The following is a 61,561-nucleotide window of genomic DNA, read 5'->3' as shown; positions in this document are numbered from 1 at the left end:
CATAACTCCTTAATATTGACATTTCGGGGTTTTTAGCTATTATTTGTGATCACTTTTTAAAGAGATAAAATAGCATACTTTAAAATGGCCATAACTCCTTAAATATTGACATTTCGGGGTTTTTAGCTATTATTTGTGATCACTTTTTTAAAGAGATAAAATAGCATACTTTAAAATGGCCATAACTCCTTAAATATTGACATTTCGGGGGTTTTAGCTATTATTTGTGATCACTTTTTAAGAGATAAAATAGCATACTTTAAAATGGCCATAACTCCTTAAATATTGACATTTCGGGGTTTTTAGCTATTATTTGTGATCACTTTTTTAAAGAGAAACATAGCATACTTTAAAATGGCCATACCTCCTTAAATATTGACATTTCGGGGTTTTTAGCTATTATTTGTGATCACTTTTTTAAAGAGGAAAATAGCATACTTTAAAATGGCCATAACTCCTTAAATATTGACATTTCGGGGTTTTTAGCTATTATTTGTGATCACTTTTTTAAAGAGGAAAAATAGCATACTTTAAATGGCCATAACTCCTTAAATATTGACATTTCGGGGTTTTAGCTATTATTTGTGATCACTTTTTTAAAGAGGAAAAATAGCATACTTTAAAATGGCCATAACTCCTTAAATATTGACATTTCGGGGTTTTTAGCTATTATTTGTGATCACTTTTTTAAATGAGGAAAAATAGCATACTTTAAAATGGCCATAACTCCTTAAATATTGACATTTCGGGGTTTTTAGCTATTATTTGTGATCACTTTTTTAAAGAGGAAAAATAGCATACTTTAAAATGGCCATAACTCCTTAAATATTGACATTTCGGGGTTTTTAGCTATTATTTGTGATCACTTTTTTAATGAGGAAAAATAGCATACTTTAAAATGGCCATAACTCCTTAAATATTGACATTTCGGGGTTTTTAGCTATTATTTGTGATCACTTTTTTAAAGAGGAAAAATAGCATACTTTAAAATGGCCATAAGCTCCTTAATATTGACATTTCGGGGTTTTTAGCTATTATTTGTGATCACTTTTTAAAGAGATAAAATAGCATACTTTAAAATGGCCATAACTCCTTAAATATTGACATTTCGGGGTTTTTAGCTATTATTTGTGATCACTTTTTTAAAGAGATAAAATAGCATACTTTAAAATGGCCATAACTCCTTAAATATTGACATTTCGGGGTTTTTAGCTATTATTTGTGATCACTTTTTTAAAGAGATAAATAGCATACTTTAAAATGGCCATAACTCCTTAAATATTGACATTTCGGGGTTTTTAGCTATTATTTGTGATCACTTTTTTAAAGAGATAAAATAGCATACTTTAAAATGGCCATAACTCCTTAAATATTGACATTTCGGGGTTTTTAGCTATATTTGTGATCACTTTTTTAAAGAGATAAAATAGCATACTTTAAAATGGCCATAACTCCTTAATATTGACATTTCGGGGTTTTTAGCTATTATTTGTGATCACTTTTTTAAAGAGGAAAAATAGCATACTTTAAAATGGCCATAACTCCTTAAATATTGACATTTCGGGGTTTTTAGCTATTATTTGTGATCACTTTTTTAATGAGGAAAATAGCATACTTTAAAATGGCCATAACTCCTTAAATATTGACATTTCGGGGTTTTTAGCTATTATTTGTGATCACTTTTTAAAGAGGAAAAATAGCATACTTTAAAATGGCCATAAGCTCCTTAAATATTGACATTTCGGGGTTTTTAGCTATTATTTGTGATCACTTTTTTAAAGAGATAAAATAGCATACTTTAAAATGGCCATAACTCCTTAAATATTGACATTTCGGGGTTTTTAGCTATTATTTGTGATCACTTTTTTAAGAGATAAAATAGCATACTTTAAAATGGCCATAACTCCTTAAATATTGACATTTCGGGGTTTTTTAGCTATTATTTGTGATCACTTTTTTAAAGAGATAAAATAGCATACTTTAAAATGGCCATAACTCCTTAAATATTGACATTTCGGGGTTTTTAGCTATTATTTGTGATCACTTTTTTAAAGAGATAAAATAGCATACTTTAAAATGGCCATAACTCCTTAATATTGACATTTCGGGGTTTTTTAGCTATTATTGTGATCACTTTTTTAAAGAGATAAAATAGCATACTTTAAAATGGCCATAACTCCTTAAATATTGACATTTCGGGGTTTTTAGCTATTATTTGTGATCACTTTTTTAAAGAGATAAAATAGCATACTTTAAAATGGCCATAACTCCTTAAATATTGACATTTCGGGGTTTTTAGCTATTATTTGTGATCACTTTTTTAAAGAGGAAAATAGCATACTTTAAAATGGCCATAACTCCTTAAATATTGACATTTCGGGGTTTTTAGCTATTATTTGTGATCACTTTTTTAAAGAGGAAAAAATAGCATACTTTAAAATGGCCATAACTCCTTAAATATTGACATTTCGGGGTTTTTAGCTATTATTTGTGATCACTTTTTTAATGAGGAAAAATAGCATACTTTAAAATGGCCATAACTCCTTAAATATTGACATTTCGGGGTTTTTAGCTATTATTTGTGATCACTTTTTTAAAGAGGAAAAATAGCATACTTTAAAATGGCCATAACTCCTTAAATATTGACATTTCGGGGTTTTTAGCTATTATTTGTGATCACTTTTTAATGAGGAAAAATAGCATACTTTAAAATGGCCATAACTCCTTAAATATTGACATTTCGGGTTTTTAGCTATTATTTGTGATCACTTTTTTAAAGAGGAAAAATAGCATACTTTAAAATGGCCATAACTCCTTAAATATTGACATTTCGGGGTTTTTAGCTATTATTTGTGATCACTTTTTTAATGAGGAAAAATAGCATACTTTTAAATGGCCATAACTCCTTAATATTGACATTTCGGGGTTTTTAGCTATTATTTGTGATCACTTTTTTAAAGAGGAAAATAGCATACTTTAAAATGGCCATAACTCCTTAAATATTGACATTTCGGGGTTTTTAGCTATTATTTGTGATCACTTTTTTAAAGAGGAAAAATAGCATACTTTAAAATGGCCATAACTCCTTAAATATTGACATTTCGGGGTTTTTAGCTATTATTGTGATCACTTTTTTTAAAGAGGAAAAATAGCATACTTTAAAATGGCCATAACTCCTTAAATATTGACATTTCGGGGTTTTTAGCTATTATTTGTGATCACCTTTTTAATGAGGAAAATAGCATACTTTAAAATGGCCATAACTCCTTAAATATTGACATTTCGGGGTTTTTAGCTATTATTTGTGATCACTTTTTTAAGAGGAAAAATAGCATACTTTAAAATGGCCATAACTCCTTAAATATTGACATTTCGGGGTTTTTAGCTATTATTTGTGATCACTTTTTTAAGAGGAAAAATAGCATACTTTAAAATGGCCATAACTCCTTAATATTGACATTTCGGGGTTTTTAGCTATTATTTGTGATCACTTTTTTAAAGAGAAAAATAGCATACTTTAAAATGGCCATAACTCCTTAAATATTGACATTTCGGGGTTTTTAGCTATTATTTGTGATCACTTTTTTAAAGAGATAAAATAGCATACTTTAAAATGGCCATAACTCCTTAAATATTGACATTTCGGGGTTTTTAGCTATTATTTGTGATCACTTTTTTAAAGGATAAAATAGCATACTTTAAAATGGCCATAACTCCTTAAATATTGACATTTCGGGGTTTTTAGCTAATTATTTGTGATCACTTTTTTAAAGAGATAAAATAGCATACTTTAAAATGGCCATAACTCCTTAAATATTGACATTTCGGGGTTTTTAGCTATTATTTGTGATCACTTTTTTAAAGAGATAAAATAGCATACTTTAAAATGGCCATAACTCCTTAAATATTGACATTTCGGGGTTTTTAGCTATTATTTGTGATCACTTTTTTAAAGAGGAAAAATAGCATACTTTAAAATGGCCATAACTTCCTTAAATATTGACATTTCGGGGTTTTTAGCTATTATTTGTGATCACTTTTTTAAAGAGGAAAATAGCATACTTTAAAATGGCCATAACTCCTTAAATATTGACATTTCGGGGTTTTTAGCTATTATTTGTGATCACTTTTTTAAATGAGGAAAAATAGCATACTTTAAAATGGCCATAACTCCTTAAATATTGACATTTCGGGGTTTTTAGCTATTATTTGTGATCACTTTTTTAAAGAGGAAAAATAGCATACTTTAAAATGGCCATAACTCCTTAAATATTGACATTTCGGGGTTTTTAGCTATTATTTGTGATCACTTTTTTTAAAGAGGAAAAATAGCATACTTTAAAATGGCCATAACTCCTTAAATATTGACATTTCGGGGTTTTTAGCTATTATTTGTGATCACTTTTTTTAATGAGGAAAAATAGCATACTTTAAAATGGCCCATAACTCCTTAAATATTGACATTTCGGGGTTTTTAGCTATTATTTGTGATCACTTTTTTAAAGAGGAAAAATAGCATACTTTAAAATGGCCATAACTCCTTAAATATTGACATTTCGGGGTTTTTAGCTATTATTTGTGATCACTTTTTTTAAAGAGGAAAAATAGCATACTTTAAATGGCCATAACTCCTTAAATATTGACATTTCGGGGTTTTTAGCTATTATTTGTGATCACTTTTTAAAGAGGAAAATAGCATTCTTTAAAATGGCCATAACTCCTTAAATATTGACATTCGGGGTTTTTTTAGCTATTATTTGTGATCACTTTTTTAAAGAGGAAAAATAGCATACTTTTAAAATGGCCATAACTCCTTAAATATTGACATTTCGGGGTTTTTAGCTATATTTGTGATCACATTTTTTTAAAGAGGAAAAATAGCATACTTTAAAATGGCCATAACTCCTTAAATATTGACATTTCGGGGTTTTTAGCTATTATTTGTGATCACATTTTTTAAAGAGGAAAAATAGCATACTTTAAAATGGTCATAACTCCTTAAATATTGACATTTCGGGGTTTTTTAGCTATTATTTGTGATCACCTTTTTAAAGAGGAAAAATAGCATACTTTAAAATGGCCATAACTCCTTAAATATTAACATTTCGGGGTTTTTTAGCTATTATTGTGATCACTTTTTTAAAGAGATAAAATAGCATACTTTAAAATGGCCATAGCTCCTTAAATATTGACATTTCGGGGTTTTTAGCTATTATTTTAAAATGGCCATAACTCCCCTAAATATTGACATTTCGGGGTTTTAGCTATTATTTGTGATCACATTTTTTAAAGAGGAAAAATAGCATACTTTAAATGGTCATAACTCCTTAAATATTGACATTTCGGGGTTTTTAGCTATTATTTGTGATCACTTTTTTTAAAGAGGAAAAATAGCATACTTTAAATGGCCATAACTCCTTAAATATTGACATTTCGGGGTTTTTTAGCTATTATTTGTGATCACATTTTTTAAAGAGGAAAAATAGCATACTTTAAAATGGCCATAACTCCTTAAATATTGACATTTCGGGGTTTTTTAGCTATTATTTGTGATCACATTTTTTAAAGAGGAAAAATAGCATACTTTAAAATGGTCATAACTCCTTAAATATTGACATTTCGGGGTTTTTTAGCTATTATTTGTGATCACCTTTTTAAAGAGGAAAAATAGCATACTTTTAAAATGGCCATAACTCCTTAATATTAACATTTCGGGGTTTTTAGCTATTATTTGTGATCACTTTTTAAAGAGATAAATAGCATACTTTAAAATGGCCATAGCTCCTTAAATATTGACATTTCGGGGTTTTTAGCTATTATTTTAAAATGGCCATAACTCCCTAAATATTGACATTTCGGGGTTTTTAGCTATTATTTGTGATCACATTTTTTTAAAGAGGAAAAATAGCATACTTTAAAATGGTCATAACTCCTTAATATTGACATTTCGGGGTTTTTAGCTATTATTTGTGATCACTTTTTTTTAAAGAGGAAAAATAGCATACTTTAAAATGGCCCATAACTCCTTAAATATTGACATTTCGGGGTTTTTTAGCTATATTTGTGATCACATTTTTTAAAGAGGAAAAATAGCATACTTTTAAAATGGCCATAACTCCTTAAATATTGACATTTCGGGGGTTTTTAGCTATTATTTGTGATCACATTTTTTTAAAGAGGAAAATAGCATACTTTTAAAATGGTCATAACTCCTTAAATATTGACATTTCGGGGTTTTTTAGCTATTATTTGTGATCACCTTTTTAAAGAGGAAAAATAGCATACTTTAAAATGGCCATAACTCCTTAAATATTAACATTTCGGGGTTTTTAGCTATTATTTGTGATCACTTTTTTAAAGAGATAAAATAGCATACTTTAAAATGGCCATAGCTCCTTAAATATTGACATTTCGGGGTTTTTAGCTATTATTTTAAAATGGCCATAACTCCCTAAATATTGACATTTCGGGGTTTATAGCTATTATTTGTGATCACTTTTTCAAAGAAGAAAATAGCATACTTTAAAATGGCCATAACTCCTTAAATATTGACATTTCGGGGTTTTTAGCTATTATTTGAGATCACTTTTCAAAGAGGAAAATAGCATACTTTAAAATGGCCCGTAACTCCTTAAATATTGACATTTCGGGGTTTTTAGCTATTATTTGTGATCACTTTTTAAAGAGGAAAAATAGCACACTTTAAAATGGCCATAACTCCTTAAATATTGACATTTCGGGGTTTTTAGCTATTATTTGTGATCACTTTTTCAAAAAGGAAAAATAGCTATTATTTTAAAATGGTCATAACTCCTTAAATACTGACATTTCGGGGTTTTTAGCTATTATTTGTGATCACTTTTTTAAAGAGGAAAATAGCATACTTTTAAAATGGCCATAACTCCTTAAATAATGACATTTCGGGGTTTTTTAGCTATATTTGTGATCACTTTTTCAAAAAGGAAAAATAGCTATTATTTTAAATGGTCTATAACTCCTTAAACTACTGACATTTCGGGGTTTTTAGCTATTATTTGTGATCACTTTTTTAAAGAGGAAAAATAGCACCACTTTAAAATGGCCATACTCCTTAAATATTGACATTTCGGGGTTTTTTTAGCTATTATTGTGATCACTTTTCAAAAAGGAAAAAATAGCTATTATTTAAAATGGGTCATAACTACTTAAATATTGACATTTCGGGGTTTTTAACGTATTTTGTTATCACTTCTTTAAAGAGGAAAAATAGCATACTTTAAAAAGGCCATAACTCCTAAATATTGACATTTCGGGGTTTTTAGCTATTATTGTGATCAGTTTTCTAAAGAGGAAAAAATAGCATATTTTTAAAATGGCCATAACTTCTTAAATATTGACATTTCGCGGTTTTTAGCTATTATTTGTGATCACTTTTTTAAAGAGGAAAAATAGCATACTTTAAAATGGCCATAACTCCTTAAATATTGACATTCGGGGTTTTTAGCTATTATTTGTGATCACTTTTTTAAAGAGGAAAATAGCATACTTTAAAATGGCCTTAAAGTATGTATAAATGTCCTTAAATATTGACATTTCGGGGTTTTTAGCTATTATTTGTGATCACTTTTTTTAAGAGGAAAAATAGCATACTTTAAAATGGCCATAACTCCTTAAATATTGACATTTCGGGGTTTATAGCTATTATTTGTGATCACTTTTTTCAAAGAAGAAAATAGCATACTTTAAAATGGCCATAACTCCTTAAATATTGACATTTCGGGGTTTTTTAGCTATTATTTGAGATCACTTTTTTTAAAGAGGAAAAATAGCACACTTTAAAATGGCCATAACTCCTTAAATATTGACATTTCGGGGTTTTTTAGCTATTATTTGTGATCACTTTTTTTAAAGAGGAAAAATAGCATACTTTAAAATGGCCATAACTCCTTAAATATTGACATTTCGGGGTTTTTAGCTATTATTTGTGATCACTTTTTTTAAAGAGGAAAAATAGCATACTTTAAAATGGCCATAACTCCTTAAATATTGACATTTCGGGGTTTTTAGCTATTATTTGAGATCACTTTTTCAAAGAAGAAAATAGCATACTTTAAAATGGCCATAACTCCTTAAATATTGACATTTCGGGGTTTTTAGCTATTATTTGTGATCACTTTTTTTAAAGAGGAAAAATAGCATACTTTAAAATGGCCATAACTCCTTAAATATTGACATTTCGGGGTTTTTTAGCTATTATTTGTGATCACTTTTTTAAAGAGGAAAAATAGCATACCCTAAAATGGCCATAACTCCTTAAATATTGACATTTCGGGGTTTTTAGCTATTATTTGTGATCACTTTTCTAAAGAGGAAAAATAGCATACTTTAAAATGGCCATAACTCCTTAAATATTGACATTTCGGGGTTTTTAGCTATTATTTGTGATCACTTTTCTAAAGAGGAAAAATAGCATACTTTAAAATGGCCATAACTCCTTAAATATTGACATTTCGGGGTTTTTAGCTATTATTTGTGATCACTTTTTTTAAAGAGGAAAAATAGCATACTTTAAAATGGCCATAACTCCTTAAATATTGACATTTCGGGGTTTTTAGCTATTATTTGTGATCACTTTTCTAAAGAGGAAAAATAGCATACTTTAAAATGGCCATAACTCCTTAAATATTGACATTTCGGGGTTTTTAGCTATTATTTGTGATCACTTTTTCTAAAGAGGAAAAATAGCATACTTAAAATGGCCATAACTCCTTAATATTGACATTTCGGGGTTTTTTAGCTATTATTTGTGATCACTTTTTTTAAAGAGGAAAAATAGCATACTTTAAAATGGCCATAACTCCTTAAATATTGACATTTCGGGGTTTTTTAGCTATTATTTGTGATCACTTTTTTAAAGAGGAAAAATAGCATACTTTAAAATGGCCATAGCTCCTTAAATATTGACATTTCGGGGTTTTTAGCTATTATTTTAAAATGGCCATAACTCCCTAAATATTGGACATTTCGGGGTTTATAGCTATTATTTGTGATCACTTTTTCAAAGAAGAAAAATAGCATACTTTAAAATGGCCATAACTCCTTAAATATTGACATTTCGGGGTTTTTAGCTATTATTTGAGATCACTTTTTTAAAGAGGAAAAATAGCACACTTTAAAATGGCCATAACTCCTTAAATATTGACATTTCGGGGTTTTTAGCTATTATTTGTGATCACTTTTTTTAAAGAGGAAAATAGCATACTTTAAAATGGCCATAACTCCTTAAATATTGACATTTCGGGGTTTTTAGCTATTATTTGTGATCACTTTTTTTAAAGAGAAAAATAGCATACTTTAAAATGGCCATAACTCCTTAAATATTGACATTTCGGGGTTTTTAGCTATTATTTGAGATCACTTTTTCAAAGAAGAAAAAATAGCATACTTTAAAATGGCCATAACTCCTTAAATATTGACATTTCGGGGTTTTTAGCTATTATTTGTGATCACTTTTTTTTAAAGAGGAAAAATAGCATACCTTTAAAATGGCCATAACTCCTTAAATATTGACATTTCGGGGTTTTTTAGCTATTATTTGTGATCACTTTTTTAAAGAGGAAAAATAGCATACCCTAAAATGGCCATAACTCCTTAAATATTGACATTTCGGGGTTTTTAGCTATTATTTGTGATCACTTTTTTAAAGAGGAAAATAGCATACTTTAAAATGGCCATAACTCCTTAAATATTGACATTTCGGGGTTTTTAGCTATTATTTGTGATCACTTTTTTAAAGAGGAAAAATAGCATACTTTAAAATGGCCATAACTCCTTAAATATTGACATTTCGGGGTTTTTTTAGCTATTATTTGTGATCACTTTTTTTAAGAGGAAAATAGCATACTTTAAAATGGCCATAACTCCTTAAATATTGACATTTCGGGGTTTTAGCTATTATTGTGATCACTTTTTTTAAAGAGGAAAAATAGCATACTTTAAATGGCCATAACTCCTTAAATATGACATTTCGGGGTTTTTAGCTATTATTTGTGATCACTTTTTTTAAAGAGGAAAAATAGCATACTTTAAAATGGCCATAACTCCTTAAATATTGACATTTCGGGGTTTTTAGCTATTATTTGTGATCACTTTTTTAAAGAGAAAAATAGCATACTTTAAAAAGGCCATAACTCCTTAAATATTGACATTTCGGGGTTTTTAGCTATTATTTGTGATCACTTTTTTTAAGAGGAAAAATAGCATACTTTAAAATGGCCATAACTCCTTAAATATTGACATTACGGAGTTTTAAGCTATTATTTGTGATCAGTTTTCTAAAGAGGAAACATAGCATACTTTAAAATGGCCATAACTCCTTAAATATTGACATTTCGGGGTTTTTAGCTATTATTTGTGATCACTTTTCTAAAGAGGAAAAATAGCATACTTTAAAATGGCCATAACTCCTTAAATATTGACATTTCGGGGTTTTTAGCTATATTTGTGATCACTGTTTTAAAGAGGAAAAATAGCATACTTTAAAATGGCCATAACTCCTTAAATATTGACATTTCGGGGTTTTTAGCTATTATTTGTGATCAGTTTTCTAAAGAGGAAAAATAGCATACTTTAAAATGGCCATAACTCCTTAAATATTGACATTTCGGGGGTTTTTAGCTATTATTTGTGATCACTTTTCTAAAGAGGAAAAATAGCATACTTTAAAATGGCCATAACTCCTTAAATATTGCCATTTCGGGGTTTTTAGCTATTATTTGTGATCACTTTTTTTAAAGAGGAAAAATAGCATACTTTAAAATGGCCATAACTCCTTAAATATTGACATTTCGGGGTTTTTAGCTATTATTTGTGATCACTGTTTTAAAGAGGAAAAATAGCATACTTTAAAATGGCCATAACTCCTTAAATATTGACATTTCGGGGTTTTTAGCTATTATTTGTGATCACTTTTTAAAGAGGAAAAATAGCATACTTTAAAATGGCCATAACTCCTTAAATATTGACATTTCGGGGTTTTTAGCTATTATTTGTGATCACTTTTTTAAAGAGGAAAAATAGCATACTTTAAAAAGGCCATAACTCCTTAAATATTGACATTTCGGGGTTTTTAGCTATATTTGTGATCACTTTTTTTAAGAGGAAAAATAGCATACTTTAAAATGGCCATAACTCCTTAAATATTGACATTACGGGGTTTTTAGCTATTATTTGTGATCAGTTTTCTAAAGAGGAAAAATAGCATACTTTAAAATGGCCATAACTCCTTAAATATTGACATTTCGGGGTTTTTAGCTATTATTTGTGATCACTTTTCTAAAGAGGAAAAATAGCATACTTTAAAATGGCCATAACTCCTTAAATATTGACATTCGGGGTTTTTAGCTATTATTTGTGATCACTGTTTTAAAGAGGAAAAATAGCATACTTTAAAATGGCCATAACTCCTTAAATATTGACATTTCGGGGTTTTTAGCTATTATTTGTGATCACTTTTCTAAAGAGGAAAAAATTGCATACTTTAAAATGGCCATAACTCCTTAAATATTGACATTTCGGGGTTTTTAGCTATTATTTGTGATCACTTTTTTAAAGAGGAAATATAGCATACTTTAAAATGGCCATAACTCCTTAAATATTGACATTTCGGGGTTTTTAGCTATATTTGTGATCACTTTTTTAAAGAGGAAAAATAGCATACTTTAAAATGGCCATAACTCCTTAAATATTGACATTTCGGGGTTTTTAGCTATTATTTGTGATCTGTTTTCTAAAGAGGAAAAATAGCATACTTTAAATTGGCCATAACTCCTTAAATATTGACATTTCGGGGTTTTCCTCTTTTACTATTCAAATATTCCAAAAAAAAAAAATATTTTCATACTCGCACACACACACCTCAATAAATTTCCACTTGTTCCTACATAAAATAGCCACATCCCACAGAAGAAAGGAAAACAACCATGGCAAAGTAATTTCAAAATTGATTGGCCATAAATTGGAGACTTGTTAACATTTGGCGCCCAAACAATCACATGCGAACAATTCTAAATAAATTGTTAAATAAGCTCTTCTAAAATAATCATAATCATCAAATTTTGTTTCACAAAAAAAAAAAAAAAAATAGTTGTTGATCTTGTTTTTCCATTTTTTTTTGTTGTTTACCTGGTTAGGCAGACACACTTCTTTGATGGTCATTTTGATTAATGGCGATGCAGCTTTTAATTCGGCCCGACAATGGGGGCAATTTCGTTGCCACTTCTAAATGGAATGCAATTTTTTCGCACAGATAATTGTTTATAAATTATCCTCGACTTTGATATGGAATCAGATCAAAGTAAAGGCATATAGTAGAATGTAGAATATGTGGCAACAACAACAACAACAACAAAGATGGTGAAAAAAACAAGGCAAATTTATACTCCAATGGAAAGTGTAATTTATGTATGTATGTTCCTAGGTTTTCGACCTGTTGATTGAGGTTAATGTGTGAAAAATGTATTTTTTTGTTGTTGCGTATTGCAATCTGTGATAGAGAGAGAGAGCGAGTTCTAGGGGTCATAAAAACGCTTGGCATTCCAGCGTAAGATCAATAGCTTTTTTATTTTGATGTTTTTAAGTGAGAGAAACAAATTGGAAAAGTCGATTACGGAATACCCTTCATCATTGAAATGTTGTCATTTCACAGTGAATTGTTGTCGTGGGAAAAATACAAATCTAATAGCGCGTTTACATAAAAAGTTTTTACTCGAATTAACCCTGGTAGTTGACCAATAAAAAAAAATTTGTCAAACTGATTTTGAAATTGAAAATGTTGAATGAAAAAAATTTTGGAACTTATAAAAATTGTAGAAAAGTGCATATCACATCAACATCCGATTTGTGTCGTATAAGAAAACATATAAAAATCTACTTATCTACCATGGTTTTCCGTAGTCAAATCTATTGTGATTTGTCAATTATCAGGGCTATCACTTCAGCTTAGAGTGTAGACCATTATTTCATCTGTCTATTATATTGTATATACATTGTGAGATAAAAAAAAACTGCAACAAAGTCAAACGCCATAATTTTTATTTTTAATTTTATTTTTTAAGGCAAAAAATTTGAGAAATAGCATCAAATTTTAGAATAAGTTTAGATTTGTTCGAATTGGTCACCTTTGCCACGAATTATGGCCTTCGAACGGCCAATGAAACCATCACTCGCTGCTTGAATGTTGCTCTGCGGTATTTTGGCCCATTCCCGGCGAAGCGCTTGCTTGGGTGATCGACACTTTGGTATTTTTTAGTGCCAACCTTGCTTTCCAAAATACTTCAGACACAATAGTCCAACGGATTGGTATCCGGAGATTTTGGTGGCCATTGTGCGCTAAAAAATGAAGCGAGGGACCTCATTTTGTAACCTTTCTTATGGGGCGCGGCCAAAATGTTTGCGTCCCCTAGGCTTTAATACACCCTACAGAATATTTTCGCGATAATATTCGGCGGAGAGCGACCATCGGCTTTTATGGCGGCCCACACCATCACAATGGCCGGAGCTTGAGTTCTGGTGGCCAACCGAAGGTGCACAGTTTCAGCTGACCTCTGAAAAATGTTTTCTCATTGGGAAAAACCAAATTCGGCAGTTCACCACTTTCGCCCAAGCGAAGCAACTCTTTAGCTCTTTTGAGTCTATTTTCTTTCTGTTGCGGTGTAAGTTCTTGCTCTTTTTTGGAATTTCAATGGCTTTACCCCGAGCTCATTTTTTAATATTTGCCGAATGGAATATTGCGATATGTTCAAATCACGAGTCATTTTGCGGCCAATGCGACGCGGGATCAAGTCGCTTCTCTTTCTTTTTGAACCATTTCCGCTGATGTTGCTGTTTTCTTCCGTCCACTTCAACGACGTTCAACGATGGTACGAGACACAAAAGATTTATTCACATTTTGTGGGAGAGGTACCAGAAGGAATGGTCCGATCTCTACCATCTTTATAACAGATCTTATTTTGGTGGAAATATTGAGATGTGCTAAGTTTGAATGAATTCGGATGTTTATTTCGTGTTTTATGAGCTTCCTGGATATTCAAAATGTTGATGTTGACGTGGGGGAGGTACCAGAAGTAGTGGACCGATATATTCCATCTTCATACCAGATCTTGGTTTAATAAAAATATTGTGATGTGTATAATTTGAAGACAATCGGACACATACATCATATTTTATTGGAGTTATAATTATTCAAAATTTTGACCCTTTATGGGGGAGGTACGGGATGGAGTGGACCGATATTGTTAATTTTCGCAAATGACCTTGAAATAATTCTAATATTAGGATTTGCAAAATTGCAGCAAAATCGGTGCAATGAGGACAACACCAACTAGGGCTGTAGAGACAATTTTATATGTTCAGCCAATAGGTATTTATATACGATATGAAGCGGCCGTCTTGCTGACTTAATGTCACCGTAAACGTCCTAACGAACAGTAAAGTCGCTATAAAAGCTATAACATCCAAAACAGTAAATTCAAAAACCGAATTGGAATGTATACATTCAATCAATAACTATCCCCAACATGGATCTATACGCATTGTATGGGTACCAGGTCATGCAGGAATTAAGGTTAACGAGATAGCGAAGTCTCTCGCCAAAACAGCCAGGGAATTAGCAACAGAAAATTCAATGACCCTCCCATTGGCGACCCCCATGAGATCAAAACGAAGAACCTTCTACTTTTAGGCAAGAAAGAGGCTAGTGGGGTAACAGTGATCCTTACGGGTCACCTGGGCATACAAGCTGATCTGTGCAAGGTTTTGCAAATATCAGACCCCAATTCTTAGGGAATGACTCCATATCATACCTAAATCAGATCGTGGTAAATGAAATAAAACCGTTAAGGAATTCTGTAAGGGCAACTGAATTTCAATTATAATAGATAGTAAACAGCCAGTCTTCTTTCAAAAACCTTTTAGTCTAGAGCGCACAACAGGCCTATACTGGCTTAAGTGTATGTCCAACATGTTCGTCCCTCCTTTAAACCTAACTAAAGAGAAGGGTTGTACATTTTTAGTATCAAACAGGAAAAAATAAAGAAAATAGGACCATCTTTTTTAAATACACTTCTATGTATAGAAGTTCCACAGAAGATATTCTAAGTATAGTCAAAGTTCAAAAGATATGGAAGACAATCTGAAAGACTTTTGTATAAAGACGAAGACCAGAAAGTCTTCTGTGTAAAAAATAGCCCCCCAAAAGTATGTAGGGTACCCAATATTTTGTTTTGCATTTTTAATGCGGCATTCTGTCTGTTTCTTTGACAGCTGCGATACAAATTATTATTTATGATTATTGATTTGAATACTTTCAGTTCATTTGTTAAAATAAACAAAGCAATAACAAAAAACGTATAAAAATTCTTTATAAAATATTTAGAATTTTGCAAAATTTCTTTATTCAATTAATATTACTACGTTTCTACGTTCTCATGGGATGTGGTAATTAAAATCCAAGAATTTTGGATTTGGTGATTAGAGTCGAAGAAATTTGTGAATAATGATGGAATTTTTATAAGGAAGATTAAAAACCAGTGTATGAGAGTGTTTCATGTGATCATCAACACGGTTTGCGGAAATTGCATAGCACAAGAAGAGCTTTACATCATAATTCCGCACATGTAATGATGGTACTCATCGAAAAAATAAAAAAAAATCCATTTCAGGACATTTGGAGTCGATGTCCGTCCGTGCGGCTGTCTGGTTGGTGCGCACTATAATTCTCGAAGGGAGTATCCGATTTGATCCTAACCTGGTACATCGCAATATTATTATCAAACTTAGATCTAGTTCGGAGATGAGCAATATTGGTCCACTTCTTCTGGTACCGCCGACATAAAAGTTCGAAATTAAAAAAAAATATTTTACTAAAGAACAATTAAAAAGCTGTAAGTTCGATCGGGTCGAACATCCGTCGACTTTGAACATCCTCCACTATTTGTAACCAATTTGGCAATTTTCAAAAAAAATCCGTTAAAAATTCTGTTAAAATCTTAAAAATTCCGAATGTAGCCATTATATTAGGGTTCATACGACGACGTGGACCTGCATAGGCAACTATTGTCATAAGCCATTACAATATTCAAATGCGACACTTGAAAAAAATCGGTGAATAATGTAGGTAAAATCATCAAAATACCGAATATCGAGAGGTACAGTTATATGGAGGCTGTACGAAGACATGGACCTGCACAGACAATTTTCTGTCACAGTCTGTAGTATCCATTACGAACTTCATACATCAAAACTTCAAATACCAAATTTGAAACATTTCCGGTGAATAATATCGCTCAAGTCAACAAAATACCGAATATCGGGACGTACCATTATATGGGGGCTATAATGAAGACGTGGATCTGCACAGACAATTTTCTGTCACAGGCTGTAGTATCCATTATGACCTTCAAATACCAAATTTCAAACATTTCCGGTGAATAATGCCGTTTAAATCATCAAATTGCCAAATAACAGAAGATGCCGTTATATGGAGGCTACACGAAGGGGTGTACCTGCACAAACAATTTTCTGTCACAGGCTGTAGTATCCGTTATGAACTTCAAATTCCAAATTTGAAACAATTCCGTTGAATAATGGTGCTAAAATCATCAAAATACCTAAAATAGGGATGTACAATGATATGAGGGCTATATGAAGACGAGGACCTGCACAGACAGTTTTCTGTCTTTGGGTGTAGTATCCGTTACGAACGTCAAATACCAAATTTGAAACATTTTCGGTGAATAATGTCGCTTAAATCACCAAAATGCCGAAAATAGGGAGGTACAATTATATGGGGGCTATACCAAAACGTGGACCTACATAGCCCATTTTCAATACCAAAAGTTCTGCAGACATAATATACATTTGAGTAAAATTTTATCAACCTAATTCATTCCGTTCGGAAGCTAGAGTGATTTCCACACATGGATAGACGGACGACATAGAATTTTATGCTGATCAAAAATATATATACTTTGTGGGGTCTAAAATGTATATTTCGAGGTGTTTCAAACGGAATGACAAACTTAATATACCCTCCATGTTATGGTGGTAAAGTGTTCTCAATATATATATTTTAATATATTTTTATAATAAATTTTACTACAACCTTTATTTACTTATTATCTCAACATCTGTTCCGAATTGTTTGTCAACAAATTATCGACCGAAATTCCTTCCTGTAAATCATGGGGAAGCAAATTCCTGATATATCAACAAATGACAAACTTATGAATCATTTGTTCACTTTTGGTTTGCGTCAACGCCTCTGAACGCCTGGCCTCAAACCGGCGATCATTTGTAATTATGTATTGATGTACAAATGGTTAAATGTCATCGAATAAATATACATGACAAAGACAATGCAAAATGAAATGCGACAACATGAAAATTTAAAATGCCGCCCGAGAAAGGAAAAGTAGGTTCAATATTTGTTCGATGTCATTGACGTTTTTTTTTTTCTTAATTCCCCTCATTTGTTTTATTTTTGTAGAAAAAATATATTAAATATATTTTTTTTTAATATGTAAATACAGCGATGGCAAATCAAAAATATTTAATGGAATGTATCGAAAAAAATTAATTTTCATTGTTAGAGCTGTAGTACAAATTTTCTCTACTGGGCAAATGGTGGCGTATACGTGTTGTCGTTGGTCATACGCTCCCAAGGACTAACACATTTAATTTTCCGTTACGACCCAATATCCAAGAGAAGAAAAAAATACACAAAAAATTTATTTAAATATATTAAATTTAATTACTAAAGTTTTTGCGGAACAACGACATCACTTGCTGTGAAGCTTACCGCACTGTTGCACCCACCCAAAAAAGAATGACCACAACACACACACACAGAGAAAGAGAGAGAGCAGAGAGGGAGAGGCATCAACATCGTTGTGCATTACAAGCAGCTGTTTGTTTATGTCACATTTGATTATGCTCTGGCATTTGCACATCCATTTGACAGTTTGTCAGGCTATTTGTCGATGAAAATATTTTTCCGCTTTTGTTGATGCTGTTGAGCAAAAAAATCAAAATAATCAAAAAGAGAACAGAGAACAGAAAGCGGAATATTGTTGCTATTTTATTGCTAATAAAATTCCCCAACAAAATTTTGGATGGAAATGGAGGCAGGTGAGATTGGTTGATCGCTCCCTCCTCACACTCTATTAATACAATTTATGAATTTGTTTGTTTCGTTTCTTCTTTCTTTATTGTTTTGCGAAATGGACTATAAATCCCACAAAGAAGAGAAAATAGCCTAATTATAGACTCATTGAATCAATCAAATGGCTTTTTGTGTTTTGATAAACCATATCTATCGTGTGATAATTGGGGAGATCAGAGAGAATTGTCTTCACAAGTTCAGGGTTATTTTTTTCATTTTATTTTTTGATTTTTAGAAGGGATTATTCAGTTAATAAACGGGGATTTTTATACCCTCAGCCATATGGTTACAGAGGGTTTATATCATTTGATACGGCCAAAACGTGCCTCATCGAAATAACGGTATTAGACTCTAGGTCTATATGGACCAAATCCGTTTTAGGACATTTGGAGTCGATCTAGAGATGTCCGTCCGTCCATCTAACTGTCTGGCTGGCGCACAATAACTCTCGAAGGGAGTATCCGATTTGGTTCAAACTTGGTACATCGTAATATTTTTCTCAAACTTAGATCGACTTCAGAAATGGGCAATATCGGTCCACTTCTTCTGGTACCTCCCCCACAACAGATCGAAATTTTCAAAAAAAAAAATATATTTTCTGCACAGAAAGAGAAACGATAATCCGATTTTGCTCCAACTTTGCAAATCCTAATATTTGCGTCAGTTCTAGGTCAGGTGTGAAAATGGACAATGTTGGTCCACTCCATTAAGCACCTCCCCCACAAGTGGTCAAAATTTTGAATAATTACAACTCTCATAAAATGTGATGTAAGAGTCCGATTGTCTTCAAACTTCACACATCCTAATACTTATATCAACCCAAGGTCTGGTGCTAAGATGGGCAGCATCGGTCCGCTCCTTCTGGTACCTCCCCACAAAAGGTAGAAATTTTCAAAATATATATTTTTTGCACAAAATGAGAAGGAATAATTCAATTTTGCTCCAACTTTGCAAATCCTAATATTTGCGTCAGTGCTTGGTCAGGTGCAAAAATGGACAACATCGATCCACTCCATCAAGTACCTCCCACACAAAGGGTTAAAATTATGAATAATTATAACTTGTGATGTAAGAGTCCGATTGTCTTCAATAATTTTACTAGCCCAAGGTCTGGTGTGAAAATGGAATATATCGGTCCATTCCTTCTGGTACCTCCCCTACAAAAGGTCGAAATATAAAAAAATATTTTTTGCACAGAATGAGAAACGATAATCCGATTTTGCTCCAACTTTAGTGCTAGGTAAGGTGCAAAAATGGACAATATCGGTCTACTCCTTTTGGTACCTTATTCATTTTGAATAAATTCAACTCTTATAAAATGTGATGTAAGAGTCCGATTGTCTTCAAATATTCAAATATTTTCTGCCAGAAAGAGAAGCAATTATCCAACTTTGCAAATCCTAATATTGGACAATATCGGTCCACTCCATCAGGTACCTCTCCCACAAAGGGTCAACATTTTAAATAATTATAACCCATATAAAATGTGAGTCCGATTGTCTTCAAATTTCACACATCCCAATATTTTTATTAAACCAAGATCTGGTGCTACTATGAAATATATACCGGTCCACTTCTTCTGGTACCTCACCCACAAGAGGTCGATATTTTGAATATCCACGAAGCTCATAAAAAGCGAAATCGACATCCGATTCTATTCTAGACTTGAGAAATCTCAATATTTCCCTCAACACAAGATATATTATAAAGATGGTAGAGATCGGACCATTTATTTAAACATTTATTTGAACATTTAAGGTTCAAGATTTTGAAAAAGACAACGGTCAAAGAAAGCGAAATAAACATCCAACTCTCTTTAAATTTCACACCTCAAAATATTTTTGCAACACAAGATCTGTTGTGAAGATGCATTAGCTGAGGGAATACATCTGTCGGCAAAACCGACAGATACTTTGTTACTTGTTTTAGGAAAATTTAATCCAAATAATAAGCACGGACTTCTTAAGATTTTTTGAAAGATAATCCGAGTAATAACTTGGATTTTTAAGGCAATTTTTAAGAATATTATTTGGGGAACCATTAGAGAGAGAAGCGTAGATTTCGAAAAAATATTTTTAAATCTTTTTTAGGTTTTCTGAAGTTTTAACTTAGGCCCAGGTCTTCTTAAGGTTTTTTTGAGGAAGTGTAACAATGATAAAAGCGATTTTTTAAAGAATATTTCCCATGGGCTTCAGATCAATTATCGAGTATTTTATTTCTAAGGGACAACCCGACTGCTAATCAAGGAATTTTTGAGAATCTTATATTTTTGAGTGAACGTCTGGTTAACAATAGTGAATGTATTGCGGATTATTTGCAACGAACTGTCAGGATAGTAATCGAATTTTTTTAAGAATCCAAGAGAGCAAATTTTTGTCCATTTTTTTTTACAATTTTTCTTTCATATAAAAAATGTTCTGAAATATTCATATATGAATTAAATATTATAAATTAAAAAAGATTTTTTCAGAATATTTTATAAAAGTGAAATTAATTTTTTTTTTAAATTTTCGATCCATTTATACACATATTTATGTATATCTGTGTATACTAAATTAGCACTGCACTATATTCAATGTCATGTGAATGTGTTAACATTTTAAAATTTCCCAATTAAATTTTAATTTATTCAACAAATATGAATTATTAAGTTTTTTTTTTTTGATTTTCAAAATTTAGTATAAATTCCCTTGACGTAAAATTGAGTTGAAATAAAAATTTTGTAAATAAAATTCTCATTTCGTTTTGCAAACAAATTTGAAGACTGTCATCTACAACGCGCTACAATGTTTGTTATTAAAATTTTCTATTCAATTAATATTCTGCAAAAGAAGAAAAAAACAGTTGATGAAAATAAATGAGATGATGCAGGGACGATGTTAAAAATATGAAATGACATTTTCGCCCAATAAAATTTGCAACAAATAAAATTGCAATGATGCTGTGGCATGTGGTAGAAATATATAAAATTCTTCGTGTTGCAACAACATTGTGTTGTTGCTGTTGTGATTAATTGTCAATGCCTAGAAAGTACGTTGAAGGAAATGGTTAAAATGTAGGAAATCATAGCAAAAACAAAATGAAATAAATGTATCATTTACTTGATCATGGCCAGACACTGTGCCATTCACCACACTCACCACCATGTCGTTCCACTCATTCACTATTTGTTTGTTTGTTTGTTGTGTAGGAGTAAGCCAAAATATTTTCTCGTTGACATAAAAAAAACTCTACACACATTTATATTTACATATAATGACAATCATGAAATTGTCAAGCATCAACCGGGAATGCATCGGAATCAAGAATGAGCCGAGGGAGGGAGAGGAAAACAAAACTAATAAATTTAAGAAAAATAAAACGAAATCTTTTATTATTAATAATGGCAAATGAAAGCAAAACCGTGACAGAATCGAAACAAAAAGAGAAAACTGAAAATCTGGTGGTTTTCTTTTGTCAGAGTCAGGCGAAATAAGAAGTTCTTACTTCTCATGTTGTTGTACGTAGGTGCCTATATAACCGAGTTTCGTCTTTTAGTATCGTTTTAGTCCCAACTCCTAATTTAAAAAATCCTAAAACACAAAACCACACCTTTTTGGAAAATATAGTTCAAGAAGAAAAATATGGCGCCCAACATGGATTGATATGACTGCAATATCCAAGGTAGCCAACGTTTTTCTTCTGAATTGAATCTAGATATGAATCGGAAAATGACATTTATTCCGTACTATTTTATGGCTTCAATGACTGTACAAGTGACAAATTTCTTGTGCAGCAAAAAATCGTACTTTTCAAGAATATATTTCGGAGGGCGCTCTAAGTAATTAATGGGATTTTTTAAAGCATTTGTTGAGGGACAATCTGACCATTGTTTGGAAATATTTATTAAACTTTATACGAGAAAAAAAATTGGTATTCTTCAAGAATATGTTTTGAGAAACCTTCGGAGTAGTAAACGTGGATTTTTAAAAAAAAATGTTTAAGGGACTATGAAAATGAAGTCGTCGATTTATAAGACCGTGTTTCGAAATAAAATGTGCTTCGCGAGATATTTTGAGAATATTTTTGTCACGTGTTGTGAGCAATAATTGATTTAGAAAATTTGATAAAATGACTAACCGAGTAATTTTTTGGAACACCTACCGAGTAATAAACGTGGAACTTTGAGATCTTTTTAGTAACAATCTGACATATTTAAGGATAATCGGATTTTGCTCCAAATTTCCAAATCCTAATATTTGCATCAGTGCTACGTAAGTTGCGGGAATGGAGAATGTCGGTCCACTCCATCAACTACATTCCACACAAATGGTCTATATTTTGAATAATTATAAATCTTATAAGTTGTGCTGTAAGAGTCTGATTGCCTCCAAATTATACACATCACAATATTTTTATACCCTTATATTAACTTTGTTATTTCTTTTTGTAACTCCTCGAAATATTCATAATAGACCCTACAAAGTATATTCTAAGACGATCTAGCGATGTCCGTCTGTCTGCTGTAATCACGCTATCTTTCGAACGAGTTGAGATAGAAGTCTAAAATTTTGCACACATGTTTATTTTTCCAGTTGGCAGGTTAAGTTCGTAAATGGACCATGTCGGTCCACATTTTCGTATAGCCCCCATATAACGCTACCTCCCGCTATTCGGTATTTTAGCGACGTTATTTACCGAAACGATTTACAATTTCGTACTGAAAGATCCTCATGGGAACTACAACCTATGGCAAAAATTTTTGTATGCAGGTTCACCATATAACGGTATCTCCCGATATTCGGTATTTTTATGATTTTAGCGTCATTAATTACCGGAATTATTTACAATTTTGTATTTGAAGTTCGTAATGGGTATTCAGGTCCAAGTCTTCGTATAGCCCCCATATAACGGTACCTCCCGATATTCGGTATTTTCATGATTTTAGCGACATTATTTACTGGAATTATTTCGAATTTCGTATTTTAAGTTCGTAATGGGTACTACAGCCTATGAAAAAAATTGTATGCAGGTCCAAGTCTTCGTATAGCCACCATATAACGGTTTTCATTTAAATGGTATTTTTCGGAATTTTTTTTGAAATATTTCAATTTCATTCGAAATGGTGAAGGGTATTATAAGTTCGGCCCGACCGAACCTAGTTACTTTTTACTTGTTATTAACTCAAGGTCTGTTGTGAAAATCATAACCAATATAGTCCAAACCTGGCACGTCGTAATATCATATTTATTTAAAGATGGCTCGTCGCAGGTGCTGATAAAATTAAATCTAAAGTAAATGAAACATTTTAATATAGGAAGATAATTTTTCCTCAGCAACTGAGATTTTTTCTATGAAAATTATTTAGCCCACTTTATTATGAATTTATTTGCATTGCAAGCGGAAACCTAAGTTTTTTTTGAGAAAAACATACTAATACTAATAATGACAAAAATCAAAAATGTATGCATTTTCAATTCAATATTTTCAAACATGTAGCACAAACCGTAAGATAAATTTGAAATCAATTGCCGCAAATGATGCTACTTTGTTATTCGCTTAAATAGCAAAGTGGATTAAGTGACATTTTAGTACAGGATAAAATAAACTTGAATTTTGAAATGCATTTATTATTTTTGTATGCCAAATAAGTGGTATTATTAATCCAGGGAACGTTATGGTTGGTATCTAGAATTGTAAATTCGGACTTAAGCTCACAACATTTTAAGGCTAACTACGCCCAAAATAATTATTCTATAAAAAAATGTCCTGCTTTATACTATTTTTTCCACTAACATGGGTCCAAAAAATAATGCCAACACTGTTTCAAAAATAAATAAATAAAAAAATAAATAATAATAATATAATAATAATAATAATAATAATAATAATAATAATAATAATAATAATAATAATAATAATAATAATAATAATAATAATAATAATAATAATAACAATAATAGTAATAATAATATAATAATAATTATAATAATAATAATATAATAATAATAATAATAATAATAATAATAATAATAATAATAATAATAATAATAATAATAATAATAATAATAATAATAATAATAATAACAATAATAGTAATAATAATATTAATAATAATATTTATAATAATAATATAATAATAATAATAATAATAATATAATAATAATAATAATAATAATAATAATAAATAATATAATAATAATAATAATAATAATAATATAAATAATAATAATAATAATAATAATAATAATAATAATAATAATAATAATAATAATAATAATAATAATAATATTAACATATTTTATAACTAAGTTCAAAATTCTGCAATTGGTTCGACTGACCAACAATCGTCGCCATTGAAAACCCCCCAAAAAATGTTGACGTCCACCACCGGCAGGAATTACGGAGTGTCCAATTAATTTTGAATTTATTCATATTGAGTATGGCGTCCTCCCCCACTCTCACTCTCTCTCTTCCTCCCGCTTCAACAGCATAACCGAACGGATGTTGTGGAACCATTCGCATCACCAATTGCCCGCACATAAAATTCGAATAATTTCTTTTTCTACCTGACTACTTGTCAGCGACGTCTTCTTGTTTTTTGTTTTTTCCCCGATTCGCTTGATTTGTAATCAAAACAACATCATTTTTTGTGTAAAATGATGCATGGACTTGTGAATGACGTTCATTTATTTATATGTAATATTTACAAGTACGTAAGAGACGCTTTGGTATTGAACTTTTGGTGGAATTATGAAATGATTTTGGTTGTTGTTTTAATTTCTGGGGTTGAATTTGGAGTCATCATTCTAAAATCATGTTTTGTAGAAGAAGTTTGCATAAACTCTCGAATTTAACCTTAAAATGTGGTTATTATATTTATATGGAATATGAAGGACATTTTTATACCCTCCACCATACATAGTATGGAGAGTCTATTGTATTCGTCATTCCGTTTATAGCTAATCGAAATAATACTTTAGACATAACAATCTATATAAATTCTTGATCAGCTTAAAATTCTAAGACGATTTAGCACTGTCCGTCCGTTCGTCTGTTGCAATCACGCTACAGTCAAAAAAAATTAAGATATGAAGCTTTTGTCTGCATGGAGGTCAAGTTCGAAGATGGGCTACATCGGTCCACGATATTGTATAGCCCCCATATAACGGTACCCTCCGATATTCAGTATTTTGATAATTGTAGCCAAATTAATCAATGAAATTGTCTGAAAAGCCACAAAAAGAGTTCATTTTGTGTACTTTACACCCTGGAAGAGTATTGTCTATATAGGTCCATGATATCGTATATCCCCCATATAACGGTACCTCCCTATATTCGGTAATTTAATGATTTTAGATGCACTTTTCAATGGAATTGTCCAAAAATCTACACTAGAAGTCCTTTCTAAGCTATTTACACCCTAAAAGAGAACTATCTGTAAATGTCCGTGGAGCCCCCATACAACGGTACCCCCGATATTCGGTATTTTTATGATTTTAAGGACTTTTTTCACCGGAGTTGTTTCAAATTTCGTATTTAGAGTTCGTAATGGGAAGTACAGTCTATGACAGAAAATTGTCTAACAAGGTCCAGGTTTTCGTACCGGCCCCATATATCAGTACCTCCTTATATATACACCTATATACAGCGATATTGTTTGAAATTTCGTTTTTGAAGTTTCTAATAGGTAGTACATCCTGTGACAGAAAATTGTCTTCTAGGTTCAGGTCTTCGTATAGCCTCCATATAACGGTACCTCCCTATACAGGGTGAGATAAAAAACTGCAACCAAATTCAGACTGTTGTCATTTCTAAGCAATTCGTCCGACAGCTGTTAAAATTATTCCAGTGACAGCTCGTTATATTGTTTACAATCGTACAGTGATTTTGTGAGAATTGAGAATTTTCCAGAAAAAAGTTATTATCGATGGAATTCAAGCGTGATAGTGTGATTTCTTTATATTTGGCTGGAAAACCACAAGTGGCTATCGTTAGAGCACTCCAGCATTTAAATGTGAATAAAACTTTTGTGTCATTATCGTAATACTGGTAGCGTAGCTCGACGTCAAGGAAGTGGACTTAAGAAAACAGCAATGTCAGCGGAATGGTTAGAAAAGTAAAGAAGCGACTTGATCGAAAACCGCGTCGCAGTGGCCGAAAACTGGCTCGTGAGCTGAACATATCGCAATATTCCATTCGGCAAATATTGAAAAATGAGCTGGTGGTAAAGCCATTGAAATTCCAAAAAAAGCAAGAGCTTTCACCGCAACAGAAAGAAAATAGGCTCAAAAGAGCTAAAGAGTTGCTTCGTTTGGCCGAAAGTGGTAAACTGCCGAATTTAGCTTTCACCGAGGAGAAAACATTCATTGTCCAGCAGTTTGGAAACAAACAAATTGATCGTGTTTACTTGCCAAAAAGGTCAGCTGAAAATGTGCAGCAGAACTCAAGCGCCGGCCATGGTGATGGTGTGGGCCGCCATAACAGCCGATGGTCGCTCTTCGCTCGTATAAATCGACCGTGGCATCAGAATAAATGCCGAACAATATCGCGAAAATATTCCAGAATATTAGTATTAAAGCCTTGGGCACGCAAAAATTTTTGACCGCAGACCTTAGACATTCCAACAGGACTCAGCACCATCGCACTTAGCACGCACCACCCAAGAATGGTTACAAAATGCGGTTCCTCGCTTCATTTCCAGCGCACAATGACCACCAAAATCTCCGGATACCCATCCGTTGGAAAATTGTTTCTGGAGTATTTTGGAAAGCAAGGTTGGCACTAAAAAATACCAAAGTGTCGATCACCTCAAGCAAGCGCTTCACCGGGAATGGGCCAAAATAGCGCAGAGCAACATTCGGCCAACCTGTGACGGTTTCATTGGCTGTTTGAAGGCCATAATTCGTGCCAAAGGTGATAAATTCGAACAAATCTAAACTTATTCTAAATTTTGATGTTATTTCCGACATTTTTTGGTTTCATTCAATAAAATTAAAAAAAAAAAATGCCTTTGACTTTGTTGTAGTTTTTTTTTATCGCACTTTTTATATGGGAGCTATAACCGAATCTGAACCAATCTTGATAAAATTTGCAAAGATATTTCTGAGCTGTATTTGGTATATTTCCCTGAATATTGTTTTTACGGAGTGGATATTACGGCTGTGGGTAACAAATACAACAAATCGGATGAACAATATATATGGGAGCTATAGCTGAACCGATCTTCACCAAATTTGACACATTAGCTTCTAGACTCAATTCGGTCGTAAGTGCCAAATTCCATATTACACGTTTGGTGCACAATAAAATGTAAATCGGACGAAGTTATGTATGGGAGCTATAGCCAAATCTGAACCGATCTCGATAAAATTTAGTAAATGTATTTCTGAGCTGTATTTGATAAATTTCCCCAAATATTGTTGGTACAGAATACATATTACGGCTGCGGAGGACAAAAATAACAAATCGGATGAATAATATATATGGGAGCTATAGCTATAACTGAACCGATTTCCATCAAATTTGGAATACTTATTTTCAGGCCAAATTTGGTTGTATGTGCAAAATTCCATGCTATTCGGGCTGATAAAATCGGACGAATATATATATGGTAGATATATCTAAATTTTTACCGATTATCTCCAATTTCAATAGGGTTCGTCCTTGGGCCAAACAAATGATTTGTGCAAAATTTCATCTGGATGGACGGACGCACATACATAAATTGACTCAGAATGTGATTCTATGCAGATCATCAAAAGGAACTATGGGTCTATCTCGTTTCCTTTTGCTTGTTACAAACAAATGCACAAAGACAATATACCCTGACCACCTTGTGGTATAGGGTATAAAAATGAAATTCTGATAATTTTAATGTAATTTTCGGAAATTAGTTGGAGTGAGTTCAACAAAATTTAGTCTCATAAAAATTCAATGAAATTACAATTTGAGATTTTTTCGACTCTCACACAATATTTTTCCCTAAATTCAAAAATTGCATTAAAAAATAAGATTTTTCGAATTTTCGAAAATATCCTATTTTTGAATGAGTTATTGAAATATAATTTTTTAATTTAGGGAAAAATATTGTGTGAGAGTCATAAAAAGATCTTGAATTGTAATTTTATAGGATTTTTCTGAGACCAACTGTTGTTCAACAGTTCAGTATTGTTTTCGAATTTAAAAAAATAATATTTTTTTCGAAAAACCAAAAACAAATTGAAATTCTCACAGGCACTACTTTTAATTTATAACTTAAGTTTATACGTTTTGGCTTTAATTTAAACTACCTACTACCCAATCGCCAATTGATGTATTCAATAAATTCTGAATGGCCATATAATTGTTAATTTAAATGAAAGCCTCAATTTTTCTCTAAAATCAACACACACAAACACAATATACACACACACACATCTGGTTGAGAATTAGCAAAAGCAAAACAAGAAGAAAAATACTCTGCAAATGGCAGCCGCCGAAAAGACGGATTTTCGCACACGAACTCATCACAGCTCGTTTGGGTGGTGCTTTTGCCACAAAAATTGGCAACATTTTAAATATAAGTCTTGTAAACTGGAAACGGGCGACAGTTGGCCAAAGATCGCGTAGCCTTAAAGAATAAAAAAATCAAATTTTGAAAATAAAACGGATTGAAAAATAAGAAAAAAAATTCTGAATAAAAAATTTTGACAAAAATTAGTGGAAAATCGAATAGAGTGAAAGTGAAGAAAATGCATTTGAAAAAATTAAATAAATAAATTTTATAAAAAAAATTAAAAATTATTTTAAAACTTAAAAAAATAAAACTAAATTTTTAAAAAAAAATTAAAAAAAAATTATTTTAAAACTTAAAAAAAATAAAACTAAATTTTGAAAAAAATTCAGAAAACATAAAATATTGAATTTTTGATTAAAGCTAAACTAAAGTGCCAAAATGATTTGTCCGAAACGTACCACGGAATTGTTGGAGCAATTCTTGGAACCTTTCAAGGACAAGGATCCAGCCTGGGAAATCGGTGTGTCGAAAATTGCCGGTCGCGGTGTCTTTACAACGCGTAACATTAAACGTGGCGAAGTAATCTTCCGCGATATGCCTCTGCTGATTGGTCCGGCTGCCCGTAAAGAGGACACCTTGAATTCCTGTTCGGTGTGCTTCAAACTTTTGCCCGACACGAAATTTATGTGCCGCCAGGGTTGTGGTCTGCCGATTTGTAATTTATGCCAGAAAAAGAAACAACACAAAGCCGATTGTGCCCTCTTCAAGTCGTGGGAACCCTGCGAACCGGAGGTGGCCAATTCGTTGATTATTCGCCTGCTGTGTCCCGCGAGGGCCATTAATTGCACCAAGGAGCAAAGGGATTTAATGTATTGCCTGCAGGCCACTTTGGATAACAATCACCGCACCGAGGTGCGCAATGCCGCCAAGTGTTTCCGCAAATTTCCCACCGACAAGAAGCTAATCGACATCATGAATCGTGCTGTGGCCGTGTTGCGTACAAATGGCTTCGATGAGACATCGGATCGTACCAATGATAATCAGGAATTTTTCTATCGTGCCCTGTTTCCCCTGTTCGCACTGGTCAATCATGATTGTGTACCCAACTCGTATTATACGTTTGAGGAGAAAACCAACAACATGATTGTAAGGGCCTCCGTAGATATACCATCGGGTACGGAGATCACCACAACCTATACGAAGTTGTTTACGGGAAATATTGCACGTCATTTGTTCCTGAAGATGAAGAAGACGTTCACCTGTAAATGTCAGCGGTGCTCAGATCCAACTGTGAGTATGCGGTGATTTTTTTTGAGGGTTGGGGAAATGGGGGTTATTTGGGACAGAATAATGCTCAATTGTAGGGCAAGTAGTGGTGGAAACCAAATTCAATTTATATCTAATAATAAAAATCGGGCTAATGGCAGTTGAGGGCTTTAAGGTCAAAGACCACGGTCTGGTATGAAGATATTTCATCCTCTATCGGTCCACTTCTTCTGGTACGTCCCCCCAAAAATCTCAACATTTTGAATATTCATGAAGCTCATAAAACGCGAAACTAACATCCGATTCCATTCAGACTCGGAACATCTCAATATTTCTATCATCACAAGATTTTTTCATAAAGAACCTAGAGATCGGACCACTCCTTCTGGTACCTCCCTCCAAAGTATCAAAGTTTTTAAAAACCAAAAAGGATATAAAATCCGAAATAAGCATCCTTTTCTCTTTATATTTCACACATCCCATGGTTTTTACTAACATAAGATTTGCTCTGAAGATGGGATATATCGGTGTACTCCTTCTAGTATCTCCCCCATAGAGGGTCAAAAATTTTAATATCCATGAAGCTCAGAAAATGCGAATTTAACATTCCGATTCCATTAAGACTTGGTGTATCTCAATATTTCCATCAACCCAAGATCCGTTATAAACTTCGTGTCATTTCACAACATATGAGCTATAATTCGCAGTACACAGGATGAGATAAAAAAACTGCAACAAAGTCAAACTCCATAGTTTTACATTTTTTTTTAAATTTTATTGAATGAAAGCAAAAAAAGTTCGGAAATAGCATCAAATTTTAAAAACAAGTTTAGATGTTGTCGAATTGGTCATCTATGGCACGAATTATGGCCTTAAACGGCCAATGAAACCGTCACACGCTACCCGAATGTCGTTCTGTGGTATTTGGCCCATTCCCGGCGAAGTGTTTACCTGAGGTGTTTTTGGTATTTTTGCGCCAACCTTGCTTCCCAAAATACTCCATGGCACAATAGTCCAACGGATTGGCATCCGGAGATTTTGGTGGCCATTGTGCGCTGGAAATGAAGCGAGAAACCTCATTTGTAACCATTCTTGGTGGTGCGTGCTGAGTGCGTTGGTGCTGAGTCCTGTTGGAATGTCCAAGGTCTGCGGCAAAAATGTTTGCATGCCCATGGTTTTAATGCACCCGTCAGAATATTTACGCGATATTGGGCATTTATTCTGACGCCACGGTCGATTAATACAAGCGGAGAGCGACCATCGGCAGTTATGGCGGCCCACACCTTCAACATGGCCGGCGCTTGAATTCTGGTGGCCAACCGAAGTGCACATTTTCAGCTGACCTCTATGGCAAAAAAACACGATCATTTTGTTTGTTTACAACCGCTGCACAACGAATGTTTCTCATCGGAGCGGAGAAACCGAAAACCAAATTCGGCAGTTCACTACTTTCGGCCAAGCGAAGCAACTCCTTAGCTCTTTTGAGTCTATTTTCTTTCTGTTGCGGTGTAAGTTCTTGCACTTTTGGAATTTCAATGGCTTTACCCCGAGCTCATTTTTCAATACTTGCCGAATGGAATATTGCGATATGTTAGCTCACGAGCCATTTTTCGGCCACCTGCCGATAGGGTTTCGATCAAGTCGCTTCTTTACTTTTCGAACCATTTCTGCTGATCGTTGCTGTTTTTCTTCACCCACTTCGTTGACGTCGGGCTACGCTACCCCAGTATCACGATAACAAGCGATGGTACGAGACACAAAAGATTATTCACATTTAAATGCTGGAGTGCTCTAGCGATAGCACTTGTGTTTTCCCAGCGACAATATAAAAAATCACACTATCACGCTTGAATTCCATCACGAATAACTTTTTTTCTGGAAAATTATCACCAAAATGCCTTTGTACGCTTGTAACCAATATGATGAGCTGTCACATGGAATAATTTTAACAGCTGTCGGACGAGTGGCTTAGAAATGACAGCAGTCTTAAAGTTGGTTGCAGTTTTTTCATCTCGCCCGGTATTTCGCATAAGGAAGTAACCAATATAGTCCAACCTGGCATGTCGCTAAGATTTATATCATATTTTTTGGTCAGATACGAAATGGCCAATATTGGTCCATTCCTACGGAACCTACTGCATAAGGGGTTAAACATTGGATTAATCATAACAGAAGTCAAATATTTTTAAATAATCGCACATTGGCTGAGTGTATACATATGTCGGCAAAACCGACAAACACTTTTTAAACTGGTTTTCAATTAATTTAATACTTTTTCCGAATTCGTAGCAAATTTTATAATTTTTTTTCGAAAAATAAATAGTCTGCGTTGTGAAAATTTCTAAGTGGATTGATAGTATTCAGACCAAACCCCCAATGACATTCGGATTCTCAGGCCAAACATCGTGTCATTTCATAATATTTTAGGCTATTATTCGCAACATTCGGCAGTATAGGGCCGTATATTTTTATAGAAAGCTTTGTGTTACTACTTTATAATAATTAGTTTGAAACATGTTAATAAGCAGTAAGTTCGGCCGGGCTGAACTTTGAGTACCTTCCACCATTTGGTACGATTTTAAAATTTTCAAAAATTAAAATCCGGTAAAAATTCTGTTAAAATTTTAAAAATACCGAACATACCCATTATTATGGGATCTATACGACGTGGCTTACTAGGTATTGTTTATCATAACCTTTGCCATTTTCAAATTCGAAACTTGAAATAAGCGGTGAATAATGTAGCTAAAATCATCAAAATACCGAATATAGGGAGGTCCTGATATATGGGGCCTATACGAAGACCTGGACATGTATAGACAATTTTCTGTCACGGACTGTAGTTCCCATTGCGAACTCTAAATATGTAATTTGAAACAATTCCGGTGAATAATGTCGCTAAATCATCAAAATACGAATATAGGGGAGGTACCCGTTATATGGGGCCTACCGAAGAGGTGGACCTAGCTCAGACAATTTTTTTGTCTTAGAAGGTAGTATCCATTACGAACTTCAAATTCAATATTTTGAGATAATTCCGGTAATAATGTAGCTTAAAATCATCAAAATTCCGAATATCGGGAGGTACCATTATATGGGGCCTATACGAAGACCAGGACGAATAGACAATTTTCTGTCACGGACTTTAGTTCCCATTACGAACTCTAAATCGTAATTTGAAAACAATTCAGGTGAATAATGTCTCTAAAATCATCTAATGCCGAATATCGGAGGTACCGTTATATGGGGCTATACGAAGACGTGGACTTGCTCAGACAATTTTCTGTCTTAGGATGTATTACCAATTACGACCTTCAAATACCAAATTATATATTGGGGGCTATATGAAACGTGTGCAAACTTTTAGCCTTCTATCTCAATGCGTTCGAAAGATTACAACAGACAGACCGACGGATATCGTTAATTCGACTTAGAATTTTACGCTGATCAAGAATATATATACTTTGGTGGTTTAATATGTATATTTTGAGGAGTTACAAACGGGATGACAAAGTTAATATACCCCATATAGTATGATGGAGGGTATAAAAATTGGCATGTTGGTCATTTTTTGCTATTATAACCTCTATTTCAGATACGCATTCATACAGAAACTGACCCTAACAAGAAATGTTTGTCTTTCCAAATCCTCTTCAAGAATTCCTAAAAGATTGATTGTTTTTTTTTGTTTTATCGTTAAATCATCCGGTCATATATTGGATCTAATTGTTAATATTTGTACGGAAGTGATTTGGGAAATGTTTATGGGAATAAAATAAAATCAACATCCTTTTTTGCCACAAAAAAAAAAAAAAAAAAAAAAAAAAAAAAACACTTTCAAAAGCATAATCTCGGGACGGGCACACTCAAGTACAAATATTTACGAAATGTTCCAGAATGATATTCGTTTTCGAATTTGTTAGAGAATTTTAAAAATTGGTAAAAAGTGGAGCATTTTTTTGGAAAATGTCTATGCGAATTATATTAAATCAAATCAATATTTTAAAAAAACAAGTAAGCAAAAGCTACAGTCGAGCGGGGCCGACCGTTGAATACCCTACAACACTATAATAAACCATACAGTTTATATAGACGAGATACTCGAAGAATTCCACAAGATATTGTGACAAATAATAAAAGAAAACCAGGTTTAGTCAGGTTTCGTTCTCTAATTTTCGAATAATAGCAACTTAAACGAATTTGCTCATTTCCAATTTATTGGAAGATGTTGCACGTAAATGGTCTTCCTAGTTCTGGAACCAATATTTCCCAAAGTCCTATAATCTCTCAGAGTGGCAAAAGATTAACATTTATTATTGGTTTTTGACTGAAACGCATCTATGACAGACATTTGACTATGTTCGTTAACGAAATTGTCAGAAGTGTGTCTTTCCTGTATTTGTGAATTCTCGAAAAGTCTCTGGAATGGACATTTTCGTATTTTGTCTACAAAAGTTGGCAAACTATTTCACACATTGAATATTTTTGGATGGCCATTCAAAACTGCTTGGCTTTTGCAATGTCCCCCTTTCAAATGTGCCTGAGGATCGGCGATAAATACGACCTGCTGACAATTTTGCAGTTTTTTGGTCCATTTCAACCCCTAAATATATGGCGATCATCTCCAAAAAGAGTAGGCTTCTATTCTGACCCTCATCTTATCCCCATGCAAAATTTCGTAAGGATCGGGCCATAAATGCGATCTGTATATGATATCCTGATATCCTAACTACTAGTTTTGTTAGCTGTAGAAATATTACCAAATGTTTAATTCAAAATGAAAATATGCCAAAAATATGACAAAATTGAAAAAAATTGAGGAAAATTTTACAAAATCAATATTTTCATCTTTAGAGAGATATTTTTATGCGATTTTTTTAGGACGTTTTTTCTTTCCTGCCAAGAGGCCATTCTGAATTAATGAGAAACTGTCGAAATCAGTTCAGCCGTTCTCGACATATAAGGGATCTTTCAAGCATATCTTCTTTGATAGACATATATATCGCACATATTTCTCTATATATCCGATTTGTTGGATGTTAACATCAATGTAAAGGTCAGAAGTAACCTTGTCATGGCTTTGTGATTTCGCCGGGATTTAAAATATTCGCGGTTTAATGAAAAATGTTGAATTTTTTCAACACAAAATATATGGTCTATTTTACCCCGCTAAATATTATCCGATGACCACCCAAATTGGTAGGCTTCTTCCCCGTCCTAAACTCTAGCTACATGCGAAATTCCGCGTCGATTGGTCTATAATTGCGACCTGTATAGCTACTGCAAAATCCGACATTTTTTCAGTATTTGGTCCATTTCAACCCCTAACATTTGGCGATCATCTCAAAAGAAATAGGGTTATATTCTGGCCCAACCCCGACCTCCATTCCAAATTTCGTGAAGATCGGGCCATAATTGCGACCTGTAGAGTGATTACAAATTAACATGGACAGACGGACGGACGGACATACATAGCTAGATCGACTCAGCTCGGCGAGCTAGGATGATCCATATATACTTCCTATGTGGGAAACCAATATTTCGTGGTGTTACATGAATTTTTGGCCCAATCAAACTTATAATACCCCCAACACATAGTGTTGTAGGGTATAAAAACTGTCAAAACACAAAGCAAATCACATAAAAATTCTCGAGGAGGATATTCGTTTTCAAATTTTTTTTTCCGCAAACTTTCGAACAACTTCAGCAACTGAATGTCTTTTTTTTAAGGATCTCAAATAAAAAATCAATGAAATCATGATTCCCAAAGTTGAATTTTTATAATATCACTTATTTGAAAACAAAAGCTTATTTTGACACAAACAATTATTCCATTTTTTTTTTAGCTTCTTAAAATATTTATTGAATCAATATTTCGATTTATTTATGGCATTAATTGGACACAATGTGTTACATGTCATATCATCACAAGCTTATGAAAATATTTACCCTCACTTCTCATTTCAATCGTTTTTCTCTCTCTCTCCCTCTCCCCCCATTAATAATGTTTTGATATGATTTCGTCGATATGCCGTCATGTTTATTTATTTTCATTTTTTTCTTTCTTTTTCGAATTGAAACATTCCGTTAATATTTAATAAGAAAACATAAGGCTTGGCAAAAGTTCTTAAATTTCGTCCTTTTGAAAATTTTAATGATTTGAATTGCCTTTAATTGTCTGTTTATTGATTTAAGTTTTTATTTGAAAAAAAACCAAATTTTTTGGAGGGAAATCAAGATTTCCATTTTGCTTTGTTTTGAGTCGTATGCGAAATTTTCCAAAATGATTTATTGCATTTGTCTGGAAGTCGCAAACAAAAAATATTATTTTAAAATTAATAACAAAATCGAATAGTAAACAAATTTGGAATTATTATTAATGTGAAACACAATTCAAAAGAGCCAGCCACTCTGCCAGCTAAGCGGTCTGGGTTCTGTCAATGAAGGCAGTTTTCATTTATAAATGTAGGATATATTAACATTGGCATTTGTATTTGGAAAATAGATATATTCGTCTCGGACCTCAATTTGAGAACAATTTGTATCGATTGTCAAATACATTGAAATATATAATATTTTTCAAAATTATTTATTCAAATCATTAATATAAAAAATTTGTTCAAAATTATTTAGGTTACAATATTAATTTATTAATTATTTTGATCGGAAGGTACTTCAAAATTTTTCTTAAAAGATTCGCGGCTTTTAATCTGAAATTATTTTAAAAATTTTCGAAGAATAATCCAGGAATTTGTAAGAAAAAGACATGGATTTTTTAAGAAATTTTTGAAGGACCTTCCGACCAAAAATAATTAATAAATTAATATTGTTGACCTAAATAATTTTGAACAAATTATCATAATATTTCAAAGTATTTAAAAACATTTTTCGAAAAAATGGATTATTCAGTCTCTCAGTCAATTGGCATATAATTTTTATTTATTCAATATTTCCAAATTTTCATGAATTGAATAAATTAAACTTTTTAAAATCTATGATTTCTGGTCACCAAATGTTTTTAAATCCAGTGTTTTGGCCCTTCATATTTTTTTTTATTCAATATTTCGGAATTTTCATGAATTGATTCAATTAAACATTTTTCCAAAAAAATACATGATTTCTGGTCACAAAATGTTTTCGAAACCAGGGTTTTAAATATATTATTTTAAAAATCCAATTTTTTTTTTGGCCAGAATATCTTTAAAAGTTTTTCTTAAAAATCCCTCATCCCTGGATATTACAGCCTATGACAGAAAATTGTTCGTGCAGGTTACGTCTTCGTATAGCCCTCATATAACGGTACCTCCCGATATTAAGTATTTTGATGATTTTAGCGGCAGTATTCACCGGAATTCTTTCAAAATTTAGTATTTGAAGTTCGTAATGTATACTCATAGTAAGATAGAAAATTGTCTTTGCAGGTCCATGCCTTCGTATAGCCCCAATATAACGGTACCTCCCGATATTCGGTATTTGATGATTTTAGCAGCAGTATTCGCCGGAATTGTTTCAAATTTGGTGTTTAAAGTTCGTAATGGATACTACAGCCTAAGACAGAAAATTTTCTGTCCAGGTCCACGTTTTGGTATAGCCACGGTACCTCCATATATTCGGTATTTAAATGATTTTAGCTACATTATTCACTGATTTTTCAAGTTTCGCATTTGAATATTTTAATGGCTTATGGCAAAAGTTGCCTATGCAGGTTCACGTCACGGTATATATACTAAGATAATGGCTACATTCGGTATTTTTAAGATTTCAACAGAATTTTTAAGGGATTTTATTTTTGATAATTGCCAAATTCGTTTGAAATTGTGGAGGGTATCCAAAGTTCGGCCCGTTCGAACTTATAACTTTTGTTACTTGTTTTTTTTTATCACAAAAATGTAGGTCAATCAATTTTTTCTTAAAAATATACCCGTTTCTTGGTCAGAGACCAAACAAGGTTCAAGTATCAACTCGAAGATAGACCAAAAAAATCATTGGAAAAAAAAAAAGAAAATATTGTTGTATTTTTTGAAAAAATTGAAAATAAAAACATAAAATAGAGATTTCTTTTCTAGGGTGACTTAATGTAAAATTTGGTGAAGAATATTTATATCTGTAACGTCGTTATTCTTAATTTGAAGGAGAGTTTGCAGCGACCTCAATATAAAAGTTTGGAATTCTAGCCCCATCCCTACAAACAATACCCAATTTAGTACCACTTAGTACTTTGGGAACAATTTTGGTACACATTTCCAAAACTATATCCGCATCGTAACCACAGACACCAACAGTGACATCTATATCAAATTTCAAGATTTCAGCTTTATTTTTTCTTCACCCAATACCAAGTTTAGTACTATTCGTACAATTATAGTACATATTTCGAAAACCACCTCTACATCCCAGACATTTAATACTTTTTTGTACAAATATAGGATGCATTTCCAAACCACCGCTAAATCTCAAACACAGATAGCATCATTAATATAAATATATAATTTCAGAATTTTATGTCTGTCCCTATAACCAAGACAAAATTTAGTACCATTTAGTACTTCTTGTACAATTATAGTACACATTTCAGAAACCACTCCATATATCACACATGAACATCGGCGACAAAAAACAAATTTCAGATTTTTGAAGCAATTTCTTTTCACCAAATATCAATTTTACTAAATATAGTACTATTTAGTGCTTTTTGTACAATTATAGTGCACATTTCCGAAACCCCCTCCATTAGAACAGGCTACACATGGACGGTGATCCTAATACAAAATTTCACATTTTAGCAACTATCTGTTCACCCAACACCAAATTGTACCAAATATAGTACTATTTAATATTTTTCGTACAATTTTAGTACACATTTAGTACACCTCCATATATTAATTTCAGATACCCACAGGGACCTTAAAATCAAATTTCTGGATTTCAGTTCTGTAATTTCTTCCATTGTCAAATTTAGTACCATTCTGTACCTTTTGTAAAATTATAGTACACATTCCCGAAACCACCACCATATATCCAGGATACACATGAACGACCCTAATACTAAATTTCAGATTTAAAGCACTAGCTCCTCCCGCAGTACCAAATTCTACCAAATATAGTACTATTTACTACTTTTCGTACACGTATAGTACACATTTCCAAATAAACTTCATATCTCAATTCCAGATACCAACAGAGACCTCAATATCAAATTTGAGGATTCTAAGCCTACCTCATCATCCAATACCAAATTTAGTACCATTTAGTACATTTTGAACCACAATAGTTCGCATTTTAAAACTCTCCTCCAAATTTCAACACAGATACCATCAGTAATCTTAAAATCGATTTTCAATATTTCAGTTCTATCCCTTCACCCAATACCAAAATTAGTACCATATAGTACTTTTCGTACAAATATTGTACACATTTTCGAAACCATCTTTATATGTTCAGGCTAATATCAAATTTCAGATTTCAAGGACTATATGTTCAAATTCAAAAATGTTCAAAAATTTCAAAATTCGATCTGTTTTTGTGCACCTAAACCAAATTGTTGTAAATTTAGTACCATTTAGTACACACTGTTCGCACTCTTGGTACATATTGCTGAGACCACTTTCATATATCAAACTTATTTTTCAACCTTGATTCTCATACCAAATTTAAAATTTTTAGTCCTATCTGTTGCACACGGGCTTGAGTAGGGCCAATTGGGTATCAAACTAATGAATTGCAACTTTCCGTCAGACACTGATCGTGCACTTTTATTTCGCTGCGTTAAATCTTGTGACCACCATCACCTCATAAATACATATATGCGAGCATGCTAATCTGCACGTAGCCTGAAGTTTTTTTATGACGTGTCTGATATACTTTTGATTGTCCGAATTAATTTTTTCGCTGACATTTTTTTTCTTCTCTTTTGATTTGCATTTTTGAAGAGTTTAATGTCTCTGTGAGAGACATATGTGTGTGTATGTGTGTGATTGTTATACCCTACACCACAAGGTGGTCAGGGTATTATGTCTTTGTACATTTGTTTGTAACAGGCAGAAGGAAACGAGATAGACCCATAGTTCCTTTTGATGATCTGCATAGAATCACATTCTGAGTCGATTTATGCATGTCCGTCCGTCCGTCTGTCCGTCCGTCCGTCTGTCCATGTATTTTTGTAAACAAAGTACAGGGCGCATTCATTGCCCGATCCAGATGAAATTTTGCACAGATCATTTGCTTGGCCCAAGGACGAACCCTATTAAAATTGAAGATAATCGGTCGAAATTTAGATATAGCTCCCATATATATCTTCGTCCGATTTGCCTTTTATTGTGCACCAAACGTGTAATATCAGCCCGAATTGTATGAAATTTTGTACATACACCCAAATTAGACCTGAAAATATGTATGCCAAATTTGGTCGAAATCGGTTCAGATATAGCTATAGCTCCCGTATATATTGTTCATCCGATTTGTTATTTTTGTCCACCGCCGCCGTAATATGCACTCTGCAAACAACAATATTTGGGGAAATATATCAAATGCAGCTCAGAAATACATTTGCTAAATTTTATCGAGATCGGTTCAGATTTGGATATAGCTCCCATATATAACTTCGTCCGATTTACCTTGGATTGTGCACCAAACGTCTAATATTTGCCCAAATTGGATGAAATTTGGAACTTACGACCGAATTGAGTCTAGAAGCTAGTATGTCAAATTTGGTGAAGATCGGTTCAGATATAGCTATAGCTTCCATATATATCACTCATCCGATTTGTTATATTTGTTACCCGCAACCGTAATATGCACTCCGTAACAACGATATTCAAGGAAATATATCAAATACAGCTCAGAAATATCTTTGTCAAATTTTATCGAGATCGGTCATATTTGGATATAGCTCTCATATATATCTTTATCCGATTTCAAATTAATTGTGCACCAAATGGGCAATACAATTCCGAATTTAAAAGATACAAATGCTTCGGCATATTTAGTCTTTTGAATTTTAAATTATAATTATAATCATAGCGTGTATGATTCAATTCTCCCATAAAAACTTTTAATTGTTATATGGAGCTCTACTAAATTAGCAAAGTGGTGTAGGGTATCATAAAGTCGGCTCCGCCCAACTTTAAGACTTTCTTTACTGGTTTATTTATCAAATTATTCAGAATTTCCCATATACGTTCTTCAGACGGTATATATATTTGGGCGGTATATTAACATTGTCATTCCGTTTGTAACTCCTCGAAATATTTATAATAGACCCTACAAAGTGTATATGTTCTGGATCAGCTTAAAATTCTAAGGCGATCTAGCGATGTCCGTCCGTCTGCCTGTTGTAATCAGGCTATCCTTCGAACGAATTGAAATAGAAGACTAAAATTTTGCATACATTCATAGTTTACCAGTGGGCAGGTTAAGTTCGTAAATGGACCATGTCGGTCAATGTTTTCGTATAGCGCCCATATAACGGTACCTCCCGATATTCGGTATTTTGATGATTTTAGCTACAATATTTAGCGGAATTATTTCAAATTTCATATTTAAAGTTCGTAATGGGTACTACAGCCTATGACAGAAAATTGTACGTCAGGTCCAGGTCTTCATATAGCCCCCATATAACGGTGCCTACCGAAATTCGGTATTTTCATGATTTCAGCGACATTATCTCCCGGAATTATTTCAAATTTCGTATTTGAAGTTCGCAATAAGTACTACAGCCTAAGACAGAAAATTGTCTGTGCAAGTCCACGTCGTATAGCCCCCATATAACGGTACCTCCCAATATTCGGTATTTTGATGATTTTAGCCTCATTATGCACCGGAATCGTTTCAAATTTCGTACTGGAAGATATCAATGGGTCGTACAGCCGATGGGAAAAAATTCCGTATGCAGCTCCACGTCTTCGTATAGCCCCCATTAAACGGTACCTCCCTATATTCGGTATTTTTAGGATTTTAGAGTCATCATAGACCGGGATTTTAGCGACATTATTCACCGGAATTGTTTCAAATTTGTTATTTAAAGTTCGTAATGGATACTACAGCCTAAGACAGAAAATTGTTTGTGCAGGTCCACGTCTTCGTATAGCCCCCATATATCAGTACCTCCTTATATTCTGTATTTTGACGACTTTAGCTACAATACCCACCGAAAAAGTTTGAGAGTGACAGAAAATTGTCTATGGTGGTCCAGGTCTTATCACAGCTCCGATATAATGATGCCTCCCTTTATTCGGTATTTTGATGGCTACATTATTCACCGTTTATTTCAAGTTTCGAATTTGAATATGGAAATGGCTTATGGCAAACAAGGCCTATGTAGGTCCACTTCGTATAGACTCCTATATAACGGCTATATTCCATATTTTTAAGAAATGATGAAGGGTATTCAAAGTTCGGTCCTTTCGAACTTACTGCTTTTTAACTTGTTATAATACGTCGATACAAGACTTGTCAAACATTTTAAAGTTTCATCCAACCATTTGGTCTGAGAAAACTTTATGTAGTCCAAATAACTTTCCATCAGAAGCCGGACCGATGTCGCATCTGAAAATGGAAGTTTATTTTGACTTTAGGGAAGAATTCGGATAGTTTTCTTAGTTAGGTGCAAACATACCCACTCATCAATTGTAGGTGTATTGAGTAAAAATTAATTTAGAATTCCATTTCTCACATGTGTTTTTTGTCTCAATAAAGTATACATACATAAATAAATACATACGTACATACATATGTTATGGCCTCTTCATTATGTATAGAGAAACATGTGTAGATGACACATTTATTAAAAATCCCAAATATTTGATTCCCTTTCAAATTTCGAAAAAATGTAGCAGGTCCAACGTATCTTTTAGTTTTATTTTCGCATGGAATCGGAACACTTAAGAAAAAATAAAAAAAAAATCAAAAATATTTGTATATATGCAAAATAAATGTCAAAATATATACGCTTGCCTAAATCATGATTAGCTGCTAAATGATTTCGACGAAATTGAAATATATATTAAAAAAAGAAATATTCACATTTTATATTTTTGCCACTCATTTGAAAATAATTTAAATCCCAAATGTTAAAAAATCGCCTAAAAGATCATAAAAATTTTAAAAGAATGTTTCTCACAATACTATATGTTTTTTGAGTCAAAAAATTAAAAAAAAATATACAACAACATAAAATCTATTCATTTTTTTGCAAAAAACACCAATTTTCATTTTACCCCTGTCTGACACAGACATTATCCAACATCCCCATCCATTAGTTTGGATGAGTGTAAAGATTGTTTTTTTTTTTTTTTTTTTTTTTTTTGTTTGTTGTTGTCCCCCGCCCAACATGAATTCGAAATTAATTAAAATACACCCATCACAGATTCGCTATAAATATTGAAAATTATAAAAATAAAATCCAATAAAATATGTGAAAAATTCAAAACAAAACAATGTCTCCCCTTTGCCTTCCTGCTCACCTTCCTTCCTTTTATCGCTACGTTGTGGTTCATCTCGTCAAAAAACAGAAAAGAAATGGAAATCACTCGAAATTATGTCAACTTGTTGAAAATTCGCATTCAGCGTGTGCACAGTGTCAGGATATTTATGATCAAAGTGAAAAATTTTGTAGATTATGGGAACTGAGGAATTTGGATGTCTTCGATAAAAAAAGACACAAAAAAGGGAGGTCTCAAAAAAAATAAATGTTTTGAAAATGTCGGAGACGAGGTGAGATGCCCTCAGTTACTTTGTTTTTATTTTTTGTTGTGTTTATTTTCAGTACATTAGTACTTGTCATTAATTAGAATAAGGGATGGGATATTTACTCTAAATCAGTAAAAAAAACAAAAGTCTCAATAATAAATAAAACCAGTAAGGAAAAGTCAAAAGTCGGACGGGGCTCAGGGCTAAATGATGCCCTACACCACTATGCAAATTTAGTAGAGCTCTCTGTAAGAAAAGAATTTATTTGAAGTAGATCATACCACATATCAACCTTTTACTTCAGAGCAATTACAGTTTGGATTCAGAAGGAACTAATCACATGGGAGGCATATGCAATTCTGAATCGATTTTCACTAAATTCGACGGAGATATTTTATAGAGTGCATGATATCACCTCTAGAAGGATTATATTAAACAAGTAAAAAAAGCTTTAAGTTCGACTGGGCCGATCTTTGAATACCTTCCACCATTGGGAACGAATTTGGCAATTTTCAAAAAATAAAATCCATTAAAAACTCTCTTCAAATCTTAAAAATTCCGAATGTAGCCTTTATTATTTATTAGGGTCTATACGACGACGTGGACCCGTATAGGCAACATTTGTCATAAGCCATTAGAATATTCGAATGCGAAACTTGAAAAGAAATCGGTGAGTAATGTAGCTAAAATCACAAAATACCGAAAATAGGGAGGTTCCGTTATATTGGGGCTATACGAAGTCGTGGACCTGCACAGACAATTTTCTGTAACAGGCTGTAGTATCCAGTATGAACTTCAAATACCAAAATTGAAACAATTCCGGTGAGTAATGTCGCTTAAATAACCAAAATACCGAAAATAGGAAAGTACCATTAGGTGTAGCCGATTTTCAATACCAAAAGTCCTGCAGACATAATATACATTTGAGTAAAATTTATCAACCTACTTAACTTCATACGGAAGCTAGTGTGATTTCCGCATTAGACATTTCTGTGGTCTAAAATGTATATTTCGGGGTATTACAAATGGAATGACAAACTTAATATCGAAAACACAAAAGTTTCAATAAAAATAAATCTAAATCATTATATGGAGATGGTGTCGAGACATTGGCTCAAAAATAGTTAGCTGATAACGCTGCAGACCGATCTTCACGAAATATTACATTAGATCGAAGTCAGAGCCAAAAAATCATAGTCAGATCGAAAAGCGATTAAAGAGTTAGTGGGGGAGATGAAACATAATATTTTTCGTGATAATACATCGCTCACTTACTCTAGGAGTGGTATATCTAAAGAATTAGGTTCTTAGATTTAGCAATTTCGATTTTTATACCCTCAGCCATATTTCTAGAGAGGGTATATATCATTTAATACGGCCAAAATGTGCCTAGACGAAATAACGATTTTAGACCCTAGGTCTCTTTGGATCAAATCCGTTTCAATACATTTGGAGTCGATCTAGCGAAGTCCCTCCGTCCATATCTCTGTCTGGCTGACTGGTGCGCATGATAACTCTCGAAGGGACTATCCGATTTGGTCCAAACTTGACACATCGTAGTATTTACATCAAACTTAGATCGACTTCGGAGATGGACAATATCGGTCCAAAAGGTCGAAAAAAAAACCAAAAAAAAAAAAATATTTCGTTTCTGCACAGAAAGGAAAGCAATAATCCGATTTTGCTCTAACTTTGCAAATCCTAATATTTGGGTGAGTTCTAGGTCAAGTGCAAAAATGGAAAATATCGGTCTACTCCATCAAGTGCCTCACCCACAAAGGGTAAACATTTTGAATGAATATAACTCTTATAAAATGTGATGTAAGAATCCGATTGTCTTAAAATTTCACACATCCCAATATTTTTACAAACTCAAGATCTGGTTTTAAGATGGAATATATGGGTCCACTCCTTTTGATACTTCCTCCACAAAAGGTCGAAATTTCCAATGTTCATTAATTAACATCCGATTCAATTTAGACTTGGCACATCTAAATATTTCTATCAACACAGGATCTGTTATATAAACGGTAGAGATCGGACCATTCCATCTGGTACCTTCCCCACAAGGGGTCAAAGTTCTGAAGAACCAAAACGTTAATAAAATCCGAAATAAGCAGCCGGTTCTCCTCAAATTACACATATCACAATAGTTTTATTGACCCAAGGTCTGGTGTAAAATCGGTCCACTTTTTCTGGTACCTCCCGCACAAAGGGTCAACATTTTGAATATCCATGAAGCTCATAAAAGCTAAATTAACACACTATTCCATTAAGACTTGGTACAGCTCAATGTTTCTATCAACACAAGATCTGTTATAAAGTTGGTAGAGATCGGACCATTTCTTATGGTACCTCCCCAACATAGTGTCCAACTCCTTCAAATTTCACCAAATTTTCCAGAAACCTGAGATGAATATGGAATTTATGATTTCGCATAAAATTGGATATAAATATTATATTTTCTTGTCATCTAACTTGTAAAAAATACCAATATTTTTATCTGTATAAGATGTAGTATGAAAATGGAATACTTCGATCGGTTATATCTTGTACATCATGCACATTTTAACATTTTCCAAAAATTATCACATATTTCACATAAAGTAAAGGAAGTAACCAATATAGTCCAAACATGGCACGTCGCAATATTTATAGCATATTTATTTAGGTCCGATACGAAATGGACAACATTGGTCCATTCCTTCTGAAACTACTCCATAGAGGATCAAACAGTTGAATATCACAACAGAAATCAAAATATATTTAAATAATCGAACATAGGCTGAGGGTATACATGTGTCGGCTAAACCGACTAATATTTTTTAACTTGTTTAATAAACATTTCCTTAAATGTTTTATAATTTGTATGCTCTTCAAAATAATTTAGGTAGTTATGTGATTATATACAATGTTTTTTCTCAGTTGGAGACAAAATATTTTCCTAAAATATTATTTTGTGTTTTTTTTCAGTCTAATTTAATATTTTTGTTTTTATTAGAATAGGAACATCGCCCCTTGATAAAATAAATAAATTTCTGTTGTTCGTCCGGTGGTCAGAGGGATTAAAACGCATTTAAATTAAATACCTAAATGTTCCCCTTTTAGTCAACATTATTTATTGACTTTATGATATGGTGGCTGTCTTTGTCGCTCTGGCAAAGTAATATTTCATCGAATTTATGAACCATGACACCTTCAAACAACACAAAAAAGCAAAAAAAAAAAAAAAAAATAAATAAATAAGAATAATGGAAATTCTTTAGAAAAAGTATTAACCCGGCTAATTAACAGCTTTAAATTATTGTAAAATAAAGTGATGTGATAAATTGGCTCTAATATAAGTATATAGGGAATGTGAATGATTATAATAATGTATGGAAATATAAAAACAGCCACAAAATCCTTAATTATTAGATGAATGATCCCTGTAAAAATCTTTTTAAAATTCTACGATCATTTGTCTATTCTTAGTCTTGAAATTATGTTATAAAAAATTCAAAGCAAAAAAAAAATCCTTGGAAAAATATAAAAAATCGTAGTTTGTCCTTCTAAACTGTTTAAAAAATAACATGATTATTATTTCTTGGCCCTTTAAATAAATAATAATCTCCAAATTAAAAGCATTGTTTAAAGGTTTTTAAAAAGTTTTTCTTTGAAAAAAAAGGAAAATCTCAAAAATTCCAAATTATTGTTCTGATTATATTATATTATATATTATATTATATTATATTATATTATATTATATTATATTATATTATATTATATTATATTATATTATATTATATTATAGTATATTATATTATATTATATTATATTATATTATATTATATTATATATATATTATATTATATTATATTATATTATATTATATTATATTATATATATATTATATTATATTATATTATATTATATTATATTATAGTATATTATATTATATTATATTATATTATATTATATTATATATATTATATTATATTATTTATATTATATTATATATTATATTATATTATATATATTATTATATATATTATATTATATTATATTATATTATATAAAAGAGTAGTAAAATAACTACCTGACTTAGAATCAACACCTAGACAAAAAGCCTGAGCTAAATCTTAAATTTTACACGAGGGTCAGTCCTAGGCAATTCATACTAAAAGGGTGCAAAGAGTACTAAATATTTAATACTTTATAGTGGACAAACGGAATGAGCTAGAATTCTAAGTTTGGTATGAGAGTCACTGATGGGGGCAGGATAGATGTACCAAAGGGTTTTTGGAAATTCAAAATCAAAGATTACGACAAACCCCAAAATGACAATACACTTCTAAATTCTACCATTTGAATATTATGCGAACTAAAAACTTGAAATTTGGTATGAGATCAAGAATGGAAAATAATTTTGAAGGTCATTTTGGAAATGTGTACTAAGTGTGCGAACTGTAATAAATGGTACTAAATTCGGAAGAGTTTGGTTTAGGGTAAATGTATGAAGCTAGCATTTTGAAATTTTGTTTTGTTTGGGTACTAAAGTTGGGATTGGGTGAAGGGATAGAGATACAATTCTTAAATTTGATATTTAGGTTACTGATGGTATTGGCGGTGCTATGGAAATAGGACGCATTTCCATACGCATGGCAAAAAAATTACTAAATGGCCCTAAATTTCGTATTAGCTAGAGGAATACAACTGGAATCCCGAATTTGGATATAGAGGTCTTTGTAGGTGTCTGGGATTGAGATATGGAGGTAGTTTTAGAAATTTGTACAAGAATTTTTAAAAAAGTACTAATTTATCCTAAATTGTGTATTGGGTGAAGAGATAGAGCTGGAATACCGAAATTTGATATTGAGATCTCTGTTGGTATCTTGTATTGAGATCTAGTAGTGGTTTTGCAAATGCATACTATAATTGTTCGAAAAATACTATTATTGAGGTCACTGTTGGTTTCTAGGCTTTACATATGGAGCTGTTTAAATAGTTTTGGATAGGAAAATTAAGTGTGGGTCCATTGGGCAATGGTTTTTCTAATTTCCTCCACGGTAAACTTTAAAATGAAAAATTTGAAGTCTTCTTGGTGTAAAAGGTAAATATTTTCCTATGATTTTTTCCGAAAAAAATAAAACCTTGAAAGATTGAAAATTTAGTGCTATATATGAAGTTTTGATTCAAAATTTGTTTTCCAAATGAACATGTTGTGCATTTTGAGTACTAAAAGGGCCTAACAAAAACTTTTGGAACAATTCTTAAATTTTAGGGCGGAATTTTCGCTGACGAAGCATCGGGCACTTCCTTGTTCTATTATAAATATCCGAAAAGGAACCTCTCTTGTGGGATTATTAGTCCTGGTTTTAGAATAAATCTTCTTGAGAGTCCAGGATTATTAGTATATTGGACCTGAAAAATTGTTTTAAAAACTCACGACTATTTGAGTATGGGCCCTTGAAATTTTGTTTTTAAAAATTTTCATTTGGCCCTTGAAAAAATATCCATAATTAGGCCTCCAAAAAATATTTTTTAAAAATTAAATTATCAAAGGATTATTTACCCTTAAAAAATCGGAAATATATTTTTAAAAATCCAAGGTCTTTGAAAATATTGGAAAAAATAATTATAAGCCACCAGTGGTCCTTGGAAAAATATTCCAAAATTTTCAGGATTATTGATCTATTGGTCCTTGAAAATATACTTCAAAAATCTACGATTGTTGGAAGAAATTGGTGCTCGAACAAATATATTTAAAAATGCAGGATATTTGGTCTATTGGTCCTTTAAAATATATATTTTTTAAAGAAATCAGGATTATCCTCCATTGTGCCTCAAAAAAAAATATTCTTAAATGAACTAGGATTTCTGGATTGAAAAAAATATTCCTAAAATGGAATTTTGTTCAACGATTATTTATTGACTGGCCCTTAAAAAAATCCGGGAATGTTATTCTTTGGTTCTTGAAAAAATAGTTTTAAAAATCCAGGAGTGGTCCTAGAAAAAAATATTATTATAAAACAACGATTATCGGTCGATTGTTCCTTAAAACCATATTCATAAAACTTCCAGATTATTGGTCTATTGTTTTCAAATCCATGATTATTGGAAAACACTCAAAAAAATCCACGAATGGTGTTCGAAAAAATATTTCTAAAAAATAAGATTTTTTGTCTATAGTTCCTTGAAAACATAAATGAATCAGGATTATTGGTCTGAAAAAAAAAATATATATTCTTAAAAATTCTAATACTGCTCAACGATTATTGATCCACTGGCTCTAAAAAATATTCATAAAAAATCGACGGGTTTAAAAATAATAAATTTTAATATATTTATTTATTTATTTATTTTAATATATTACATACATATGTAAATACCATCTGTTCAAAATGTGTGAGCATCTTCTTCTTCTTATAAATACAAAAATAAATCTCACTTCGAAATTGCAAAAAGAAAAAAATGTAATTTTTAAATGCATTTGAAATTAATTTCTTTTGTTGTTTCTTCAAATGACATTCTAATCCGCATATGAGCCTCAAGGTCAGCCGTGGTGGGTGTTTTGTTAAAATGTAGTGATCTCTGTGAATATTCGAAATTTCATTGAGGAAGAATTGAATGCATTCGAATTTGCCTGTATTGTCTGTCTATCTGACATGCTGTGCGATGAGAAATTACCAACGCCTGTTGATATTGGCAATAAACAAAATACCAACAACACAGCAACGACAGAAGTCACAAAGTGTGACCAATTGTTATGAATAATTAATTGTTTTTAATTATTTTTCTGAAAATTTGTATAAGATTTGTAGTGGTTGTTTTCATTTAGAAACGGCGACATGGTTAATATAGGGAATATGTTTTAGTTTTGGATTTCAGCAAAATATGTAGAGGGTGGGAGAACTCTCAGACTGAGGAAGTTAAAATATAATTGGAATATGTTCCCAATCATAACAAATATTAATCATTTTTATGAAAAAAAAAAGATTTTTGTAATATTTTGAAACATTTTTCAAATTTCTTCAAAGAGATCAGCAAAGATATTATCATGAAAATCTTTAATAGATTGTCATTTCTATTCAAACACGTTTATGCCATTAAAAATTTGTTTTAAAATAATAAAAAAAAAAAACATTTATTTAAACACCAAAAAATTGGGCCACTGACCTGTACAGAAGCCATTTCAATTTTGTTTATAACCATAAAAGAACACATGTTTCAAATTAATTTTTACGAGCGGATTTTTCTTGTCACACAAAAATTAAAAAATAAATGTTTTTATCTTTAAATAATATTATTATTCCATTACATTTACATTTGAAATTGTCCCAAAAATTAAAAACCACTTCATTATTTTAGTAGCGTTTGGGTGTATTTTTATATTTGTGGTTAGTATATTTATATGACAGCCATAATAATATTTAATTTTGAAAATAAGAAATAGAAAAAAAAAAAACAAATATTGAAAACAAAAAATAAATTTCTGGATAGTAACAAAGGAGAAATCCGTATTTTCCGACTGAAGTAATTCACATTTATTATAAGCAATAATATTCAGAACAACAGGAAAATGTTATAGCATTTGGGTACCATAAACATTTTTATACCCTCAGTCATATGGCTATAGAGGGTATATATCATTTGATAAGAAAAAAGTACATCATCGGAATAACGGTTTCAGACCCTTAGTCTCTTTGGACCAAATCCGTTTCAGGACCGTCCGTCCGTCTGTCTGCTGGTTGGTGCGGACATAATAACTCTCGAAGGGAGTATCCGATTCGTCCAAACTTGGTACATCGTAATATTTTTCGCAAATTTAGATCGAGTTCGGAGATGGGCAATATCGGTTCACTCCTTCAACATTTTCAAAGAAAATATTTCAATGCACGGAAAGAGAAGGATGATATTACTTTGATCCTACTTTGTGAATCCTAATATTTGCATTCTTGCTATGTCAGGTGTGAAAATAGATAAATTCGGTCCACTCCAACAAGTACCTCCCCCACAAAGGGTCAGCGTTTGAATATTCATGAAGCTCCGATTCCATTCAGACTTGGCACATCTCAATATTTCCATCAACACAAAATCTGTTATAAAGATGGTAAAGATCGGACCATTCCTTCTGATACCTCCCCCACAAAAGATCGAATTTTTCAATGAAAATAATTTACTGCACAGAAAGAGAAAAGCTAATCCGATTTTGCTCCAACTTTGCAAATCCTAATAGTTGCATGAGTGCTGGGTCAGGTGCGAGAATGGACAATATCGGAAAACTTCATCCAGAAAACTCCCCCACAAGGGGTCAGAATTTTGAATAATTATAACTCTTGTAAAATATAATGTAAGAGTCCGCTTGTCTTCAAATTACACATATCACAAATTTTTAGTAACCCAAGGTCTGGTGTGATGATGGAATACATCGGCTTTTCTCTTCAAGTACCTCCCCACAAAGGATCAAAATTTCGAATATCCATGAGGCTTCTTAAACGCGAAATTAACATTCGATTCCTTTAGACTTCGTTCACCTCAATATTTCCATCAACACAAGATCTGTTATAAAGATGGCAGATATCGGACCATTTCTTCTGGTACCTCCCCGTAAAGGGCTAAATTTTTGAATAACCAAAACGGTCATAAAATTCGTAATAAGCATCCGGTTCTCTTCATATTTCACATATTTTTTCTACTAACACAATATCTGCTGTGAAGATGGGATATATCGGTCTACTCCTTCTGTACCACCCCCACAATGGGTGAAAATTTTGAATATCCATGAAGCTCATAAAACGCGAAATTATATCTGATTATGGTACCTCATTGATTTCCTTGTAATTTTTCCCATACTAATATTTTTATCTGTATTAGATGAAGTATGGCAATTAAAAAAGCACCATTGGAACGAATTCGGAAATTTTCAAAAAAAAAAAAAAAAAACCTTTTTCTGGACTTCTACAAGACGACCTTCTGGCCTTCTATAAGAGACCTTCAGTTCTTCCATAAGAAGACCTTTTGGTCTTCCATATGAAGACCTTTTGATCTTCTATGAGAAGATCTTCTGGTGTTCCTAAATAAAACATTCTGAACTTCCATAAGAAAACCTTCACTGGTTTTCTATAAGAGGAACTCGTGGTCTTCTATGAGAAGACCTGCTGGTCTTGTATGAGAAAACCTTCTTACATTCTATAAAAATACCGAATATAGCTGTCATACGAAGATGTGGAACTGCAACTTTTGTCATAATCCATTACAAAATCCAAATACGAAACTTGAAAAAATCTGGTGAATAATGTAGCTAAAATCATCAAAATACCGTATATATTATAGAGGGGTAAACGAAGAAGTGGATCTGGATAGACAATTTTCTGCCACAGGCTGTAGCCCCTATTAAGAACTTCAAATACGAAATTACAAACAATTTGGTGATTATTGTACCTAAAATCTTCAAATACAGAATATAGGAAGGTAGTGATATATGGGGCTTAAACGAAGACCTCGACCTGCGTAGACAATTTTCTGTCACAGGCTGTAATTTCCATTACGAACTCTAAATACGAAATTTGAAACAGCTTGTGTTGGTTAAAATCATCAAAATACCAAATATAGGGAGGTCCCGTATATGGGGACTATACAAAGACCTGCATCTGCTAAAACATTTTTTAACGAACTATACATAGGAAACAATTTCCGTGAATAATGTCTCTAAAATCGTCATAATATCGAATATCAGGGGGTTCCGTTATATGGGGGCTATTCGATGACCTTGTCTATGCAGATATTTTCTGTCATAGACTTTAGTTCCTATTACGAACTATAAGTACAAAATTTGAAACAGCTCCGGTGAATACTGTCCCTAAAATCGTCGTAATATTGAATATCGAGGGTACCTTTGTATGTGGGCTATACGATATCGTAGATCTGTATAGAGATTTCTCTCCCAGGGGCTGAAGTAGTTAAAAAGAACTTCTGGTATGTATTTTTAGACAATTCCATTGAAAAATATAGCTAAATCATCAAAATACTAATATCGGGAGATATAGTTCGACCTTCGAACTTGGCCTGCCTCCATACAAAAACCGACGTGTACAAAATTCTACAATATAATTTAGCTTAGACGGTCGGACGAATAGACGGGCGGGTGTGCAGGACTAAATCGTCTTAGAATTTTACGCTGATCAAGAAATTACTATAGCTCTTTACTCAAAGAGTGTCCAAACTCCAAAATAATGTTTGTCCTAATTTTGTCCTACTTAATCTGTTATTAAAATAATACCTGATATCTGTAGAAATCAATTTTACCCCCAAAAAGACTTAATAAAAATTATCTCAAAATTAAATTGTTGGACATTTGACCAACAAGAATTTGCCCAACATTTTGATATAAATACTAGATTGTTTGTTGTCCATATCATCAGCTATTAATAATTATACCTATCAAGGTACCTATGTGTGACTATGATGTATTGCATTAAAGTGTGACCACTGTACCCCTCATGCATGACCTTGTATGGCATATCATGCCATGCCATCAAAAGTAATTAATTTTAATGCATTCAGGCTAACGGACTGTAATTTAAAATGCGGACATTTTGAGACATCTAAGGCATTGAAACTTTTATATACAAATACAACTTTTGAGAAATAAATTAGATAAAATAAATAATTCAATGGTTTTAGTGGGAAATAAATAGAGAACAGAATTAAAATAAAATTATCAATAATAATACGCAGATTGTGAGAATATGTGACGTATGATTAATAACCATTATGTTGTACTAAAATTACATAAATCATACGCTCATCTGTACTTCAGATAGTTATTTCACTGAAGATATTCATGACGTATGATTTATTTTCATTTGAGAATTGCTATTGATCATACGTCATGGTGTTTCATTCTAAGCCTTTTTTTATATATTATTGAATTAGAGATATGAGCTTTACTAATTCTCCCTCTCTTCTCTTCCTCTCTCTATCTTTACAGGAAAAGGTGCCTTCATATCAGCCGTCTATTGTCGTGACACCAATTGCCCCGGTCTCGCTGTGCCCGAAGTAACTGGCATGCCGCAACCGAACTGGAATTGTTTGGAATGTAAACAGAAGTCGCCACACGCTCCAATGTCAAAGGCCCAAGATTTGGCCGTGGGTGCCATCAATGCCAAAACCAATTCGAATTCATTGAAAACTCTCATCCAGTACATCAAAGAGAAAAGTTCCAGTTTCATACCCGAAAGTAATTATTGTATTATCGATGCCAAGTTGCAGGTCATATCGAGGCTGAGTAAGAGCCTCGAAGACTGTGGCGAAGAATCGGCTGGCACAAAGGCACAGTTTTGTCAGGATATTTTGGATATTATGGATAATTGGGACTGGGTGATTGTGTTATGCGTACCTATTTGGAGACCGAGAAGGCCAAGTGAATGCCCACCATATGATATACATATATACACACACACACAAATGTAATTTGTTGAGCGAGGCCAAGCCACATGAGAGAGTAATAAAAACGAAATGAATGAAGGGTATTAAAAGATCATCATTGGACAAAGGAGATTAAGTTTCGATGATGATGATAATAATGTAAATGATTTGAAATAAAACAAAAACAAATAATATTATTTATGTATTCGAATAAGATTATTATTTTATATATTTTATGTTTAAAAAGTACAGATGTGCAATAATTTATTTTCTGTTAATTTATACTAAACTTATAAAATTTACAAAAAAAAAGGAAATAAAAAAAAATATAAAATAAATTAATTAATAACCTGATTTGGTTATATCATATGGGGTTGGCGGATCAATATTCAAGAAAAAGATATATTAAGTATTGGGAGAAGATTATGAGAGAGAACTTCTGGTTTTTGATGAGAAGACGGTTTTTAGTCCTTAATGAGAAGAAGACATTTTGATCTTCGATGAGAAGAGGACTTTCTTATTTTCGATGAGTACAGCACTTTCTGGTTTTCGATGGGAGGAAGACCATCTAGTCTTCAATGGGAAGAAGACCCTCTATTATTCTATAAGAAGATCAGAAGATTGATGAGAAGACGGTTTTTAGTCCTTAATGAGAAGAAGACATTTTGATCTTCGATGAGAAGAGGACTTTCTTATTTCGACGAGTACAGCACTTTCTGGTTTTCGATGGGAGGAAGACCATCTAGTCTTCAATGGGAAGAAGACCCTCTATTATTCTATAAAAAGAAGACCTTCGCAGGTCTTCTTCTAAAGAAGACCTTCATGTTTTCTTCTAAAGGAAGGCCTTCAGGTTTTCTTCTAAGGAAGACCGTCTGGTCTTCTATAGGAGACCTTCAGGTCTTCTATAGGAAAACTTCTGGTCTTCCATAGGAACCTTCTGGTCTTCTATCGGAAGACCTTCTGGTCTTCTATAGGAAGACCTTCAGGTCTTCTATAGGAAGACCTTCTGGTCTTCTATAGGAAGACCTTCAGGTCTTCTATAGGAAGACCTTCAGGTCTTCTATAGGAAGACCTTCTGGTCTTCCATAGGAAGACCTTCTGGTCTTCTATCGGAAGACCTTCTGGTCTTCTATAGGAAGACCTTCTGGTCTTCTATAGGAAGACCTTCTGGTCTTCTATAGGAAGACCTTCTGGTCTACTATAGGAAGACCTTCTGGTCTTCTATAGGAAGACCTTCAACAGTCTTCTATGAGAAGAAATTCTGGTCTTCTATGAGAAGACCTTCTGGTCTTCTATGAGAAGACATTCTGGTCTTCTATGAGAAGACCTTCTATGAGAAGACCTTCTGGTCTTCTATGAGAAGACCTTCTGGTCTTCTATAGAATGACCTTCTGGTCTTCTATGAGAAGACCTTCTGGTCTTCTACGTGAAGACTTTCTTGTCTTCTATGAAAAGACCATCTGGTCTTCTATAGGAAGACCTTCTGGTCTTCTATAGAATGACCTTCTGGTCTTCTGTAGGAAGACCTTCCGGTCTTCTATTAGGAGACCTTCTGGTTTTCTATTAGAAGACCATTTGCACTTCTATTAGAAGGCCTTCTTGTTCTATAAGATGACCCAACTCTTCTATGAGAAGACCTCCAGCTCTTCTATGAGAAGACTTCCAGCTCTTCTATGAGAAGACATCCAGCTCTTCTATGAGATGAGCTCCTGCTCTTCTATGAGAAGAGCTACTGCTCTTCTATGATAAGACCTCCAGCTCTTCTCTGAGAAGACCTCCAGCTCTTCTATAAGAAGAGCTTCTGCTCTTCTATGAGAAGAGCTCCTGCTCTCCTATGAGAAGAGCTCTTCTCTGATTTTCCATGAGAAGACCATCTTGTCTTTTCCTCTGGCTTTCTGACAGCAGACCTTGGGCATTTTTACTATTTTCTATGGTAAGTCGTATTGTTCTACTTAGATTTTTTTACACTTTTCTCTGTGTTATCCAATCAGCCAATAAGTGTGCCAATGTCATTAATCCTCAATCCAGCCAATTTACTCACTTAAATACAGCGTAAGTTTACAAAACCATAAACATTTCCTTTCAGTTTCCATATCCACAAGTTTCATTGCCACAAATCAAATAGACACCACGATATAGAGAGGGAGTGTGTGAGAAGCAGGGAGAGAGACCCGACGAGATGCGCACTTGTTGATTGCAATTATTTTTCCGCTAAAATCTGCTTCGCTTTATTTCACTTACAAAGCCATTAAAATTGTTAACTAGAATTTTGGCCAAATCCAAAAAGTAAACAATTTAAATCATATTTCGCATGAAATGCGGCGGCGGAAAATTCAGTGGAAAACAAAGTGGGGAAAATTACATCAATGGAATTATGTGGTTGTGTGTTTTGGGTATGGATATACTTTGAAGATTTTAAATCAAAAGAATTACAAATGTCTGCCAAAAAGAAATTCATAATTTGTCTGACTAACTAATTGACACTAATCTGCCGTATTTAGTCCAATTGTCACCCGGCCAAATATTAAATTGAAAATGAAATGAATTTCCACTTTTACATTCTGACAATTTGAATTATTACCGCTGAAGATTGTCTGCTCCAATTAGTCAAACTAATTTTTGTTTCGCGTTGAACAGCCAACAACGAAGTTGGCAAGAGAACATCGAAAGTGTGCCGTAAACATTAATTTGTCGCAATGACACTCCTTGGCGACAATCTCGAGTGGTTTTAGCGTTAAATTGAAATGACGTTAAAATGTATATTCATAAAAAAGTTTAATATTAATTATGTTTTTATTTATTTCAATAATATTAATAAGCCCATACATACATAGGTTCTGTAAAAGAAGGTCTTGTGTATAGAAGGTTGGTGGAAAAGTGGACCGATATATTCCATATTCACTGTAGATCTAGTGGTGTTAATCAGGTAGGAAAGTTTGAAAGATATAAGAGATTTTTCCAAATTTTATAATTGAGAGGTTCCTTCTGATTCCTTCTGGTTCGATATTGTTGATTTTCGTACCTGTGACCCACAATATTATGATATGGAAAGTTTAAAGCGAATCTGTATTACAGCGCTTTTATATGAAATTTGAAAATGTTCGAATAGTAGTATGTTCCAAAAGGAGTGGTCTAAAATATCCGATCTTGGAACACGACTTCAGTTTGATAAAAATTGTTATATGTACAGCTTGTTTGAAATCAGGTTCTTCAATCTAGAGATGTCGTGACCATCTGCCAGGCGGACTTGGCAAGATCGAATCCTTATGTCATTAAATGGACTTTTCTAAAGAAATACGGGCTTTAACGTATTTTCATAGGGCACATTTTAGTCGAATCAAATGTCATATGCTCTATGTAGTAAGGACAACCTGGCTGTACAGCAATTAGTGGACCTGTATCGAAAAAAAAAAATTTGTAAGGAGAGAATAGGCCCAACGAGAACCCCAATTGCCAAGTTTCAGCTAATTTGGATTGAAATGTGGAAGAAACCTTCAAAACACCGAAAATCGGAAGGCAGCGGTATATGGGTGCTCTACCAATTATTGAATGAATCGAATATTTTTCGCAAGGTTATAATACCATTTCGAGAACCCCAAATGTCAATCCAATTTGGATGGAAATTGTGGCAGAAACCTTCAGAATACCGAAAATCGGCAGGTACCGTTATATGGGGGTTATGTCAATTATTGGTCCTGAATCGAATATTTTTCGCAAGGAGAGAACAGACCTACCGAAAATATTAATTGCCAAGAAGAAACCTTCAAAATACCGAAAATCGGGAGGTACCGTCATATGGGAGCTATATCAGTTATTGGACCCGAATCGAAAATTTTCGCAAGAAGAGAAGAGACCTTTCAAGAACCCCAATGTAAAGTTTTATCTAATTTGTTTTTAAATTGTTGAAGAAACCTTCAAAATACCGAAAAGTGGGAGGTACCTGTGTCGATCATTTTTCGCAAGGAGAAAACAGGTAGGTCTGTACTCTAAGAGAACTCTAAGTACCAAGTTTCTAATTACTAATTTCGCCGGAAATTGTGGCAGGAACCTTCAAAATACGGAAATCGGGAGGTATATGGGGGATACCATTATTGGACCTGCATCGAAATTTTTTCGCAAGGAGAGTACAGACCAGATGAGAAGCTCAATTGTGTAGTTTCATCGAATTTGTTTGGAAATTGTGGCCGAAACCTTCCAAATACCGAAATCGTGAGGTATCGTTATATGGGGGCTATACCAATTGGTGGCCAGAATCGAATATTTTTCTCAAAGATAACAACATTTCATTTCTGTCAAGTTCCAGATGATTTGGTTAGAAATTGTGGACGAAACTTTAAAAATAAAAATCGGGAGGTACCGTTATATGGGAGCTATACCCATTAGTGAATCGGAATCGAACTTTGTTGCAAGGTGAGAACAGACCTACCAAGAACAAGAAATGTAGAGTTCATCTAATTTGGTTGGAATTGTTGAAGAAACCTTCAAAATACCGAAAATCAGGAGGTACCGTTATATGGGGGCTATACCAATTGGTGGACCTGAGTCGAAGATTTTTTGCAAGGAGAAAATATACCTATTAAGAAGCTTCGTCTTATTTGGTTGGAAATTATGGCAGAAACGTTAAAAATACCGAAAATCGGGAGGTGCCGCTATACCAATTAGTGGACTTAAATCGAACATTTTTCGCAAAAAGACAGACCTGCCGAGAACCTCAATTGTCAAGTTTCAGCGAAATTGTTTGGAAATTGTGACAGAGATCTGCAAAAAACCGAAAATCGGGAGGTTCCATTATATGGGGGTGGACCAATATAGCCCTTTTACAATCAGTCTATGTAACACATAAACCTTTATGCCAAATTTCAAAGTTTTGTATTAAATAATGTAGATTCTATCGTGATTTCAACAGGCAGACGGACAGTCGGTCGCAGACGGGCGCTCGCTAATCGCCTTATAATTTTATTCTGATAAGGAATATGTTTTTGTTTTTGGGTCTCCGACGAATACGACGGGAATGCTTTTTCAGTACTCAATATCCTATGAGTATTTTATCGTTATTTCAGTAGACATGCGGACATGGATGGCTAAATCAGTATACATTTTAACACTGGTCAAAATATATACTATTTTGAAGACTCCGATGAATATTTTGAAGTCCAAAACTTCTTATGGCAGAGGGTATCAAATATACGTAAACATCTTAGAAGCTGGCAACATTCTCTAAAAGCTTTGTAGGCTATTTTGTCGTAAACACAAACCTTGAATATATAACAAAAGCACATCAAGTACATGAATATAAAATATGAAGCATACTTTTGGGGATTGCACTCATATTTCATTAAAGGAAACTAAAGTTTTACATGCGAGTAGATAATGGTTCTAAGTAGAGAACTGAGTGTATTCCACATTATTATTGTAAAGAAAGCTTATACAAAAATTGTCCATGAAGAATTAAACAAAATATGATTATGGTAGAGTGCATATTCCGAAAGATGGAGATTTAAACACCAAATCGGATGAAACATATATATGGGAGCAAATTTGAAATCTTGCTCGTATGCTAATTCCGTTGAAGTGCGAAAATCTATTGGGACTAATATTAGCCATTTGGTGCACAAACCCCTAAATCGGACGAAGATATATATGGAAGCTATATCCAAATCTGATCCGATCTTGATAAAATTGAATCATGTATTGCTAGGCTGAATCTAATATCTGGTACCAATATCATTTTTATGGCTGTAATTACGAATGTGAGGGACTTAAACCACCAAATCGGATGAAACTATATATTGGAAGTTTTCAAAAATTAAAATCCTTAAAAAATTCTGTTAAAAATTGAATACCGAATATAGCCGTTATATTAGGTCTGTACGACGTGAACCTACATAGACATTGTTTGTCATAAGCCATTACAATATCAAATTCGAAACTTGAAATAAACAGTGAATGATGTAGCTAAAATCATCAAATTGCCGTACATAGGGATTACCGTTATATCGGAGCCTATACGAAGACCTGGACCTGCATCACATGCCTGTCACATGCTGTAGCTTCTATTACTAACTTCAATACGACATCTCAAACATTTCGGTGAGTATTGTGTCTAAAATCGTTAAAATACCGAATATAGGGAGGTACTGAAATATGGGGCCTATACGAAGACCTGGACCTGCATAGACAATTTTCTGTCACAGACCGTAGTTCCCATTACGAACTCTAAATGTGTAATTTGAAACTACTACGGTGAATAATGACGCTAAAATCATCAAAACACCGAATATCGGGAGGTATCGTTATATGGGGCTATACGAACAACACACAATTTTCTGTCTTAGGCTGTAGTATTCATTTCGAACTTCAAAGCCCAATTTGAAAAATTCCGGTGAATAATGTTGCTAAAATCATCAACATACCGAATATAGGGAGTTACCGTTATATGGGGCTATATGAAAACTTGGTTCGAAATATTACAACAGACGGACAGACGGACATGGCTAAATCGTCTTCGATTTTACGCTGATCAA

The 61,561-nt window shown here is 32.8% G+C and overlaps 1 protein-coding gene across 1 annotated transcript; it reads left to right on the top strand.

The window, feature by feature from the left end:
- Positions 1-29,014: 29,014 nt before the first annotated feature.
- On the top strand, positions 29,015-55,218 carry LOC101893087 (SET domain-containing protein SmydA-8). Its single transcript, XM_059129657.1, is given in 3 exon segments — positions 29,015-29,970; positions 54,601-54,975; positions 54,978-55,218. Coding segments are annotated over 3 exon segments (1,290 nt in total). The 5' UTR covers positions 29,015-29,114; the 3' UTR covers positions 55,037-55,218.
- Positions 55,219-61,561: the final 6,343 nt, after the last annotated feature.

This window comes from Musca domestica, unplaced genomic scaffold (assembly GCF_030504385.1).
Source record: "Musca domestica strain aabys unplaced genomic scaffold, Musca_domestica.polishedcontigs.V.1.1 64, whole genome shotgun sequence".
Lineage (NCBI taxonomy): Eukaryota > Metazoa > Arthropoda > Insecta > Diptera > Muscidae > Musca > Musca domestica.
Note: the sequence above shows the minus strand (reverse complement) of the source record. Positions and strands in the feature narration are given on the sequence as shown.